Source organism: Lampris incognitus, chromosome 21 (assembly GCF_029633865.1).
Source record: "Lampris incognitus isolate fLamInc1 chromosome 21, fLamInc1.hap2, whole genome shotgun sequence".
Lineage (NCBI taxonomy): Eukaryota > Metazoa > Chordata > Actinopteri > Lampriformes > Lampridae > Lampris > Lampris incognitus.
This window is the reverse complement of record NC_079231.1, coordinates 12,901,612-12,973,152: the sequence shown is the minus strand read 5'-3', so window position 1 is coordinate 12,973,152 and position 71,541 is coordinate 12,901,612. Positions and strand designations below refer to the sequence as shown.

Here is a 71,541-nt window from a genome sequence, read left to right as displayed (position 1 = left end):
GGGGGCCCTCCTGCTCAGGTAGCCTAAGAAACGTGAGGGGTTGCGCTGGGTTGCTTTCCTCCGTTGTGCCGTGTGACGTGTGGAGACGGCTCGGACAGGCGCGCGTGTGTTGGGGGTGTTTACGGTTCGGGGTGGGGGGAGTTTATACGTAAAGGACTTCACGTGTCATAAATGGTTGACTGTGAAGAACCTCTTCACCACTTGATAAGCCTCCCTCCTCTCCGTGATTTCTCGAGCCCTGAAATTGGGTGGGGCGGGACGGCGCGCGTGCGCGCGTGTGCGCGCGTCCGTGCATGAGCGTGTGCACGCTACAAAGTGTGGCGTGGTCCGCACAGGGGGGCGGGGACAAAGGCAGGACGTGATTACAGCAGCGCCGCACTTCCTCGTCGCGCTCCAATGAAAGTCTCGACAATGCAGAGAGCGCTACCGTACGGCCGTCGCGGCGTACAACAGCGGCACTCCGGTAAAATTCCATTCCCATCGCTAAGGAACGTACACGCATAGGCAGGCGGGGGAGATGTGCAAAAGAGAGCCGCGGTAAATTTGATAAGATCCGAGGACTCTTGTTTTCAGGAATGCCAGTTATTTCTGGGTGCAGGAAGAAAAAAAGGAGGAAGGCTCTGCTGTGCCTCTGGTGTCGAGGGTGGTTTCTTGCTGACATGTTTTAACGGGCCTAGCCTTGACCCCACCCATCGCTCTTCGTACTGCGTTGCACAGATCAACACAGCTGGTTTGGACCGACGTCTCAGTAGGACCGTAGTACAAGCCTGGCTGGAAGACCCCTCCCCATGGCTGAATTACCACACGTTCACCCCGACTCGGCAGCCAATCTGACCACAACCCCCAATTTGCAAGGGTCCTTAGGCACTTTAAAATCCCCCGGATCGTTCATCGTCAGTCACTCTGGAGGAAAGGAACGACTCTTTGTGTGAAGTGATGGTATTCAGATAGGCACGCAAACATGTGCCTTGTGTAGATGAACACTATGTCTTCAAAATATCTCCCTGTGAATGAGCGCTTGTTGCAGATACACTGGCAGATGAATTCCTCACCAGCACTCCCCGATACAGGGAGAAAAGTTAAACATTAACGCTGCGAAAAGCCCCCTAGAAGCTTTAGCCTAGCTGCCATTTTGGGCTTTAAAAGCTACTGTTCAAAGACTTCATAGCCCAGTGCTTTCAGGGCTTGGAACCGCCAAATCAACTTTCCTGGAGGTCCTCCATAGCTGTCGGCTACAGCTGCATAATTCTACAACGTGATTTATTTATTTACAGAGCATGATGCCATAGAAATCCAATGCTATGTCATGTTCATAAGTTATGTAATGTCGCCCTCCTAATCTTATGATGTGTCATGAAAGCATGTCTGTATGGATTATGGATAATGAAATGCAATCTGGATAATGAAACGCAAGCTGATCAGGCGTTCAACTGTTCTAAATTCCACACCGGTGAAATTAAGTTAGTTTGGGTATAAAAGCCCCCACTGTTGGAGATCTAGTCCGGCCCAAGCCCACAACGTCAGCGTTTCACCCAGTGGAGCCTCTCCAAAGGAAATCTGATGTTGAAACAGGCAGCATATTTGATTTTCTATGTTCTGTCTTTGGAGGTTCATTTTCAAAATATATTGGCAGCGTCATTAAAATTCAACATAGCACACAATGTGCGGTGCTGTAGCCATCTTAAGAAATAGGCCCATAGGCTATAACATGCAAAACAGCTCGATTATATTCTGCGATTGAAGTGAATTCTGTCTTTAAAGGCCCACCAAGTCTTTCCGCCATATCGAGTCATACTGTTGTTACATGCAATTGCTCTATTTTAATTGCTCTATTGCTCTAACTAATAAGAGCATCCTGCCCCCCCCCCACAACACACACACAATTTACGCTCCATGATACCTGCACATATCACTCGCAAACTCAGGACCTATGATATTACAGTATCTTTAGCTCTGAAATAAGAAAACCAGCTGCTTACCAGTCAACAGCTATGTATGCTGCACTGTTAATTATGGCTAAAAGCTGGTCCCCATTTTCACAAACATGAATTTTTCCAAACAAGTGTAAATTATCTCCCTATACATAACATGCTATTACATAAGAACTGAGGAACTTGTCTCAGCCTGCAGCCACACATACATGCCCCTTTAGGCTGCAGGCCATGTCTCTGCACGCCATATCACGCCATCCATACGTACGCTGAGCTTACAAATCCATGCATATCCTGGATTTTATCAGAAATACAGAGCCGATGACTTCGAATCGCCCCGATACCTGATAGTCACACTTCAGCTCTGGCTCTCTTAGGTTATGTGAGGGTGACCAGCAAAGGCCTACACGTTTCACATGTTTCGCTGTTATTGTGCACGAGCAGAAGAGGGGTAAGAAAATATACACCAATCTCGACCTTTTGAATTTGTACAGTGCAAAATTCCTGCCTCCTTTCATCTTTGAGTCTGCTTCGGGGAGCCAAACAAACAAAAGACTGCTTTTCTCAACAAGCATTGAAGGAGCTGAAGCTCCTCCGCCCGGGCCCACATTGCAGACACAGCATCATCAATCATCGAGATCACCCCCATCTTAAGAAATACGCTGGTACAGTGCTTATATGCACAGAGGGCCGAGCTACACTCAACATTATTTGGCGATATTATCAACGAAAGCCGTTTGTTTTGACAGAAACTGTCTGGAAGGCAGCAGGAAAGCCGACCGGGGCATTGCATAACTATAAATCTGTGCTGTGCTCCCCTTCATAAATTGCCTCATTCCAAATATCTTTATTAAGTTACAGAAGTACAAGCTACACACGCTCACAAAATGCTTAGCTTTGAAACCCCGTAAACTAATACAGATTTAGAGAGACACCGTTCAGGGTCCACACATTACAAAAAGAGGCGACACTAGACTATCTGGCTCCATTTGATGCTTTCCTATCAATCCAAGTGACTTTCTCATGGCAAACTGTGGTCGTTCTTTTAATACGTGCATGTTTCGCTTCTTTGTCTAGATGTTGTTGTCTATTAGACGTTAACTGTGCAGGTTTTCTGCACTTTCTTTTGATTATTTTCCGATTGTAGAAATTCATGTGAACAGCTCATCTTTGCAAACGAGACACAGGTGACAATAGGTTTTCCTGTATGAATAAAGGATATTAACGTAGTCCTGACATCACGAGAAGAGTTCGAGCTGCTTAACGATTCATGTTGACAATAGTGATGTTGACTCTGTGAGGCTTTGGCGCCATCTAGTGGCCACTTCCGATTATTATTATTTTTAGATTTTCAATATGGCTGCCCGCTTAGAAACGCTCTCGTCTGAGTTTATGTCAAGTATTTGCAGGAGATACGAAAAGGACAAGTAAGGTAAGCACACAGACACACACAATATATATGCGACTTAAAGTTGGTGCGTGTGGGGTATGGATGGAATTGGCCTACAGTGCTGTGCAGTTAGTTTAGTTGGCGCCATTTCACGTACAGTATATCGGATGGCGGTATGTTTATGATAAATCAATAAGGCAACGAAGCATTTATTGTTGAATATATCACAATATAGCTAATGGAGCTAAGTGAGATATTCCTGCATAAAGTTAATATATAATTCTTAATTTCCCTAAAGGGCCGTACCGGTGGATGTCTTTTTCATGCGTTAGCATATTTAGTGCAAATTGCGATACTTTACATTACTCCTGAGTCATTTAGTGAAACATACCGGAGATTTTTATATATATAATTACCCAAGTCCCCTATTTTTTCCAGGGACTATTTTCTGATGGAGACTTATTCTGTTTTGTTGGTGTCTTCACTCGCAGCAAAACACAACTTCTTAAATCAATCCGCAAAAAAAGGAGAAAAAAAAACCTAAAATTGACAAACAAATGATAGATGAGCAAATGTTCACGTTGATGGATTAATTATCTCTCGTATCTGCAAGTTGATTTTCATACTGTACTGAAATGAACGGAAACCAGGGGCTGACTGGAAGGGATGGATAGATGCAGGAAAAAAACACATTCAAAAACCTATGAAATGTTTTGGGAAATGGTCAGCAGACATGTGATCTGTACCTGAATTGCAGTTAATGGGCAAAATCATACAAAAACACAGGTATGGTCCTTGAAAGATTATGGTTGGCCTTTGGCAAATGCGTCATCTTGCAGCTGAACCGTTGCAGCAGCAACTCTGTTCCTCTTCTTTCTGCAGGCACCATGGATGCAAAACAGATCATCCACTCTGTGATTCATATAGAAAAACTAAACCTGGACAGGAGCTACGAGGATATGGTGGCTCTGCTAAGTGAGCTAGATAAGTCACTTGTTTCAGTGGATCAGCTGCAGACGACGGACATCATCAGGGTCCTTTACAGGGTGCTGAAAACCTGCTCAGATGTCTGTGTGAAGAAAAGAGTGAAGGACTTATTGACAAAATGGAGGAAATGGTTCAGAGACGCCAACCAAACATCTCAAGATGTAGGCCTGCGTGGCACAAAAGACAAAGACGACAGTGTGAACAAGAATGTGACCCCCTCGGTTGAGATGGGTGCTGATGACAAAACAGTCCTCAAATTGGGGGCTTGCCTTTCTGTTTCAGGACAGAGCCGTGCATGTGAAAGTGATGTAGAGCGTGCAAGGAACGGTGAAGGAGAAACAATACTTTCTTCACCAGCTGGAGAAGGACAGTCTGCCATGGATTCCTCCTCCTGCTCCCTCTCCCAGAACTCTAAACCTCCTCCTTTAACTGCAGGCGGCGTCCCTGCGTCCCCAAACGATTTCTCAGCGGTCAGATCCAAATGTGTCCATCTCCTTCTCAGCAGCCTCAGTGCGGAAGCCCCCGATGTGTCGGAGCACATGGAGACGGCTGCTCAGCTGGCCGGTGACATCGAGAAGCACATCCACGCCCTCCACGGCACCAACCAGGTCAAGTACAAGGCCTGCGTGAGGAGCAAGGTGGCCAATCTCAGGAACCCCAAGAGCTGCCACCTCCGCCGGGATCTCCTGAGCGGCTCGCTGTTGCCCGAGGTCTTCGCCCGAATGTCCACCGAGGAGATGGCCGGCGCGGAGCTGCAGCGGCTGAGGGAGGAGTACACGACCCAGGGCGTGAGCGAGCGGCAGCTCCCTCAGGAGTTGGAGGGGACTCGGACGCAGAAGATTCGCTGCCAGCGGTGCGGGGGCTCAGACTGCAGGGTGACGCAGGTGTCCCGGGGGACGCTTTTCCTGCCCGCCTGGGTGCGCCGCAGTGGCCCCGATGAAGACGCAATGACCTTTGTGACCTGCAGTGGGTGTGGGGAACAGTGGTACCACAGTGGCTGGATCTGCCTCTGAGTCCCCTTCTGGACATATTTTGGATTTTGAATCTGTCAGTCAAACATACTTTTTTCATGAACATTTCCTACATAAAAATGCAATGCAGGCTGCTTTACATGACTGCACCTTTTAAATAAGGAGACGAGTATCAGCGGATGGGGTGGATGTGTTAACCACAACCTCGCCTTTTTTGTTTCTTTTACTGTATTCTTAATTGTCAATATTGAGAGTTATTCAAAATACACTCTTCATCAGTGTAAATCTCCAGAATGGTAAAATGATCTTCTGACAGCCACTTCACATGCTCCCAGGACATCTTGTCAGGAATAGCACCTCCTCCCTGCTGAACCACATCCATGTCACTTCCTGGTTTGCTCCAGGCTCCGCTTTTGGAGCGTTGTAATGACAAGTTACGTGTCTCGGCTGTCGCTGTTGTCATCAAAGATTGACATCAAATGGAGGAAGATGGGAATGAAAGGACCGTTTGATATAAATCACTGTCAGCAACAATGACAGCAGTCACTGCCAGATTTGGCCGGGATGGACTGGAAATGCATCATAACAAAGCCCCATATCCCGGCTCAGTCGGACGGTATGACAATTAAACATTGTGATGAAAAATAAGCATTTCCTATGTTAGCTACCTACATGAAAAGTGACTATAGTAAAATCTAGCGTTTTTGTTTTTTTCATCACATTAATATACAAACACTATATCAGGACGTGCGCTCATTGTGGTGAGGGGGGGGGGCGACCGCCCCCCCCATGATTGGCAGTAATCATGGAAAACAAGGGGGGGGGGGACTTTAAACGTATAAAAAAGTATTTTTTTTCTACCCAGTCTGATCTGATGCATTATCATAATACAAAATAGGCCTAACTCACTCAGCGTTCCCAACAAATAGCCAGGTTATGGGCAGTCCTCTATCTAACCCACCCAGCAGATGGCGTTAGTATACAAGTTCTATTAATAATGCTATAATATACTACAATGCCTTTCCTTTAAAATGTGAATACTTACTAAACAAACGTTAAATATGCCGTGGTTTAACATAGTTTGTTTGCACCCTGCCCCCCATGAGAGGTTTATTTCCAATTCCTGCGCACGCCCCGGCACTATAGCATGCACTAGAAATTTCCTTATAGTGCATCCGCTGGCGTAAATGGCAGTTCAGTTTGCATAGTGCCGGAAATACTATACTTATTTTCTTTTAAGTATGATTTTCCTATCGTCTGTTTTTATATGCGTTGCCGAGAACTAGTAAAGGATAACGTGGTAATTAAAAACATGTCCGCTAATAAAACACTGATTAAAAATTGGTCTCTTTGCACATGATGTGTCATGGAATAGACCCCCGGCCCAGCCGCATATTCTGAAATTGGTTGAAATCGGGCGGTGACATTCCCCCCCTCTCCTGTATGCGAACTGGTGTCAGAGACGTCCCGTCTTATCTCTCGCCTTAACTTGTCTTCATCTTCATTTTCTAGAGCTTGTCTGCTCTTGGCTTCCTCCATGTCTGATGAGGCTCACAGGGACTGGCCAGGAGCGCCAAGGCCCTGACCTTTGCCCTTTTTGCTACTGGGTTTTTGGTGATTTCGGTACTTGAGGAATTTTAGGTCATCCTACTCTTGTACTAATTGTAAGAGTTTCTGGATAAGAGTGACAGATAAACGCTCCCCCCCGCCCAAAAGAAAACGTGTGTGTGTGTGTGTGTGTGTGTGTGCATGCATGTGTGTGTGTGTGTGTGTGTGTGTGTGTGTGTGTGTGTGTGTGTGTGTGTGTGTTCCCCTAACCATCTACAATATCCCATTCATGAGGAAGTATGCACCCAGTGGGTGAGTCATGTGACTCTAGAAAACGGCGAGCATGTGAGTCAGTAATCTTGTGCACAGCCAGGCCGTTGGGGCTGATATCCCATGATCCTCCGCTCTCCGTACAGTCGACGTGGCACTGCAGCTCATCACCGTGTCCAGGCATCGAAAATGTGCCTTAAGCTTGTGGAATGCCCCCTCTGAGGAGCTGACGCTGCAGACAAATCGGCACCACACTGAAAGATCACATCAAGAGACTTGCACACATAAAACGTGATGACGGACATGCTTTTATTTCATTTTCTTTCATTTTTTTTGTTTTTATTTGCTTCATATTGCCGGTGTTAATGTTCTGCAACCCGTTCTTTTCATCCAGGCCAATGTGTTTCTGTTTCTACTCATCACTCTTTATTTGCACCATTGCTTCTCAATACCGGCCTTTATGTATTGGTTCATCGTCTATATGTTGTAAACGTGTTGAGACAGTAACGAGGATGTTAATTTTATAACCAAAGTAAATAGTGCAGATTGAATGTGTCCACATGAACAAGAAACTGTGATTTGGGTCAGCGAATGGAGCTCTGGTTAGAATAATTTAAAGCCATAATTTTGCAAGCAAATGACTGCAAATGGAGGTCTTAGTCAAGGAGGAGATGGTTCACGTTTAAAACGCAAAAATGCTGAGATTTTGTGGGAAAATGTCAGCTGTTTAATACAGTAATGATGCTTAGGCCATACCTTCATGCCAGCAGCCAAACCACATGGTGATTATTTCAGTTTGAGATTAAACAAAACTCTATGAACTGAATACAGTGAGACCTGTTTGCACACGTAATTTTATTTGTCGTGTCGGTTTATCTGTCAAAAGTCTCGTTTCCCAATAGTCTTCTTTAGAGGACAGACCTCATCCAAAAAGAGAAAGCAGCTAGTCTGTGCAGACCCCTTCCTACTCTCATGAGCCGGACTTTCAGATACGAAGCTATCCTGTCCGGCAGATGGGATGGGGGGCAGCTGTGCTATCTCATCTGTTCCTCTGGGTTGTGTCACCCCTATCTCCCACCTTGTGTTTTTTGGGTGAAAAGATTTCACTCCTTTAATCACAGCGGCTCGCGGTGGTCTCGCCTATCACTCTCAATCATGCGCATTTTTTGGGGGGGGGGGGTTACGCACAAAAGTTTACGCAAGACAAGTCAAACTGATGGAGGACGTGAATCGGGATCATTACTGTTATTCCCGGTGTGACCGAGTCGACTCGTACTCAAAGCAAACTCCCATTCAACACCCCGCCCGTCATTCATAACGACGCTACGCATGACGGCGGTGGGCGGGGCCGAGGCGCGGGTCATATGAGCGTCATCCTCTCGGTTCAGTCCGGTGACGGCGACGTGCGACGACTCCCCGACAGGAAGATGGACGAGGGCAGGGGCCGGTGACAGCCCCCGTCCGCCGCGACAGCCGCATCAGAAGGTAGAGTTGGGGCGAGCGCAGAAAACCTCTCTTTCTCTCTTTCTCTCTCTCTCTCTTTCTCTCCCTCTCTCTCTCTTTTTCTGTCGTTCGCGTCTCCGTTAACGGACGGGCAGCTCGCGAGCGCGTCGGAACGCACGCCGTTGTTGCGTCTGCGCGTTGCGGCCGCACGACGTTACGCCAACGTCTCTTTTCCTTTAGAAGATGGGGCGACGCGATTCCTTGTTATTTTACGATGTTTATTCTTTATCGGCTCCATTGCCGTGTCTGAGTCCATCTGTAGATGTCTTCCGCTCAGTGTGGCGTTGTTGCTCCGTACCTGCGCCGAGGTGTGTCACTTCAAGTGTTGAGATGCGAATGAAGTGTTGGTCCGCAGGCCGAGTCTTGGAATGTGTGTCGTCCGTCTGCACGATCTCGTCGTCAAAGGTTGAACTGGGTGAACTTGAGTCTTGCTAGAAATGTGGATGCTTGGACCAATGTTTGCGTTTCATTAATTAAAAAGCATAGTCTGTAAATGATTGGGGTTTAACCACAGAGGATCCTCCCCTTTTAGTGTTTCAGCTGAAGCAGGCACATGACTGTGTGTGTGTCTGTGTGTGTGTGTTCGTGTGTGTGTGTGTGTGTGTGTGTGTGTGTGTGTGTGTGTAGCCATTCACGAGGAATGTCTCTGTTAAATAACCTTGTTCACAGTGGGTTTAGACCAGAATGGTTGTGGGTCTCCCAAATGAGTGTTTGTGTTTCTGTGGACCCTTTGTACAAATGATGCCTGAGGTTCTGATGTTGTGTGTGTGTGGGGGGGGGGGGGCAATAGGCCCATCTAAGCTAATGTATATGAAGGCAGATTATTCACATGATTAATTTGGTTGACCACTACAATGACTTTTAGTCTGAATGCATTTTCCGACTTGTCAGCATTAATTGCAGAGTTGAGTACACAGGTCAAATCCATTGCACTTGTTTCCTTTGAAATCAGCCCTCTCTCTTAAGCCCCCCCCCACACACACACACATACACCCCATTTATATTGCGGTAAGGGGGTCTCTAATCCATCTCCTTTGTCTTTGCTTTCCCTTATGGGAACCTAATGTAATGGTGAGAGAACCACGTTGCAGTTGTGGTAATAATCAGCATGGCCATAAGCAGAGGCAGAGGCCTTTTTCCTGTTTGATTTGTTGCATTGCTAGTTAGCATTAATACACTGAAAAGGGGCAAAAATAAAAATGCTGGAATAAAACTACTAAAGCTATGTTTAATGCCCTCTCCTTACACCCCATGGGTCTGAGAAAGTGTGCAGAATTGCACAAAACATTTTTTTTGTTAATCTATATTTACCATCTTAGTGCACAACTGAATATTTCACCCCTGGGTTTGGACATGAGTGAAAATATTTGGGAACTCGTGCCCATAGTGATGCTGGTATTTTACTGAACAGTGACTGTTTTCTTTGTCTGTCTTCAGTTCACGTTTACACCACACGTACAGTGCATCCGGAAAATATTCACACCCCTTCACTTTCCCCACATTTTGTTATGTTACAGCCTTATTCCAAAATGGATTAAATTCCTTTTTTTTCCCTCATCAATCTACATACAATACCCCATAATGACAAAGTGAAAAAGGTTTTGTAGAAATTTTTACAAATCTATTAAAAATAAAAAACGGAAATATTGCATGTACATAAGTATTCACACCTTTACTCAGTACTTGGTTGAGGCACCCTTGGCAGCAATTACAGCCTCAAGTCTTCTTGGGTATGAGGCTACAAGCTTGGCACACCTATATTTGGGGTATTTCTCCCATTCTTCTCTGCAGATCCTCTCGAGCTCTGTAAGGTTAGATGGGGAGCGTCGCTGCACAGCTATTTTCAGGTATTTCCAGAGATGTTCAGTGGGGTTCAAGTCTGGGCTCTGGCTGGGCCACTAAAGGATATTCACAGACTTGTCCCAAAGCCACTCCTTCGTTGTCTTGGCTGTGTGCTTAGGGTCGTTGTCGTGTTGAAAGGTAAACCTTCGCCCCAGTCTGAGGTCCTGAACGCTCTGGAGCAGGTTTTCATCAAGGATCTCTCTGTACTTGGCTTCATTCATCTTTCCCTCGATCCTGACTAGTCTCCCAGTTCATGCCGCTGAAAAACATCCCCACAGCATGATGCTGCCACCACCATGCCTCACTGTAGGGATGGTATTAGCAAGGTGATGAGAGGTGCCTGGTTTCCTCCAGATGTGACGTTTGGCATTCAGGCCAAATAGTTCAATCTTGGTTTCATCAGACCAGAGAATCTTGTTTCTCATGGTCTGAGAGTCCTTTAGGTGCTTTCTGACAAACTCCAAGTGGGCTGTCATGTGCCTTTTACTGAGCAGAGGCTTCCGTCTGGTCACTCTACCATAAAGGCCTGATTGGTGGTGTGCTGCAGAGATGGTTGTCCTTCTGGAAGGTTCTCCCATCTCCACAGAGGAACGCTGGAGCTCTGTCAGAGTGACCATCGGGTTCTTGATCACCTCCCTGACCAAGGCCCTTCTCCCCCAATTGCTCAGTTTGGCCGGGCAGCCAGCTCTAGGAAGAGTCCTGGTGGATCCAAACTTCTTCCATTTACGAATGATGGAGACCACTGTGCTCTTCGGGACCTTCAAAGCTGTAGAATTTTTTTTGTACCCTTCCCCAGATCTGTGCCTCAATACAATCCTGTCTCGGAGGTCCACAGACAATTCCTTTGACTTCGTGGCTTGGTTTCTGCTCTGACATGCACTGTCAACAGTGGGACCTTATATAGACAGGTGTGTGCCTTTCCAAATCATGTCCAGTCCATTGAATTTACTATGGGTGGACTCCGATCAAGATGTAGAAACATCTCAAGGATGATCAGTGGAAACAGGATGAACTTGAACCCATTTTGAGTGTCATAGCAAAGGGTGTGAATACTTTTGTACATGCAATATTTCAGTTTTTTATTTTTAATAAATTTGAAAAAATTTCTACAAAACCTTTTTCACTTTGTCATTATGGGGTATTGTGTGTAGCTTGATGAGGAAAAAAAAGGAATTTAATCCATTTTGGAATAAGGATGTAACATAACAAAATGTGGGGAAAGTGAAGGGGATGTGAATACTTTCCAGATGCACTGTATATTTATAAACGTGCTTTGCTTTACGTTTGATGAACTTTGCCCTAATCGACTGCAAAATTGCACTATGCCAGTGTTGTTTTGGATGGTAGTGGGTTGCCATCGCTGTGCTGCACACCTAGGGAGGTTTTGAATTTGGATTTAATCGTCTAGGTCGGACGGTATTTCAAACTCGGCAACTGCGCAGTTGAACGACCTAGAAGCCGTTTGGCCTGATGGCCGTACAAAAGGCTGGGTGTCACAGGCATTCCTTCATAGATGTTGGTTCCAGCGTCGTACGCCTTCTTACGTAATGGCTTATCTAATACCTCGGAAGAGGAAGTCAAGCGTGCACGATCCAGCAAAAAATATTCAGGTGCAAGATGAAAATGACAGAACATAGAACAAAGGGGTGAGGTATGGACACTGAAATGCTGCCAATGCTTATTTTAATGGGCAACGCCGGGGGAAAGGTTGCTGATTTCAGTGTGCCGCCCTCACTCCTTTCTTCTCAGCTTATCTAATACCTTCATGAGTCAAAGCATATTTCATTATGCAACAGTCGTCTTCTTTCTCTGTGGGACTTTTTGTGCGTTTATAATGTGCATCTCCAAATCGAGTTAGACTGTGTGTTACTCAATAAAGAGGTCCTGCAGGCCAGCTACTATAACTGGACATACCTTGTGAAAAATTCATAGGGATGAGTAATTGTTTTTTTGTAATGATACTGGTTTCATTTGTCGAACTGTGTAATTTCTACGTGAATGTGGGTTTCTTATCATTCAGCAGCGTGAATAACAACCACAAACAGTTTCACCCATCCTCAAAATGGCCTTCAAACAACCACCATTAAAAAAAAAAAGGCAAAGAAATCCAGACTAGTGGCGTCCAGGTAGCGTAGCGGTCTGTTCCGTAGCCTACCAACACGGGGATCACCGGTTCGAATCCCGGTGTTACCTCTGGATTGATTGGGCATCCCTGCAGACACAATTGGCTGTGTCTGTGGGTGGGAAGCCAGATGTAGGTATGTGTTCTGGTCGCTGCATTAGTGCCTCCTCTGGTTGGTTGGGGCGCCTGTTCGGTGGTGATGGGGGGGGGGACTGGGGGGGAATAGCATGATCCTCCCACGTGCTACATTCCCCTGGCGAAACTCCTCACTGTCAGGTGGAAAGAAGCGGCTGACGACTCCACATGTATCGGAGGAGGCATGTAGTAGTCTGCAGCTCTCCCTGGAGCAGCAGAGGGGGTGGAGCAGCGACTGGGGCGGCTCGGAAGAGTGGGGTAATTGGCCGGATACAATTGGGGAGGGAAAAAAGGGGGGGGGAATCTAGGCTGTAAGTCATTTTTGTTTTAGTCACTACGATCCAAAAACAGCAGCTGATATTTACCAGTATGTGGAAATGTTGCACATTGCACTCTTTAATATTCCTAAAAACAATTTTTAATAATGTGACATGATGCTTTGCTGGGTTAAGTCTGTTTTGGCTGTTCCTCCTCCACCCAGAGGTCGGGCTGCAGGGTCAGTGATGATATCCTTGCACGAGGACGGTTGGACGCTTGCCGGCGCTGGTGCCCAATCCTCCAGTCCTTTCAGCTGAATGATGGATGTTATGGCACCAGTGGCTATCGGCTTTCACTTCCTGATAGTCAAATCCACGTTATCCCCCCTGTGATAACATGACAGGCAGAGACTGACAGGGAGGAGACGTTCCTGTCTCTTTAAGGTCCGGTTCACTATCTGAAATGATGGATGAGTCGGACCTGCAGCTCTTTAAACAAGTTCACATCGGGACCCCGTGACAGCCATGGACACCCATCTGGCATGATGTCATCTCAGATACCTACATACGGGTAGATTTTTCTTGCAATTAACCGAATTTTGAATCGCATAACTTTCATGTATTGGAGAATATATTTACCAATACAGAAACTAGAGGCGGCACAGTGGCACAGTGGTTAGCGCTGTTGCCTTACAGCAAGAAGGTCCTGAGTTCGAACCCCGGGGTTGTCCACCCTTGGGGGGTCATCCTGGGTCATCCTCTATGTGGAGTTTGCATGTTCTCCCTGTGTCTGCTTCCGGGTGCTCCGGTTTCCTCCCACAGTCCAAAGACATGTAGGTCAGGTGAACTGGATACTGAATTGCCCCCAGGTGTGAATGTGTCGGTGTTGCGATGGACTGGCGACCTGTTCAGGGTGTCTCCTCGCCTTCCGCCCGTGACTGCTGGGATAGGCTCCAGCATCCCCGCAAACCCTAATTAGGATAAGCGGCTCGGATAATGGATGGATGGACAGAAACTAGGCAACCTGTAAAATGAAAGTACGTTAATGTAAGGATCAGGTTTTCCCCCCACTGGTTTGTGATGTAGTTGAACTTGAATATGACTCATCTTGCCCTTTCATATTGTACATGGAGAGGCGACGGTGGTGAATATGAAACTTCTTACATGTTTGGTAATTGGGATCGTTGTCCGTGATTTAATTGCCCTTTTTGCATGAAGGCCCTTTGCCTGAGATGGAGGAGGACTTGGTCATTGTCACCTCAGATCTCAATCTGGATCGTTTGGGTTTGAGTATAAGATTTTAAGTGAGTTAGTGGGTTGCCAGATTACAAACATGTCAGTCCTCATTGGTCGATGGACGACTGAATGTTCAGAGAGATATTTCGTTTATAATAGGATTGGAAGTAGCCATGGCGTTCGGTCACTGGTTAATTGATTGGCGTGCAAGTGAATGAAATTCTTTGCAGTGGTCACAGGGTGATATACCAAGCCAAACAACGTTGATGTTGTCCATTGTAACCCTGCCTGCATGATTTGTCTGCAGAAATACTTGCGCGAAACGATTCCATTAAAGCACATTTACCCAGGGAGAGAGGTTTTGTCGTAGTTGTTGACGGGGTCACATGATGCGCGGCGTTAAATATGAGATGCATTACAAATGGGCTATAAGACTTTTTGAAATTGATTAATCGTACAGGCTAATGAGTAGGCTATGGCTGTGTAACCGCATTATCCAGACCACTGACTTCAATCAGGACTCATAAGGATCATGATATGGATCATTTACCGCCACAGGCGAAGGGAAGAGTTCATCTCGGAGGAGGATAAAGTTGGTGGAGAAACGGAGAATGCCGCTTGCCAATCCAAACTATGACTTCATTTTAGTTGCAGGGTAAAAAGCGACAGAAGACACCCACACACTTATTCTTGCCCCCCGGTGTTTCAACCCAGCTGGGATCACCGCCAGGCAATTTTCTCATTTTGTCGTGCTGTCAAGTTGTTCTCAGGCTCCATTTACATTTTTGTCCGGCGCTGCTGTGATATGGACGGTTGAAGACTCTCGCTGGGGTGAAACCATTTTGAAGTAGGCTGCTCAGGCAGAAATATTTCTTTGAGGGCGTCCGGGTAGCGTGGCGGTCTATTCTGTTGCCCACCAACATGGGGTTCACCGGTTCGAATCCCCGTGTTACCTCCGGCTTGGTCGGGCGTTCTTACAGACACAGTTGGCCGTGTCTGCGGGTGGGAAGCCGGATGTGGATATGTGTCCTGGTCGCTGCATTAGCGCCTCCTCTGGTCGGTCGGGGCGCCTGTTCAGTGGAGAGGGGGAACTGGGGGGAATAACGTGATCCTCCCACGTGCTATGCCCCCCTGGCGAAACTCCTCACTGTCAGGTGAAAAGAAGCGGCTGGCAACTCCACATGTATCAGTGGAGGCGTGTGGTAGTCTGCAGCCCTCCCCGGATCGGCAGAAGGGGTGGAGCAGCGACTGGGATGGCTCAGGTGGAGTAATTGGCTGGAGACAATTGGGGACAAGAAGGGGGAAAAGTTCAATAAAAAAAAATTTTTTTTTGAGTGGGTTTTGAAGTGCTGACACTCTTAATTTTTTTCCATTTATTCGACTAAGTTGACTTATTGATGTCATTTGCTCCCCAGGTATCAGGGTCTCACATTGTTGATGTCCCCAAAGCCTGCCACAGTCACTCAGAGCAACCTTGAGATCAACCCAAGCCTGACGTGGGGCTGAACCCGACTTTACTCCAGCCCAGCCATGACGTCCAAGTCTCCCCTGCTGAAGGTGATCCTCCTGGGCGATGGCGGCGTGGGCAAGTCGTCACTGATGAACCGCTACGTCACCAACAAGTTCGACACGCACCTCTTCCACACCATCGGCGTGGAGTTCCTCAACAAAGAGCTGGAGGTGGACGGCCGCGTGGTCACGCTGCAGATCTGGGACACGGCGGGCCAGGAGCGCTTCCGGAGCCTGCGCACGCCGTTCTACCGCGGCTCCGACTGCTGCCTGCTTACCTTCAGCCTGGACGACGGCCAGAGCTTCCGAAACCTGGCCAACTGGAAGAAGGAGTTCACCTACTACGCCGACATCAAGGACCCCGACAGCTTCCCGTTCGTGGTGCTGGGTAACAAGCTGGACGTCCCAGAGCGGCAGGTGTCGGGCGAGGACGTGCGCCAGTGGTGCCGCGAGAACGGCGGGCACCCGTACTACGAGACGAGCGCCAAGGACGCCACCAACGTGGCCTCAGCCTTCGAGGAGGCGGTGCGGCACGTGCTGGCGTCGGACGACAGGACCGAGCACCACCTGCCGACGAACACGGTGGACCTACGCAGGAAGAATCACTCCAGCGGCTCCTGCTGCTGAACAGGTGCGCGTCCTCCAGAATGAGTGACTTGAGAGAAGTGACCTCGAGGAGTAGGGATTTGTACCTGCATTACCACCCAATCTCAGTGTGCCGTGCACCCCCTTTGGCTTGATTGACAGCTGCCATACAGGAAGCCTGGTGCGGCTTTTGACCCTGTGAGAAGATGGACTTGCGTCTGTTGTGCTCCAGTGGTTGTGATTTGAACCCATTTAGCTTTGTGTCACAACCTGCGGTGCAGTTGTTTTCTCTCTTCGTCTGTCTGTCTGTCAGTCAGTCAGTCGGTCGGTCGGTCTGTCTCTGCACTGCAGGCAAACATTTACACCGGCAGAAGTTCTTTGCAGCTCCACAAGCTGTCAAAAGTGGACAAATTCTGGCTTATGTATCTGCTAATGATAGTCACTGGCTGCAATGGTCTCTCCTAAAAAGTAAAAATCAAGTAGTTGCACTTAGTAAAGAAAAATGTAGACGTTGTTGTTGTTTTCCCCACTCTTAATTAGATAGATTTCACTTTGTTTTGTGCTGGGATTACTTTTACCGGCAATATCGCCACAAAGATATGTTTACGGTTCTCTAAGCAAGACAGATACCACCACTTCCCCCCCGCCTCTGATTCAAAATGAAGTACGTATGTAGTCTTTGAGTGAGAAATCTGTCCAGAAATGTGTCTTTTGCGCTGTGACCTCATTAACACTGATTTTTTTCATCAGTGTCAAAGGTCATTTCAAAGCTTCACATTTAAGTAACTCCTCAACACGTGGGTCAACAATGAATGACCTTTTTTCCCCCTCTGTTTGCCTGGGAGCTTTAAAAATGGCCGTCTGTAAGAAACACACCAGCAGGTCTGTCACTTGTTCATGTGTCAGTCGTCTAACGTGCCGGAGAGAGCGTGTTTTCAGTCGTAAATGGGAAAGAAAGCGTTTCAGGGCCGCAGACTTCCCGTTAGTTTGCTATGCAAAGTAGTTTACAAAGCTACAAGTGTTTATAACTGTTGACAAAGTCTCCTAACAAATCACTGAACTGAACTGCGGCTCATGAATTTAGTAAGTCAACATGGTCGTCTTTAGCACTGCCTTTTCAAATGCAAATGACTACTGGGCCAACAATAAAAAAAAACAATGTTGGGATTATGTTTTATGTGTTAATGTATTTGTTTTGAATAAGACAGCATTGAAGTTAGCCTTTAACGTTAAATTATATTTTGTGGCCCCTTTCTCGGCTCTTGAACGTTGTGCCACATTTGTCCAGCAGAGGGCGTCAAAACGACAACACTCGAAAAAATTTAGTATCCGCTCAATAAATATAATTGAAAAACAAAACAATGTTTGCTAACCGGATAATTTTTTGCAGTTATTGTTTTTGTTTTTTTTTCTCATCAGTTTTTATTATTATTCAAACAACAACAAACTGCCTTACTGCCTTATTTCTGATATCCAGTTATTCTGCACACACACACACACACCATGTCACCCTATACTTGTGGGGACCCCTTATTGACTACAATTATTCCCTACCCCTTAACCCTAACATTAACCATCATAACTACATGTCTAACCTTAACTCTTACCTTAACCTTAAAACCTAGTCCTAGCCCATAAAACGTCCCCAACAAAGTAGGTGGTTTCAGATTTATCTATCCCAATGAGGACATGCACACATACACACGATGAAGACCACAACACAAGAAAAGAGGCAGGAGACGACGGTTGTCACAATAAAAAATATCGGTTTTACTAAAGAAGGTTACAAAAATCATCACTATATAGGAGTCGTAGAACTATTTCCAACTTAAAAAAAATGAAACGACTACAAGGGACTACAATGCCATCAAAAGTACAGTGGATTTTTTTTCCTTCTTAGAAAAGAGTGGGTGGAAGGGGGGAGGAGGAGGGGGGGCAAACACCGCCTACCATAGTTGTCAGTACAATTGACTACACATCACCTGAAAAAAACTGCAAAGACAGTCATGTCTCCTTCATGCAAATAACGAGGGAACGACAACACCCTGACACGTATCGCCTCATAGGGAATTCAATGCGAGTTTGCCTACGTCAAGTCTGGCGGCAAAGCGCGTATATCCAACATAACACACATGGCAATATAGTCCTTATTTTTCTTTTTTCTTCTTTTTCTTCTTTTTTTTTCAGAATAGACAGCTGCTTCACACGTGGACGATACTGACATGCTTATCTCATGAAAGTTTTCAAAATTGTCGTCTTCAGTGTTTTTTTTTCTTTCCTCCGAGGTTAAACTCACCGGTGATGGTTAAGATAGAATATAGTTCGTGATTATGAAACAATATCCGGTTATAAAATCAATGTATGAAAAATTCCTGACTTGTTTAGTTTATAGATATATATATATATATATAGTGTAAACATCCAAAAAACAGTCTCTGTGGCTCATTATGACAGGCATGGGTAGAAGAGATAGAAAGTAAAGAAAGGAAAAGTGACTTTCTCCAAACTCGAAAGGACTGTCTCTGTTGTAAAATAAGCATAAAAACACGTCCCGTTAAAAAGTGTTACTGAATCACACGAGAGAAAAAACAACTCAGCTGCCTAAAACTGATAAAACATTAAAAATCAATTTCCGTATTTTTCTTCTTCGTTTGTTTCACATTTGTAGAACCTATACGTCACAAGCGCCTCAACCCGTCATATCACAGCGAACCGTGACTCCGCTGGTTCCCTCTCAACAACTTATTCTACCGTATGAGATGTTACGTTACAATTAGTATATCAAATGCAGAACGAGTATTTAAATGCTAAAACACATATCCCAAAGGGTACATTTACATCATGGCGGATTTAAAAAGAGCATGGCGAAACACTGACCGTGGTCTCCCCCCCCCGTTTGGGAGAGGTGTACGAAGTGGAGATCTTACACGGGGCCTTCATCTATTTACACGTGGACTTCATTCAAGAAAGGCTTGTTTAAGGTTAGAAAAGGGGGCAGGCGGGGTATTCTGTTACCACACGCCAAACCAAAATGGGAGCGTTTTTAAAGCGGCGCCGGCTAACTTTTTGCAGCAAAATGTTAAATTAGTTTTGGTCACATAACCTGATGGTTATAGGAGGATGACGATCACCATTCAGATCCCCCCTTGTTTATGCTTTTCGTTTTCTCTGCCACTAGGCATCAAAACCTCGGTCTATACTTGCATACATACAAGACATATAGGTATGTACTTATGTAAGCATATATATATATATATATATATATTAGGGCTGGGACTTTAACGCGTTAATTCGATAATTAATTATGAGAAAAATAACGGCGTTAAAAAAACGCATTTTATCGCATTTTCATTTACACTCCAGTCAACACGGAACACTTCTCAGTGCACTCGTTTCTGGCATACGGATTATACCGATGCACCGTATGACGTCAGTCAAGCGGAAGGCGGAGTAGGTCAAGCTAACAAGTTAGTATGCTAACAACAGATGTGATGGACGACAAGGATGATACCGCGTTGCTTAGCTCTGTGGATAGGAAATTTACGTTTAAAAACCGGTCGGATGGAAGCCTAGATAACAGCACTGTTGTGTGCAGACTCTGCAACAAAGAGTGTGCATTCCACCGCAGTTATTCAAGCCTGCGGTACCACCTAAATGCGAAACACGTTGCAGCTAGTACGAACACCGGAGCTAACGCTAGTGCTAGTACAACCAAGCAGTCGCCAACCGACTCTCCACCAGATGACGGGTTTCAAAGCCAAGATGAGTAAGTCCACGTCTGATAAATTAACAAACTCACTGGCGAAATGGATTGCTGTGGACTGTAGACCACTTTCAGTGGTAGAAGATCAGGGGTTACAAAAAGTACTGTGTTTACAAAACAAACTTGTTTTGAACAAAATAAACAGGATTTTGTTGTTTAAACTTATGTATGTGTCTATTCATTGATTAGTTATCTACCAAGACCTATTTGAGTTGAAAAATTTTGCTTCTGGTCTCAAATATCGATATGCGATTTAAATGCGATTAATTACGATTAATTAATTACAAAGCCCATAATTAATTCGATTAATTTTTTTAATCAAGTCCCACCACTAATATATATATACACACATTTATATGAGGACATATAACGACCGGTTAACGTTGTCGTTTTCGGAGTGGGAGTCACGGGTTCGCGTCCAGGCTGAGGCGGTTCCCAGGCTGCCCCCGGAATTCGCAAATATATGTTCTCATATAAGTATACGTGTATATACTTATAAGTAAAGGTAAATATATACTTATATTATACTTATATATCCTCATGTAAGTATAGCCTCATATAAGTAAGTATAGATAATTTACTTGACCTCTTGTGGGAACACATAGCCCCTCTTTTGCGATAGTTTTTTGAGCTACGGCTTTTCAGTAAATGCGCGTGTCTTGTTGCTATGCTATGAAGAAGAGAAATTAAATGGGGAAAAAAGAAGCTTGTCTTTGCGACTGTGACGTAAAAAAAGACTCGGTCCGAAATCCAAAAAGTTACCTGGCGCCGCTTGAAAGGTGAGTGTTGACAGCTAATGTCTGGCGCCGGGACAGAGACTATGAATTCCGGGTAACCGCTGGTTTGATACCTGAGGTGTTTGTCATTCCCACTGCGTGACCTTTTCTCTCGGGACACCGGAAGTGAACGAGAGTCTCGGGAGCTCCTGGTTAAACAGGCGACACCTCCGGTCTCAAAACTGTTGACAAAGACGGATAACTCCGAATATATAACGTCCTTGAGATAGCATACTACCCAATTATCATCTTTTTTGTCTTTGTCTTTTTTCTTTTTCTTTTTTTTACTTTTTGGAGGAGCGTCTTTCATAGAAACCCGCCAGAGGGCGGGGGAGTCGGAGTGCTTTGTGTTTTAAGGGGCTCTTCCGTTTTCACCTTTTTTTCCTTCCTCAAATAGTGCAATAATGAATCGAGCGTTATCAATAAAAGGTACTTAAGGAGCATGGAGGAAAAAGTAACGGAGGAAAAAAGTATGATTAGCAAAAACAGCAACAAAAGATGGTAAGAGTACCTGGCATACTTTTTTAAGAGAGTATTTAAAAAAAAACAACATTCGTACACATTCGCACAATATATTCATATTCATATATATATGCATATAAAACACCAAAAAAACAAACAAACAGAGGAAGTTAGTTGCTGCCTGGCTTTGCCTGCGGTTAAAGCAGGCAGTGAAGGAGTGGTTTGTAGGCTGTTTGGGAGTTGTGTTGAGAGCTGTGTTTTGCTCAGGGGCCCTGCGGCCGTCACAGCCCGGGAGAGGGGGGGGGGCACCGCGTTCACTCGCCGCTGTGGCCCGCGAGGCGCCCGCTGAGAAGACGCTTCCGAGCCGACATGCCTGAGCTGGACTGACGGGAACTCATTCAATTCTGTACCATCTGCCTCCATTCGGGGGCCCTGCCGTCACATCCTGACCCTCAAACCTCTTCCCCCGATGCGAGGGCGCTCGCCCACAAGCCTGTAAGGGAAAGTGATGGTGAAACCTTATCGTATGGGGTGGGGGGTGGCTGAGGAGGAGGGGCTATCGAACACGACTGAGGTGGTTTGTTTTTTTGTTTTTGTGTTTTTGACTGAGGGACGGATCAGGTTGGCTGTGGGTGGGTGTGTTAGGGGTGGGGGGCGGGGAGTTTGACATGGTTTAGAGAAGAGATGGGCGCGGGCAGGAAGGTGGTTCGGCCCGCCCTTATGAGTAGGACGAGGAGTTCTGGCCGTCCTTGGAGCGCGCCTCGGCCTCTAAATCCTGGTCGTCCTTGGTCTTGATGTCTTGGTACTCGTGCGTGCTGACAGCGCCCTTAAGGTAGGCCCAGTTCGCCCCCAGGATCATCAGGTAGTGGATCTGCCGAGGGGGGGGAAACAGATCCGGGTTGTTTATGATGTGACCCAGTTAATCAGTTACACGCTGTCCTTCACTATAGATCACATTTCGTGCATCCTTCATCCCTCAGTAAAATGGTTTTGCAAACCGTAAACAAGCTGAGTTGTCACACCAGCGGTTCTCAATCAGGTCCTCAGGTACCACGAGTACCACTGGTTTTCTATTCCGCCATGTGGTTGGGTAACATACATACCGATTGTGATATACAGTTAGCCGACAACAAAACTGGAGGTCCACGCAGTAGTTTGACGCAACATGACATTCTTTACGTCACAACGCACCCTGCCGTAAAGCTGTCAACTTTCGTAAAACACCAAAACACGGTACTCGCATTACACAACACGGATACTTTATAAGTTTGAGGGAAATACATTTAGCAACCAGGAACGCCTTTGTTATGCTCCGCTGTGTCGTCATCAAGGCTAATTACACCGAGAGCTCAACTAATTACACAGTGGTTCATTCATTAAGCACAGTGTTCGTGTTAACTACGGAATGTGTGTGTGTGTGTTGATCTGCATCTACAGTGTCTTTGCATGTAACTGATGACATGCTTATGTGCGTGCCCGCGTGCTGCTTTGTGCATGTGCGTCCATGTGTATTGCCGCGTGAACTGACAGTTGAACATACATGTGCTGTCGGGCAGAGCACCGGCCCTCGGGTTGGAAAGACATGCAAACGCGAGAGGCAGTGTTGCCGTGGCAACCGGTACGCATGCCATGGCAACGTGCATATTCGGAGCACATTATCTGTGGCATCACTGAAAAAGAAAAGAAAGAAAGAAAGCTTACCAGTGCGATGACAGTGGCCCCGGCGCCGGCAAACGCGACAATGTAGAGATGATAGGACAGGTAGAACTGTGGATAAAGAGAGACTTTTTTTTTTACTTTTCTTTTTCCTTCAGTAAGGAGTGAGAGGCTTTAAATTTGCTAATGTGACGTTTTGCAAACATTTATTTGATGGATGTTGCGTGTTGTGCAGACAGAGAGAGAGGAGGGGGAGAGGAGAGACGGAAAAGAAAGAGGAGAGATGCCATCCATGAAGCAGAAAACAACCTCTCACCTCGCTGGTGTTACAAATATCTCCCAGTGTGGAGCCACAGGCTTTCCCTGGTGTTGCGTTCCACGGGATAACACCTAAAGGATCAGAGAGAGGAGGTCAGTCTCCGGGCTGATGCAGATTAAGCCACGCTCATATGAGGCAAATGGGTATTTGCTTCCCCCCGAATGCTGCAATGAATCAGGCTAGGATAAAAATTAGAGACAAGCAGACCTTTTCCATCTGGACCCCTGAGCTTTGAAATGTCCCGACTGACTGTCTTTGTCATGTTCTACATTGCTTTTTTTTTAAAAATGGTTTTGCAGACAGATATTTCAATCAGAATTAGAATCAGCTTTATTGGTCAAGTGAGCTTATGAATAAAAGGAAATTGACTCCGGTTTACATTAGCTTGTAGTACTTACATATATCCATCCATCCATTATCCAAACCGCTTATCCTGCTCTCAGGGTCGCGGGGATGCTGGAGCCTGTCCCAGCAGTCATTGGGTGGCAGGCGGGGAAACACCCTGGACAGGCTGCCAGTCCATCACAGGGCCCACACACACACACATATTCACACCTAGGGACAATTTAGTATGGCCGATTTACCTGACCTACATGTCTTTGGACTGTGGGAGGAAACCGGAGCACCCGGAGGAAACTCACAGACACGGGGAGAACATGCAAACTCTACACAGAGGACAACCTGGGATGATCTCCAAAGTTGGAATACCCCGGGGCTTGAATCCAGGACCTTCTTGCTGTGAGGCGACCACGCTAACCGCTGCGCCACCGTGCTGCCCTACTTACATATATAATAGGAATAATAAATAGAATACTAGAGGTACGTATGTGTGCATGACAACGTATGACACAACTATACAGAGTGCTGTTATGGCTGAATAATTTATAACCAGTATAAAACAGTTGTATATTGTACATTTATGTATATTTATGTATATTGGTCCTGGTTCATTCCAGGTCATCCTGTGTGGAGTTTGCATGTTCTCCCCGTGTCTGCGGTGGGTTTTCTCCAGGTGCTCCTGTTTTCCCCACCATCAAAAGAAACATGCATGTTAGGGTTTATGCTCCTGTCTGTGCTCCTGAGCAAGGCAACGGGAAAAGAAGTGGAGTTGGTCCCTGGGTGCTGTGTAAAGGCAACAGCCCACTGCTCCTAGCTACAGCTAGGATGGGTTAATTTGCAGTAACTGAATTTCCCCACGGGGATTAATAAAAGAAACTTCAATAGAATTGCACATCTGATTTAACAAGAGGTAGTGCACATCAGAGATATGTGAGAGAAGACACGTCTGTCCCCCAGTACTGTGCTGCACATCTATCTCTACACACAAGTGTACATTTGAGGTATCTAAGAGGGGGGTTGCTGACAGTCTGTTTCCTTGGACTGGGACACAAGGCTATCTGTTATAATACTGCGTAAGGGGGGGGGTATTTACAAAGTGTCATATTTACATAACAAGTGACCATTATTATACCATGCTGGGATAGGCTCCAGCATCTCTGCGACCCGACTTCGGATAAGCGGCTTGGATAATGGATGGATGGATGGATGCTGTTAAGTGTTCATGAGAGAGATGGCCTGTGGGGAAAAAAACTGTTCCTATGTCTGGTGGTTTTGGTGTACATTGCTCTGTAGTGCTTGCTAGAGGGTAAGCGTTCAAACAGACTGTGTCCTAGGTGTGGGGGGGTCTGTGCTATTCTGCCCGCCTGTTTCCGGGCTCTAGAGGTGTAAAAGTCCTTCAGGGTGGGCAGAAGAGCACCAATGATTTTTTTTTCTGCTGTCCTTAGTGTTCGCTGTAGTCTGTTCCTATCCTGTTTTGTGGCTGCTCCAAACCATACCGTGAAGGATGTGCACGGGACAGATTTAATGACTGCAGCGTAGAACTGGCTCAACAGCTCCTGTGGCAGACCAAAGTTTCTCAATTGATGCAGAAAGAACATATCTGCCGGGCCTTTTTCAGGATGGAGTTGATTTTGATCTCCCTCTTCAGGTCTTCGGAAATGGTAGTTTCCAGAAACTTGAAGGTCTCCATGGTTGACGCAGGACTGTTGGTTACTGTGAGGGGGAGCAGTGCATCTCCACAGTCTTGAGCGTGTTCAGCTCCAAGTTGTTCTGACTGCACCAGAGCACCAGCCGCTTGATCTCCCACCAATATGCAGACTTGTCATCATCTTGGATGAGTCCGATGACCGTAGTGTTGTCTGGAAACTTCAGGAGTTTAACATCTGGGTTCTTGGAGGTGCAGTTGTTGGTGTAGAGGGAGAAGACACATCCCTGGGGAGCACCAGTGCTGACTGTCCATATACCAGAAGTGACTTCCCCCATTCTCACCTGCTGTTTCCTGCCTATCCTGGTGATCCACTGACAGTATACAGTGAGCTGGGAGAGTTTGGAGGGGAGGATTTCTGGACCGACGGCGTTGAACGCCAAGCTGAAGTCCACCAACAGGATGAAGATGTTTTTGTTGCATTTTTGACTCGACCGATTTTACAACGGCTTGTTTCATTCTTACGTAATCCTATTTTTATGTCTTTTTTTATGTCCGCCATCTTTATTGTTTATCAAATTGGACCAGAAAGCGCTCATTAAATCTGTTTTAAGGAAGGCTTGGAATTATCATTAATAAGGAAAAGTCACTGAAAACTTAAGAATAGGGTGAGACACAGGCGTCCAGGTGGCGTGGCGGTCTATTCCATTGCCTACCAAAACCGGGATCGCCAGTTCGAATCCTCATGTTATATCCAGCTTGGTTGGGCATCCCTATAGACACAATTGGCCGTATCTGCGGGTGGAAAGCCGGATGTGGATGTGTGTCCTGGTCACCGCACTAGCGCCTCCTCCGGTTGGTCGGGATGCCTGTTCAGCGGGGAGGGGGAAATGGGGGGAATAGCTTGATTCTCCCACATGCTACCTCATTCATTCATTCATTCATTCATTCATTCATTCATTCATCGTCAGCTGCTTTTCCGGAGTCGGGTCGCGGTGGCAGCAAGCTAAGTAGGGCACTCCAGACATCCCTCTCCCCAGCAACGCCCTCCAGCTCCTCCTGGGGGATCCCCAGGCATTCCCAGGCCAGATTGGACATGTAATCCCTCCACCTGCTATCTCCCTCTGGTGAAACTCCTCACTGTCAGGTGAAAAGAAGTGGCTGGCAACTCCACATGTATCGGAGGAGGCATGTGGTAGTCTGAAGCCCTCCTCAGGTCAGGATAGGGGGTGGGGCAGTGACCGGGACGGCTTGGAAGAGTGGGGTAATTGGCCAAGTACAATTGGGGAGAAAAAGGGGGGGAAAAACGTGTTATGAAATTAGCCAAACTAGCAATTTGAGATCTTCTACCTAGCTAGTAATGTTCATGTTCATTTGTGCACTTTCACTAATTGGGGTTAATGTTTTTTACGGTATAGTAGCACAGTCTGGCTGCCAATAAGGCATATGTGATCTTAGCCCTCTTCTCTGGGTGAGCCAGCTGTCCTTCAAATGTGGGTCACATACATTAGGTCAGGATGGAGTTTGCCAGATATCCAATCATAGAGATGGCACTATACCTACCGTAGCACAATTCCTACAGTACATAATGGAGGATTTTCATCCACAAACAGACAGATCGACCTCACCTTGGAAAATGTTTTGCTTTTATCCAGCGGCCACGGCAAATATCAAACATGTCAATTATGGTTGCATATCTAATAATGATTGGTATACAATAAAATGCCTTGTTTTTCCCTGAGGCAAACCCAGACAGCGCCTCTAAATATAGAGTCGATTAATACCAACAGATGCTCTTTTATATGAAAGAGTTCAAACACCTTTACTTCAATGGTAACCATAAATGATTCCTCTTAATGTCTCAGTCGGGGGGACCGGTGTAAAAGCAAACAACCCGTCTGGTGTGCATTAGGTACAACCCATAAAAAGGTCTAAAAATATGCAATGGTAATGGTCACACAAAGCAAATAAGACTTTTAAAATACATTTTTGGATGTCAAATAGTGTTTGGGGCTCTCTTTTCTCATTTAAAACAGACCTCTAATGCAATGATCACTTGTTCTTGCAAGAACTGTTCTCATTTCTTCCTGCTGTCATCTATCCAGAATGACTTTAAAGTGAATCAGACCGGTCTTAGAGGCATTTTAGAGGTGTTTCCAAAACATTTTTTATGACTTGGAGCGGAAACTCACACTTTGCAAAACGATCAAGCGTCCCCGTTTTCAGGTCTGCCACATGCTGAAAGTCCTCAGATGGTTCAAAATGCTGAAGCTAGAATTTTAACTGAAGCTAGGAAATTTGACCATATTACACCAATTCATGCCTCCCTTCATTGGCTTCCTATCCATGTTAGATCAGACTTCAAGGTGCTTCTGCTGACTTATAAAATCCTAAATGGGCTTGCCCCATCATACCTGTCTGATCTCCTTAAACCGTACAGTTCATCTCGAGCTCTTCGCTCGAAAAAAACAGGGCTCCCATGTGTACCCAAAGTTAAAAAGAAGTAAGCTGGTGGCAGGGCCTTTTCCTATTGGGCCCCGTTCTTTTGGAATAACCTGCCTGCTGCCATCAGACAATCAGAGTCTGTTGAGTCCTTTAAATCCCAATTTAAAACTCATCTTTTTGCTTTAACCTACAATTAGTTGCCTTTAAGTTGAGTACTTCTCGATCTGTACAGCATGGCGGGCCGGTTTCTGTCTCAATGAATTTACCAACCACTGTTCTGCTGACGAGATTATAGAGTATAGATTATGACTATTGCAACTGTTCTCATCCCTCACATGTGTTTTCTCTCTCTCTGAATGATGTCTTCTCCTTTCTCTTCTTCTGTGTATGTGAATGGTGTGATGTGAGTCTCCCCTGTGTGCATGTGTAGTCTGTCCTCCTGCCAGCGCTCCATGGTGATGCTGGTCACATGGCTCGGATCCTGGGCTGTTGTGGTAGCATCTGGACACTGCTTTGCATCCTCCTTATCATATTCTTCATATACATATTTTATCATTCCATAATAATTCTGCTGTCCTCTTTCAGTGTTGTAATTCTGTAAATTGTGTACACGCAACATCCATTGCACGTCTGTCCATCTTGGGAGAGAGATCCCTCCTCATGCTCTCCCTGAGGTTTCTTCCTATTTTTTCTCCCTGTTCAAGGTTTTTTTTTTTTAGGGAGTTGCCCACTGAGGCAAATTTGTAATTTGTGACATTGGGCTACACAAATAAAATTGACTTGACTTGACTTGACTCTTATCCTCTATTTAAAGGTGCTATAGCATAGTTCTCTGCTTAGGTCCGGGTAGTAAAACAGTGAATGTTACGTGGGGCCACTGACCGTACTGCCTGACGTCCACACAGATGGAGTCGGGCAAGGTGATGTTGGCATCGGGGGACCTCATGGCAGCGCAGGTGTTCCACATGTTGAAGAAGAGGAAGACGGGAATGGCCGTGAAGCCGAAGATTCCCAGGAAGGCCAGAGCCAAGATGTAGGTCAGGAACATGAACTGCAGGAGAAAAGAGGAGAGGAGGGGGAGATGATAAACGGGGGATACAGAAGAGAGGTGTGACGTTGAATGATTTTGTCAATGGTAAAAATCAGATGATCGCATGAATAATTTTTGTGTTTCTAACCCCAAAATGTTGAACTGCTTTGACACACACCCCACCCATTGACCCACATCTACCGTGTCAGCTGATGCTACTGGACATCTGCAGCAATTAGAGTAAACAGGCTAGAAAGGACACTCTGAGCCAAGGTTACCCCTGAGGGGATACGCTGTGTGCACGTATGTTCATGTACACACATGTTTATTTTTGCATGTGAATACATTTTCTTTAATACATATGCTCTTTGTGTGTTAGTGTGATGGGTGTGTTGTTTATGTGTGTGTATGAGTGAATATGTGTAGGATCTTTTAAAGAAAGCTGCTGGGCTCTTTCTAGCCCAAAACCTAGATTCCCCTTAATCATAAAGCCATATTTTGACTTAATTACTTGTTTATGTATTCAGACCATAAGACACTCTGGGTAGCTAGTAGAGGATAATGGGTGTGGTGGCGTGTTGAATGGTGACCCCCATCTGTGTGTGTGTGTGTGTGTGTGGGAGGGGGGGGCGTGTGTGGGCGCGTAGACGTACGAAGGCGGTGATGCAGCGTCCACAGACGGTGGTCTTGAAGTCGCTCTGCAGCTCCTTCTTGATGGCGCTGGTGGTGTAGAAGCCCTCGGCCAGCAGGACGATGGCGTACACGAAGAAGAAGGAGGCGATGCCGTAGATGATGTACTGAAGGATCTGGATACTGGAAAACGCACGAACGCACACACATTTTGATTTCGGAAAACCATCAAAAAAAAATAAATCCAGGTACACCTAAAAAAACTGATTCTGACCCCTAGTAAATGTTACATGTTTTAATCTGGCTTACTTTATAGATTTTAATTTGTTAGTTATTCCTACTTATTTTTTAAAATTAATTTCTAAATGCACCGTCCTCGCTTAAAACAAGTTAATTTCACTAAATTAAAAGTAATTAGAAAAAATATGCAGGGCACATACTGTCCTGTCTGCGCATGTGCAGACACTTGCCGCCACTTGGTTCTAAAGCGGTTTTTTGTTTTTCGCTTGAGGAGTTCGGTCGGTGGCTGCTCTGCATTTTCGGTAAGTAAGCAATTTATTACCATGGGTATTTTATATTTTTACTCAAACAGGGTTGTCTTTACTCTTTAAAACAAATTTGATAGAAATATTTGTTGTTAGCTTTTGTGTTTTGATAAATTAATGTTAGTTAACATTACAGCCGCTAGCTTAACGTTAGCTAGTTGTGTACGTTATAGTAATGTTAACTTAAGTAACGCTATAACATGAATTTAAGATAACTTGATGTACTGTTCGCTCTCAAGTTTAATGCATAGTGAATTAAGTGTTCGTCTTGTTCGACTTTTTATCAGTTTGTGGACAGTGAATAAAAGTAAAACAAGTGTAACGTTACCAATGTCAGTTGACATTTTAATGGCTTTTAGCATTACTTTCTGAATCTGGGAACATGCGTCTAAAAAGCTCACCGATGCCCTTGTTGGTGCTGTAGGAATGGTGTTTAGCTACAGTATTTAGCGTCCAAAGGACTTCCGGTTTCGGGGTTGGCCCCCTTTCGTCGAGCGGTTAGCGACGTCGTGTTGTGGTGCAGTAAAATCCGGATCGAATCCCGCAGCGGGCGGAAATATACTCGGTTACTGTAGAATAAATTCTACTCACAATAGTTACGCTATATTATAAATATAATTGATCTGAAATTACTAAAAGATTAAAAAGTACTTTCAACTTGAAAAATATGAGTATACTCAACTTTAAAAATACATCTGGATCTAGATAAATTTCTTTTGTGCAACCACTTGACATAAGTCAATTCGACATAACATTTTTTTCAGTGTAACCTGTATTTCAAAATTTACAAAATATAAACGCGAACAGACTTCTACAGCATGCAGTTAGTTCAAGCAACCCTGGATCTGTATGCTCCAAATATGGATGGGTATGGCGGGAATCAAACCTCTAACCCTAAGCAGTGTCAGTGTGTCATGCTCCACCCGGATTGACTTGTGAGGGACTTACGCAATGGTGAGCGTGGCGTGGTCGCTGGTGACCCTGGAGAAATGGTTCTCCAGCATGGTCAGCGTGCCGGTCAACGCCACGTGACCGCACCCGCAAAAGAGCGCGACGCCCGAGAAGCAGAGGATGGTGGCCACCAGGGAGGCGTAGGGCACTCCACCCAGACACTTGATGCAGCACTCGAAGCATCCTGTAGGGGACGGCAGAGAGGCGGGTAAGGCTCAACACCAGAGGGAGAAAAAACGTTGATCTGGATTTTCAAGGCCCCCCCCCCAATAATATGTTTATTAGGTTTTCAAGATAAACACTAAAATTGAGCAGAAACATCTCCCCTAAATAAATAAAAGGGGAGAGAAGAGGGGAGCATAAATCCACAATTTGTTTCACAAGTAATGAAGGAAGCTTCTTGGAAAGTGACTATTTAGGTATTAAAAAACATTTCCCCAGATTCACAGAAACTTCCGAGTTTTTCCCTTATTAGCGAATGTCACTTTTTCCATGGCCAGCTGGAGGGACTTTTTAGCCATGGTTCAATAGTTGATGTTTCAGTTTTCTGCCATCGGATGCAGATACAGTATTGAGCCTGAGATAGGCATAGGTTGACCTTTTTCTTTTTTTTACATGTGACTGACTCAATTCTGTAGGAAATAATCCCATATAAAGTTTCTATTACTTTTTCCTAGAAGGTTCTAATCTTTGGGTATTTCCATAGGTGGTGAATTAATGTACCTTCTCCTTGGCCATATTTAACAAATCAAGGTAATTAAACTTATGCAACAGGGAGGGAGTTGTATATGCATGCATAATCTATTTAGACTATACTGCTGAAAATCAAATCTGGTGTTGTCCATTCCGACATCTCCTAGGACTTTGCTGAAATACATGGGCATCCGGGAACCGCCGCAGCTGGGACGCGAACCTGGGTCTCCCGCACCACGAGCGACTACGTCAATCAGTCGACTAAAAGGTCCGACCCGTTAGCCAAGGGCTAGCAAGTCTATTCATCCGTGATCATTACACTAACCCCCCTCTTTTGGGAAGCATGGCCCTGTGTCCCTGCGCTTCAGCATACCAGCTCCCTCATGCCTCTGCGCGCACACGCTTCCGATGGCCTCACGGTCTCACCATCCCACTTCTGACACCAGTGTAGCAAATTCAGGGGGGCAACCGGGAATCCACTGCAGTCGGGAATCGAACCCGGGTATCTCGCACCACGGGAGATTTCGTTAACCAGTCGACTTAAGGGTCTGACCCATTAGCCAAGGGCTAGCGAGTCTAGTCATCTGTGATCGTTACACTACCCCCCTCCTATGGGAAGTGTGTCCCTGCGCTTCAGCATATCAGCTCCCTCATGTCTCTGGGCACACACTCTTCCTCACAGTCCCACCATCCCACTTCTCACACCAATGTAGTGAATTCGGGGGGGAATCGGGAACCGCCGCAGCCAGGATGCAAACCCGGATCTCCCACACCATGGGCGACTATGTTAACCAGTCAACTAAAGGGCCCGACAGCCAAGGGCTAGCGAGTCTATTCATCCGTGATTGTTACAGTACCCCCTTTCTTCGGGCAGTACATCCCTGCAGTTCAGCATACCAGCTCCCTCTTGGTGCACACACTTCCGATGACCTCACGGTCTCATCATCCCACTTCTGACACCAATGTAACGAATTCAGGGGGCAGCCGGGAACTGCCACAGCTGGGACGTGAACCCGGGTCTCTGCACCACGGGCGACTACGTTAACAATGCAATCTATCCATCCATCCTTACATCTGAGACTCTGAGCTGTACTTAATGGGGACGGTCCGTATTTCTAACAGGTTCATTTGATTCCCGACAACCACTAGTGTTAGCGGCACACCAGGATGTCCATTTCAGCCAGTCAGTCTGAAAAGAGCATATCTTTTCACCTACAAAGGTGTGTCTTAATATTTTGTGTGATGGTGCAGAAGCTGCAATATGGTCTTGTAATACAGCCCTCGGTACTTCCTATCATCCGTGCTTCTCTACATGCAGCTGCTGCTGCCAGGACCCGACTTCCCCATGGGGTCCATTAAAGTTTCATCTGATCTTTTCCTATCAAAGAATAACAGTCTGAAGGATCTGAGGCCTCTGCTGCTTGCGCCGTGCAGATTTAAACAGCTCATGATCGCATTAATGAGAAATCCAATCAGAGAAACAGCTCGGTCACAATGTTTGTCTCGAAGTAGAGGTTCGGCCCCTGTGATGACACCCCCTGCAATATTTGCCCCACAGCGTGCCATTGAGTGTGTGGCATGGATTTGTAACATATGGGCTTACTTCAGCTGTATTGTGTTTCTGTTAGTTTGCTGCAAACCCATGCAATAGAAAGTAGCTACCGAGATCAAATAACGGTACTGTGAGCGATCCTTTGCCCATCCGGCACCTCTTGCCCACCTATCCACCCTGGAAGAGGGATCCATCCCTCCTGTTGATGTTCAGCCTGAGACTTCTCTTTTTTTTAAAATTCTCCCCAATTGTACTTGACCAATTACCCCACTCTTCCGAGCCATCCCGGTCACTGCTCCACCCCGTCTGCCGATCCGGGGAGGGCTGCAGACTACCACATGCCTCCTCCGATAAATGTGAAGTTGCCAGCAGCTTCTTTTCACCTGACAGTGAGGTGTTTCGCCAGGGGGACGTAGCACGTGGGAGGATCACGCTGTTCCCCCTCAACAGCCGCCCCGACCGACCAGAGGAGGTGCTAGTGCAGCGACCAGGACACATATCCACATTCGGCTTCCCACCCGCAGACATGTCCAACTGTGTCTGTAGGGACGCCCGACCAAGCCAGAGGCAACACGGGGATTCGAACTGCCGTCCCCATGTTGGTAGGCAACAGAATAGACCACTACACTGCCCGGATGCCCCCTTTCCTTTTTTTTTTTTTCCCCTGAAAAGATTTTGCCTCATCTGAATCGACGGTCTAAGAATAGAAGACGTCGTCCATTGTCATCTACCGCATCTGCCTGTGTTTCATCCTGTGGATGAAGCTGCAAGACGGTGATTGAAGGCCATGCAAATGAATTTGGACAAAAATTGGGGCGACTTGAAGCTACATGAGAGGAGCACCACATCGCTTCCTGAACCATGTCACCCATCCAATCATGGCAGCTTTCCCACTCAGCGTGCACACACTTTGAGCCAGCGCCCGCAGGTGCTAAATATTACATGGAAGCTGCCTTGCCAGCTCCCCGCTCACTCTGTTTCTCTGTCTGTTGCTATCTGTTTCTCTCTATCTCACTCTGTCTTGCTCTCCCTCTCTTGTCTTTAAAGAAACAGCCCAATTCATTTATTTATTTAACCATGCTTCATGAATAACTCAAGATATAATTCTAATTAAATCATCTTTAGACAGGCGACTTGGGCCACTCTTTTCATTCTGGGGCTTGGGGATGACGCGGAGCTGCAGTTTTACCCCCCCCCCCCCCCCCCCGACAAGTTTTGTGCAGCTACAAACACCTGCTGGCTCAAAATGAGGGCCGAGTCTGAGTTTTGCCATAGCGTTTGTCTTAGTCCCGCTTTAAAAGCATCGGAAAAATCCCCTCTATACCTTGACTAACCCCTTATTCGGGACCCCCATCTCAATCTATGGGTGTCTGCAGAGTTCAATACAATTCAGATATGAGCAAGGCATTGTAAAGTGGACTATGACATGACAGCATCTTCCTCTCTAAGTTCGTTTTTCCTCGCTTGGACTTCATGTTGATGATGATGGATAACGTTTTGTTCCTCGTCTTCGAGCATTGTCCTGAGAACGACTGTGATAAATTCACACATTTGCGTCCCATTAAATTTGATGGCACACTGAATCATCCTCTGAGTTGTTATGAGGCAGGCTACCGGCCTGTTGGCAGGGCAGGTTTCAGGAAACGGGCTCTTTTGCTTTGCATCCTGGCCGTGCATGCTGCATCCTCAGAAGAGCGAGCGGCTCTTGGCTTAGTCGCGAGGATAAAAGGGAATAAAAAAAAAAAGAGGGGAAAAAAATTCCACATTCTATTGAGAGCAGGAGTTGCATCTTATATAACAGGCATTAAAAATAGCTCCTCCGGCAAAGCAGGAAGTTACTCTGGAGGAAAAAAAAAATCAGACTGTTTTCTGTGTGCCCCTTTGCTGTTTCCATGACAACCTACTCCAATTGGCACCTTGAAAGCATTATTATTTAAAATGCAGACTTATTTGCGTGTGTGTAAGTGCACTATTTTATTTTTTTTCCTCCTCAGCAAAGCCCAGGGAGAACAAAATCAAACACTGAGCATACAAAATATCCTTAAATTTCTCCTTCGGTGTTTGAAGTTCTGCAAAACCTAAATTCAACTGCTATTCCCTATAGTTACCGCGTGAGCCGGGTGGGAAAATGATTGCCGAGAGAATCGAGGAGGGAAACTGCTCCCATTTCAACAGAGGTTGATATAGAGCGTCATAAACAATGCAGTGTGGGCAGTGGCAGTAATGTCCCTCGATGGGAAAGCATCTTGTGAGTGCATGGGAGATTTACTGCAGCTTCACTGGAGTTCAAGCAAAGGCTAAGACCCCATGGCAGCTAATGATGAACCTCAAACTCAATCTCAATCCATGGACCCTGTCAGGCAATGGGAGGGGGGTGGGAGGGTGATATGCTTCCAGATGAGCCATGGGATCTTATCTCAGCTCCAACCGCATGTGTGCACACACACACACACACACACACACGCGCGCACACACACACACACACACACACACACACACACACACACACACGATAGATACACTGCTTTTTCAACCTTGGATTGGATCGCCTGATATGAAAATTCTTCATCAATTTTGAATGACTGTATTACAGCTCTATCTGTTTGCCTCCATGCAATGAAAACAAATGCTGTCAGTGGTTTTCAAGTTGAGCAGATACTACCGCCGTTAAAGGCAGGCAGCTTCCTCGGCCTTCAGACCTTCAACACAGTCTCACTCCCAACTCGTCACATATCGACGCTTGGTCAGGACCCTCCCAGATAGCATCTGGATTTGGGGCACTTCAGGCAATGATGCGGCGCTGATGGCCTTCTTCTGGCCCTGACAAAATGGATTTGAGCCTGAAGTGGCCCACATGTATAATAGCAAATATGCAAAATCAAATGTGGGCCTTTTTTGGCAAAGATTCGGTGCTCTGGACAACATGTAATCTGGATGTGACCCTGAAGTGGCCCGTGTGGTAAATGGTGAATATGGCCCAGATATCACAATAAAACAAACATGGGCCACCTTTGGCAAATATGTGGCACATGCGGCATTGCTATGGCTTGGTTCTGGCCCAGATCTGGCAAACAGGAGCAGACTGCCCAAGTGCCATCGCGCGGTATGTGGCCCGGATGAAGTGTCGGTGTGGGACGGGTCCGGGCCACAGCAATTTTGCTATATGGCCTCTTCGTCACTCTGCAATGCTCTGGGTATCCTTTTAGCGTAAACTTCTGAGAAGGCCATTCTTTGTGTTTTGGGGAAGATTTTTTGGAGCCTGGTGAAATCAGTTTAAATACGTGTTAAATTTTTTTTTCCAACTGTTAATTCTTATTTTGCATTTGTAAAAGGACTTTAGTTGGATCCATTTTGCACAATGACTTTTTAATACGGTGGGGTTTATATACACGTCTGATGATTGATAACTTCTGTGACACTACCACCAAACTACCCCAAAGTCTGTTGTACACCGTTTCACACCATTTGGAGTAAACATATCGTAACACAAATGGTGCATACCGTCTTGATATTGAACGTACCCCAGATTTCAGCCCCTTATGTGCCGACAGATAGGGGGGACCAAAGAACACAATACATCAAATGCTTTAAACATTGTCTCAGGCCTACAGTGGGGCACAATAACAGCTCATAATATGCCGTTTTTAATCTTTATCATTCTTTCCCTGGGTGATGCATGCTGGGTAGTGACGGAGGTAGGTTGATGTCACTTAAATGGGCTATATAAAATGTGCTATGGTTGTGTTCGATTGATCAATAAACCAACCAGTTGTAACGTTGCTTCAGTCTCTATTGTGCTCACTCCCTCCCTCTCTCTTCTTTCTCTCTCTCTCTGTTTACCTCTGTACCCTCCACGTTGACAGTTAACACTAAATGTGTACCCAGAGCATTGCAAAGGGACGAAGAGGGGTCCTGACCAAGCGTCCACATGTGATGAGTTGGGAGTGAGACTGTGTTGCTGTGGCGGACACACAAAGGGACATTCATTTGTGTTACTGCATACTATCTGTGTACTGTGAACACAGATAACATGCAATTTGACTTGGTGCACTGTTTGCACTGGACTTTAAGACGAAACGCTGTTTACAACTTTGTGCATTGCTTATATTTCCATCAACATTTCTGCAAGTATAAGGTCAACTTACAAGTATTTACGAGTATAATGTTAATTTATATGAGGTACGATGCAGTGTGGAGTATCTAATAGCAAAAGAAGCATCCAAAGAGGGTTGCAACTAAGATTGCAGATGTTCATCAGCAGCTCCAGAGAGCACGGCTGGAGAAGATTCTCCAGGTTGCATAACGGAGACGAGCTCCGTTGCATAATAGATCCAAATCCTATTAATGCTAATGAGGGAAGGATGCAGGGGAGAGGTGGAGATGATAAGGTCTTGGCACTGCATGGCCGACTGTGATAGTTTTTATTATGGCAAGGGAATAATGTCTGCCGATCGAGATGACATGTCTCCATTTGTTCAGAGCAAAAAAGGGGAAAAAATGTCGTGTTTCAAGAATTTTCCCAGTGCAGACTTTTTGCCACATTTGAACATGTCCCGTTATAAGGAAGAGCTTGGAACACGTTAGCCTGCATTAGAAATGAGTTGAATTACATCAAAACCACTGACCCGTTTTTCTCTCCCTTGGAAAAAAAAATGGAGATTTCAAAACCGAAACCTATACAGTGTGTTCACATGAATGTTGCTGCACTCTGACTCTTTCACATATGAATAATTCAAATAATTTGGACTCTTAAAAATGCGATTTGACCAGTTTCAGTTGTTTTGAGACAGAATACTCCATTATGACCAGGAAAGTGGGGATCAATCCTCCATGTCCCATTGGAGGATTTTACTTTTTGCAACGACCAAAGTAACACTTAGTGCAAGAATCATTGATTCGATGATCTAGATTATTCTAGCAATTTATTATGTGATTGCCCTCCGTAAAAGGGCCTCTCATCCAGTGTGCCTGAGGCTATGCCCGCTGACTGTTTGTCAGCTCCACTTTAAAAGTGCGCTAATGGGAACCAGACAGGCTGGAATGGTCGGCCCCAGCCGGCCTTAATGGAAATCAATGGGCTATTCATTAGACTAGAATTTAGGTGGCACAGCAAGGCCGCTCCATCGCTCCCACTCCGTCTCTCACTCGGTCTTGCTGCCTCCACCTCGCTGTCTCTCTCTCTCTCTCTCTCTCTCTCTCTCTCTCTCTCTCTCTCTCTCTCTCTCTCTCTCTCTCTCTCTCTCTCTCTCTCTCTCGTGTCACCTAGACAGATGACCCCTGTTTTACCGTCTCCTCAAGTTGAAATATGTCTGTGGGGCAGCTGCATGCTTACAGGGAGACAACTGGAGCTGATCACTGAGACCACAGACAGTATTTCACCCTCTCATCACAATGCCGTGTCAAGCTCGGGTAACTCCGGCCGCAAGCGAGTGCTCCATGACAGCATTTCTTAACCCGAGGCCGGGGTCGCATTTAGATGATAACCCTAGATTTCAAGAGGGTCCAGCTGCAGCACCTCAGACCTCTCTCCTCAGACCCCTCCGACTCTGATTGGTTAAGGTTAGAGGTAGGGTGGGGTTAGGGTTAGCCAATCAGAGGTACTTAATTGTCCGGATCCTACTACTAACCGCATTGGCTCACAGGACTGGGCCCTCAGGAGGGAGGTTTGCAGTTGGACCCTTCTCCTAGATTTGCAAAACTCTTGCACATGCACACTTGATTCAGCACAGTAGTGCTTGACAATTGCAGATAATGGATGATAATAGCAATGGTGCCTGAAGTGGAGGAAGCGGTCGAGGGAGGCGGATGGTGTCGGAAAATGGAGCGGTAGCAAGGGAAATGGAAGTGGGGAATTTTGAATTTAGCAGCGGGAGAGCCTCAGAGAAGAGAAAGAAAAAGAAAGTAGATTCATCACATCAGAGTGAGAGTGAACATGAAAAAAGAAGCCTACATGGTTGGAATGAAGATTCAGGGTTTAAAAGAAGGTGCTGGGTGTGGGGCTTTGTCAGTAAAGCACACTGTGGCAAGATGGATTAAGGAAGAAGTGGGTGAAGTTAAAATGATCAACATCTGGCTTGATGAATGTATGTCAAAGTCACAGATGGAAAGAGCCTTGAAAATCATGGTGTTGGGTGCTGGCTGGGAAATATATACAGTGTCATGTTTTCCGCTCAACAAGAAAGCGCCAATAAAAGGTGTCGTTGATGGTGTTTCATGCAGAGTGGATGCAAGGAGATTTAAAGAGTGTAAACAGGGTGACTGACAACTATAGAATGAACAGGATTGACGAAGTAGTGAGTGCGAGTGCGAAGTGCGAGACTAAATCTGTTATGATGCACTTTGACTTGGAGTACTTGCCTGATTGTGTTCTTGGACCATGTGTTGTACCCAGTAAGGCAGTATGTTCCCAAACCTTTGCATTGTAAAAACTGTTGGAAATTGTAGTTTACTTGTATGTAGTGATATTACCACATATTTTAAATGTGGGGGAATGAGTGTGAAGGAAACTGAAAAAGATTCAGGGTGTTTTCTTTGCAAAGGTAATCCATGCAGCATGGGAGGCTAAATGAAAGAGTTAGGGAGGCAGAAGTAATCAGGGTTCGGTCTAAGAAAAGAACTAAACATGAAGAAATAGGTAAGAAGGAGGACAAGTCAGTCAGGAAGCATGCTGAGTTTTACTTTTGTAAGGATCAGGTGAAGTTTTTGGCCTTTTGGGCAATGGTAATTAACTGTACTGCTGGAGTAGAGAGAAAATCTGAGAGAATTTACATAATTGTAGATGCAGTAAGGAGATTTCTGAGTGATGTGGGAGTTTCTGGAGAAGGTGTGCAGCAGCTGTTGAGAGAGGCTTTTAGTCCCTCTCAGAAACCTAAGAGATAGAGCAGAGTGAGCAATTGGTGGGAAGGACTTATGATGTAGTCGGTGGATATTTTAGTTAAAATCCAGTAGATGGCAGTAATGCGACATTTCGGATGCCAACCACCACTAAAAACGAAGAAGAAGAAAGACGACGTCGACGAGGAAGAAGAGGAAATAATAATAAACGTATATAGCGATTTTCAAATACTCAAAAGTATTATTAACATTAATAATAATAATGGCAGATATAACGGGGGCCGCTTCAAAATATTCTTGTCTCGCTGAGTTTGAGGCGCATCTGCATTCGTACGAGGACAAAACCAAGACTAAATTTGTTGTTTTAAAGAGTGACAAACTGTTTGGAAAAACTGGTAAATTCGACAATCAAAGTCATTAGTGAGCTACCATTACGCTAACGCTAACTAACGCTACCACAATGTTATTGTCTCTATTATATGTGTCCATTATAATTCTGTTATCTTTCAATGTTGTATTATGTAAATAGCGTGAACACAACATCCATTGCACGCTGTCCGTCTTGGGAGAGAGATCCCTCCTCTGTTGCTCTCCCTGAGGTTTCTTCCTATTTTTTCTCCCTGTTAAAGGTTTTTTTTTAGAGAGTTGTTCCTTATCCGATGAGAGGGTCTAAGGACAGGATGTTGTGTTGCTGTTAAGCCCACTGAGGCAAATTTGTAATTTGTGATATTGGGCTATGCAAATAAAATTGATTTGATTTTGATTTGATTTGTAGCTGTCAGTTAAAGTTACGGTGCTGTACATGCGCATTGCCCGTTCCATCTAGAGACAAATCTGAGGTATTTTCGCTTTACAGAATTCAGTGCAACGGGAAAGGCTGTCCACTGGCAGCTAAAGACGGTCCCATTTGATGGCACGCCCTTAGTTGTGCTTGGCACAAAAACGTTCATATGCCACCAGGGGCGAGATAAACATGCCGCAGATAAAAGAAAGCGAGAGGAGAAAATGGTAAGGAATTCTCCCTCACAGCGCTGGCTTTACCATATATTAGTCCATAGATATGACCATCTTGCTGTTAATGATTTGAGATAGGCTAGCTCTTTTCCTGTGTGTGTGTGTGTGTGTGTGTGTGTGTGTGTGTGTGTGTGTTTTGGGGGGTTGTCCATTACATTTGTAATGATAAACATACACTCACATCTAAAAAATACAAAACCATAGGTTTTTAGTTCCAGGAAACTACATTTGAATATGTAGGCTATTTGTGATATTGTGTCTAAATGCACTGTTTTGACATTGTCAAGGATTATTGGCAGTGCCTGCATCTTCCAGATCCACTGAGTCGAAAACTATCCTAAACATTAAAGGTGTAGCCTACACATGTTAACTGTCTTTCAGGACAACAAAAAGGTTATGGACTTGGTGGTGGACTCCGTCTTTGGATATTGCTGACTGAATCAATGCTATCTAATGATGATTTCTTTCAGGCAAAGCATCACAAAGAAGACCATATGTTTACGGAGACCAGGCAGTTGATGCAGACCACAAAAAAAACTGGTTGTCCTGCAGCCATATATGCAGTGCATATATGTAGATTTCCTGATTATAAGGTGAGACTAACATAGACCACTATTTTTTCATCAGAAAGACGATGTTTCCAATATTCCTGTGCTTTCTGTACATCCAATTTTTTCCATTCTTAGTAGACCATATTTACAATGTTCTTTCATACTAAACAATCACAAAAAGTGGAATAGAATTGAGTACTACTTCTGAGTTTTGTGTTTCTAGATAAATAAGGACACCCCATATCAGAGGCGAGAAAACTCGGCAGCTGTGAGAAAAGCGCTAAAAGAAGACCCATCACATGTGGAAACAGAGCAGATGTTCGCTGCTTATTTCCCACATGTGACAGAGCATAAAAACCACCCCATTGTTGGAAAGGTTTGTGCCTTATTCTGGGTTTGACCTTACAAGTTCTTGTTTCAGTTCCCATAGGGTTTCTTTGTAAATATTGTATATGCAGTTGTTTGGCACTGCCAACTCTTATGGCAAGCAGCGCAAGCTATGCTTATCAATCCACTACCTGTTTCTTTGTTGAAGATATTGCTGGTGATATCAATTTGATCTGCTTGAACTTATAGGCAGAAGAAGTGCGTGAGCCCATTGATGGTAAAGATTGTGTTGTGGATGCTGTTCTTCCAGACAAACAACAAGCAGCAATGTGGAGATCATGCACAGAGCTGTGTGTAAGTCTGACCACCAAGGAAAAGTCTGTGTTAAGCAAGTTTGACAAGATGGTCTACATTTGCTGAAATTCTACATAATAGTTGTATGTGTATTGTGTAAAAAGGATGTAAACACAGGTATACATACTACATACATGTAGTGCATGAGAGAAATTTATAAAAAACTACATACATTAAAATAATGTTTAGCCTTCACGTGTTCCAGGACCTTGTGGAGTCATGGAAGCAAGAGGGATGTGCTATTGAGTACAGACCCTCTCAGAACAGGGATGACGGCACTGTTGAGAAGTTGCTCCTCTGTTTGCAGACCCCATGGCAGAGGAGGCTTTTGGTGTTGTATGGGCAACAAATGTGCTTGCTTGATGCAGCGTATCGTACATGCAGGTAATGTAATGATTGTACCTTCATTAGGTCATTCATACCTACGCAGACTATTTTGTATTTATAATTTTTCTTCCATCCATCCATTATCTGAACCGCTTATCCTGCTCTCACGGTCGCGGGAATGCTGGAGCCTATCCCAGATCTGCATGACTATTCTGCTGAAATTATAATGTATTGCTTATTTGTGATCATTGAATCCACCCTCAAAATGTTAGTGGTGCACTGGGGAATGCATAATTCCAATCTACTTAATTTGCCTCTTAGGTATTCGTTACCCCTCTTCTTCCTCTGTGTGAGGACTAATGTAAATTACATTGTGGTTGGAGTCTTCGTCACACAGTCTGAAATGAAGGAGGACATCAGAGAGGCATTGGAGGTGTTCAAAAAGTGGAATGCAGACTGGAATCCATCCCACTTCATGGTTGATTTCTGTGAGGCAGACATTGGAGCTCTCAAAGAGGTGTTCATGGGTAAATATTTAAATTGTTCAATTTCTTAATTCAATTTTTTAAGAAAGATTAACTTTTACATAGTAAATTAGAAGATAAAAATACATAAAATAACTGTATTGCCTCACTTGTTATGGCCATTATTTAGGGCTAGAGATGTCTCGATACCACTTTTTCACTTCCAGTACCACAGGTTTGGCTATCTGTCTATACCGATATCGATCCGATACTTTGTTTTACTCTTGAACAAGTAATAATAATAACAATGATAATATACTATATGGAAGCACTTTGCTTATGATGGCCAATTAGCCACCTAAAAACATCTCACTCAAATGGAAAACAAATACTTCCCCAGTGTAGACTGCTACCCTTTGTTCAATGAAAGACTGCTACCCATTTTAATATTGTTTGACAGAGTATTATAGTGCATACAGTAAACGAAATCAGTACCTTCAAACAATACTAAAATGGGATCTCTGAAAGATGTTAACTTAGTGTAAAACTTACTTGCTCCGACATGATGGCCCCATGAAAATTATTGTTCTCTCAACTGCCTGTCTTCGACTGTGTCCATGATCAACCCAAACAGCCAATCAAAGGTCATGGTCAGTATTCAAAGTGACCAATTAAAGGAGCAGAGACATCAGCCCCCTATCTATTCCATCCCCACCTCCAAAGTCTCAAAAGTCAACTTGATGAGCGAGCGGGTGTTGCGCAGTTGCGAGCATGTAGGGAGGGTCAAGCTCACGCTCCTCACAGCCCTGTGCTTGTGGGACCACGTTTGTGCACGCAGAGGAGAAATGCTCACTCGCGAGGATGCTTTTCCGCTCGCGGATACTGTTCTGTGCACTTGTATAATGTGCACATGTCTGGTTTTTATGTGTGCAGAGTTTGAGACTAATTAAACGCCATATGGCTACTGCTGTTGTTATCGCTTGACACGCTGCAGTGCTTAACCGGATGTTGCGCAGCACTGGAAGTGCTAATATGCAAGCATTTAGGCAGTGGTTTAAGCTAGATTTTCCCATGGTTTGTATTGAGGAGGTATCGGAACATATTATTTTTCTCCCTTCTGATATCCGATCCAACGTTCTGGACCAATATCGGATCGGGACATCCCTACTTAGGGTTTACCCACACCACCCTGTTTATTACAAACCATTTGATACATGCAACACATTTTCTTGATTTTCCTGTTCGCCGTTAAGTTGGATAAGATACAATCAATGATTATATTTAAGCGAACTAAGAAGGTATTGGGAAATATAGTGGGAAATATAACTGTAATTGAAACTGACAGTTTACTATCAACAGCAGTGAAAAGCCTGTACCTTTACTGTTATTAGATTCTAAAGTGATCCTCTGCGATTTTCACCGGGAGAAAGCGTGGATAGAATGGACAAGAAAAAAGGATCATGGAGTGACGTGTGAGGAGGAAGTTTTGAACATGCTTCGGGCCATTGCGGACTCTGGGACAGCTGAAGAATTTGAAAACAGTACCCTATTCCTCAAACAACACCCTGCTTGGCAGACAGACGAGCGGCTGAGAGAATGGTTCCACACCACATGGCTTTGCCAAGCAGAGGTTTGTGTACACTTCTAGTTCAAAGTTCTTGTTTTTGTTCCTGTACAGCAAAATTATAAACAGCTTTAAACAACGTTTTAGGCCAGTGCACCTTTAAAGGTTGAAGATAAAACCTATTTTGCATTTCACTAGCACTGTAGTAAACTCATTCACCCTTAATTCCTTGTGAATATGACTGTTATAGGATTTTGTGACATTGTATGTCCTGAAATAGAGATGGGTTAATGCATTCAAGAAGGAAGATCTGAGGGTGGCTGTCTACGCAAACAGTGGAGTTGAGAGACTAAATGCAACACTCAAACACTCGTACCTTGAGGGCTACAAGAACTGCAGTCTCAGTGACACCATCACTGTGATTGTGCAGGATTTCCTTCCAAGATCTTATGAAAGGTAAGAATACAAAAAAGGGCTAACAAACCAAAGACAGAAAACCAAAATAAATTTTAAAACACAAAAGTAGTGTTAGGCTCCTGTTACTGCATCTTATTTCATATGCATGTTACTTGCGTCTCCTGGCTCCTTTGTTGTCCTCTGACTCTCTTATTGTAAATACTAACCATAACTTAATACATAATAATAATAAATCATCACTTTTTTTTAAGTTTCAAAGCATGAATACTTTGAAACTGTATATATATATATATATATATATATAGAGAGAGAGAGAGAGACTGACACATATTTCTGTTATATTATGTACTCTATGGCTGTAAATACCAAGTCTGCACTTCAAGCGCAAACATTAAAAGGGACAGTTCACCCCAAAATCAAAAACAGATGTTTTTCCTCTTACCTGTAGTGCTATCTATCCATCTAGATCGTTTTGGTGTGAGTTGCCAAATTTTGGAGATATTGGACGTAGAGATGTCTGCCTTGCCCTCGCAAATACAATGGAACCGTATGGCACTCGGCTTGTGTTCCTCAAAGCATCAAAAAATGCATTTGAATAACTCAGCAGCAACGTCTCTTTCCAGAAATCATGACCCAGTTACTCAATATAATCCACAGACCTTGTTGTTAGCAGGAACAATTTTCTTAGATTTCTTAGACTGAACTACACCTACATGAAACTGCTCATATCTCCAAAACTCTGCAGTTCACACCAAAACGATCGAGATGGATAAATAGCGCTACAGGTAAGAAGAAAAACATGTATTTTTGATTTTGCAGTGAACTGTCACTGAAATTTCAAATCATATGTGCTGGAAGACCAAAATAACAAATGTCATTAGGTGGGTTTCCATTGCAGTTTTGCAGGAGGCAATTTTTTTTAAAAGTTGACAAAACACAATTGCGAATGGTCTGTGTTTCAGTCGAGTAATATTATGCGATTAACGCTGGACTTTCTCCTGGTGATGCCGCGATGAATCTCCAAGTCCTGATAAGTAAGTGTTGGCACCGTGATTTCGATTGCATGCACTGCAATAGAGAGTGTTTAATCGACGGCGACGAGGGCATGTGATGCATGCAGTGATGGAAAGGCAAACCTCATATCTAGTAGCGGCCACATATCAAGGAATTTATGAGGGGAAGGGGGGGGTCATTGTCCGCACTGGAATGACCCGCTTAACATTTGATGAGTTATGCAATGCAATAGGACCCCTGCGTATCATGTCCGAGGATGCCAGTTCCAACCAAGAAGCGCATAGCCATCGCTCTTCATAAACTGGCTACCTTGACTTAAATGCAAAAAGTGTGTTTCCATTTCAGTTTTGCAAAACACTGCTTTGTCAAATCATCTGAAACACCACCTCATGCGAGCGTATAAACGTTTTTGCAATGGGTTTTTTTTCTTCGAAATTCACGTGTTTCCATAACTCGTTTTTTTAGTTCGCACTTTCAAATTGTACATCAAGCAGGTTAATGAAAACCCACCTATTGCCCAAATACATATGGTCCTAACCATATATAATATGGTATGAAGTAATTCAATCTTTATCTGCTCACAGATACATTGAATTGAATGCCAAATGTTCAAGTGGCTACCAGGTATACAGCCAAAATGTGCCGCCGTACCTCAGAGACAAACCAAAAATTGTGGCTGAGCACATCATGACCAGGCACCAGGAGTCACTGATATTCACAGAGGGCCAAGTAACATCTGCAGGGGAGGCTAGCTTCAAAGTCAACAGTCAGATACCACCACAACAGTGCACTGTGTATTTTGGATCCGAGAGTCGGATGCCATCATGTACATGTAAAGACTGGCATAAAAACCTGCTCCCATGTAAGCACTTTTGTGCCGTGTTCAACCTGGTACCTGGCTCGAGTTGGGATAGTTTCTGCCTCACATACAGAGAGAACCCTCTGTTTGCGCTCGATGAGGTGTGCCTAGGGCAGTCTGTTAACGGCTCAGATACCTCTATGCCATCATATTCTGGCTGCCACTCAACAGAGACCGAACCCTCCGTCTCCAAGCAACAAAACCAAGCAGGCTGCCGCTCTCCAGAATCATCCTCCAGCTCCACAGTCCTCACCAGCCCCAGAACAAAAGCACGGAAGCGCCAGAAGTGCCGTAGTCTGTTACAACAATTAGCAGACAAGATCTACCACCTCCAAGACGAAAGCTACATGGACAGGATGATAGAGGAATTAGAGGACGTTCTGGAGAACGTCAGACAACATACTCCACACGATGGCCCCCTTGCCATGTTGTATACACCCCCTCTGAAAAAATGCCGGCAAAAACTGCGATCCTCTGGCAGAGTTGGCCGTCGTGCAGAGATGGCCAGAAAGATGCATAAATCAGTTAATCTGTTACAGCCTGTCAAAAGCTTAAAGTCCAACTTGCTGTCCTGCGGCCATATGTAAGACGTTTCTTGTGTTCTTGTTTTATTATTGTCATGTTGACGATGGTGGTGGTGGTGGTGGGGGCTATATAATTAAAGATAAAAAAACTTATTGAATATTGTTGCTGTATTGTAATGTCTGTCTGAATTACTTTTAAGTACTTTCCATATGTACTATAAACTTTGCATCCTCTTAGAATACACATGAAGAGGAACATAAGCAATAGTAGCCTATATGGCTACAAAATGGAAAAAAAAGAGAGAACATTAACAAAAATCGGTGCACTTGAAATGCCTCCTCATCCTTGCTGCTTGGCCTAGATGTCAGATAAATAGAAAGTGCAATTAGCAGGAACCACCATTGTACACATTCACAGGTAAGCCCTAAAGTGATAAATCATGCTGTTGCAGGCTACTTGACTATTTGTTGCAATGCACGGTAAACTTAAATCCTCTCTACAGAATAGTCTATTCTGATGGTTGTAATGACAAACAACGTGCACAGTGAAGAAGAAAAAAATCCGCGAGAGTTTTGCAAATCTAGGGTTACCGTCTAGACAAGTTTCATGAATCTAGGGTTACCGTCTAGACACGACACCGGGGACGAATTTGAGCCGGTTGGGCAACATTCTGACAATAACCTGTAAATAATTTACACTGGAAATAAATGCGTCCATCTTTGACATTTCGCTTTATCTAGCCGTGACTCTTAAAGTCCTTTTTTTTTTACATTAATTTCACCTCCGTCTATAGGAAATCAGAATTCTTGCACACATGGGTGGAAAATGGAAAAAAAAGAAGACTTAAATCGGTTTCACGCATTGAAGTTTGTTTTTTTCTTACATCCAAATGTGCAAGAAGTCTTTATTTCTTTTGCTCTTCCTTATTTGCACCTTGTTAGTTTACAGCAAATTAGCACCAAAATGTCATCCTGTACTTTTTTTCCCAGTGCAAACGAACTCGTTTCATCATCAACAAAACTGAAGGATCAAACGTAGAGCGACCTGCCTTGAGTGTTTGGACAGCCAGAAATTCTGGCTTGTTTTCAGGAAACCGCGATTCAAGAGGCCGAGTATGAGGATAAATGGCTTAGTGTGGTGAATGACATTCATTAAACTGTGGTATTTTCTTCTTTAAACTGCCTCTGGGGGCTACGGTCCTGGTCTGCCGAGCCCTTAAAAAGCTTCCGATTTGATAAGCTAATGTGGCAATAATGAGCAAATTCCCTCCCCTATCCGTTGTGAATTTACAATCTTTTTTTTCTAAGTTTCTCTTTTTTTTAGACACACAAAGGCCTTTTCTCCTCACAAAATAGATCATATGATTGGCAGGTAAAGACAGCCAGTCCGGAGCTGGCGCGAGAAGTTGAATTCGCTGTTGAGTGACAGCTCGCTGGAAGCCGGTGGGAGAGAAATCATAATAGAGCTTCGGTCTTTTTGTTTTCTCATCAGCACTTCCAGTGCCGAGAGGGGGGGAGGGTGAGAGGGGTTGGGCGATTATAGGGTAGGAGAGAGGGTGTATGAGAAGAGAGGGAGGAGGGAAAGACGGACACATGAAAAATGAACCCCACCAGAGAGCAAGAGAAAGGCACAGGGGGAGTGGGGAGCAAGAGGCACACAGCCATAGAGTCTATTTATTTTATTTAACCTTTATTTAAGTAGGTTAGTCCCACTGACAGCAGAAATCTCTTGGGAGTAGACCTGGCCAGGACAGCAGCACAGGAAGCAGAGCAGCACGTAAAAAGAAATAGATGATCACATAACAATTAATACAGCAAAACACACTATCACATGATAACATGACCGGTAAAGGAGGGAACAAAAGAGAGCGAGAGAGAGAAGAAAAGAGGTAGGGCGAACGAAGAAGAGCTGAGTGTCTTGGCCCTAGGGCCGGCGAACAGCAGTTGCTATGGCAACGCGTTACCCACGACCCAGTTCAGGCAGCAGCGTAGCCCATCAAAGCCTCCTCGCTCTTCACATACACGTTGTACACCCACCCACCCACACACCCACGGAAGCATACAACCACACATACACACAAACACACACGCTCTCACTCTCTCTCTCTAGCTCTCTCACACACACACAACTGCAACACATTCACACGTGTACACAAACACACACGAGTGTGAACTCTTCTTGGACCCCAAGGGCCAACGCGAAGGATCGGCAGTGATCACAGAGCTGAACCAGACCAAAACCTTGGACCCACCACATGTACGATCCATTCCCATAGCGTCAGAAGTACCAAGAGTAATGAGAGCACAAAACACTGTTATGTTTTGTGTTGGAGTCATTCCAGACCAGTGGTTTTCAATCAGGTCCTCAAGTATTATGAGTACTGTTGGCTTTCTATTCTGCCAGGTAGTTCATTACATTGATCTGTTGTTCCAGTAGCTGGAATAGATGGGGCTGTGCCCGAAATACACCGCTATGTAGGTACTGCATGCTAAATGTTGTTCAGTTTGTACTGTTATATCAAAATACCTTTAGTACGCAGCGAAACAATTCTATTATACTATCCTCAGTCAACTAGCAGAGGTGACTTCCAAGCGGATTTGGCCTATGCAACTTATACCTACATGGTAACCACGCAAAGTCGCCATTTTCTTCCAGAATGGCTTTCAGTCCATTCATACTAGATTATTCGGTGAAAATAGTATCCTACATCCTGGTGTTTTTAGTACACGACGTGTGTCCATGCTGAAAACTTTATGCTCTAGTATACTACTTTATTGTATGTACTACAGGTATGCATGGGTCTTCGGGCACAACCTTGTACAATATGTGGTACCAGAGGATGGGACTGAGACTCACCGTCTAAGAGTGCTGTGAAGTATGTGATGCTTGTGGCCTGCAGGGGGTGGGGCCAATGTTGAGTGACAGGTGGGGCCAATGTTGAGTGAAAGGTGAGGCAAACGTTTCTGAACCACACACACATGCAACAGTGGACTGACTTTTTTGAGTGCAATGACTTTGAATTGAACCGTTGGACCTCGTTTTGATGCTTTCTCTTTCGTGTGCTGGATTTCTTTTTCCAAGTTTCCAGTCAAAGAATTCACAATTTTGAGTTTTCCCCCAAAGCTAAAACAATTGAATTTGAACCTCTTATGAGGCAGGGAGGCAAGAGTCGCTCTGACCATATTGTTAGGTAAATGGGTCAGTTGGTGACTATGTTGAGAGAGAGAGAGAGAGAGAGAGAGCCGTCCATGCACCCTTGTTTCACAATATTTAAAACAGTTCCCAAGGTATTTTTTAAGGCTAAGATAAGTGACTAAGCTGATGGCACATTATGCCACATTATGTGACATAGACTATCCTGACAGCTAACAATTTGTCAGAAACTGAATAGCCCAATAGCAAAACACGATAATCCTCAGTATCACCCAACACAGTGCATTTTGGCGACAAGGAACAGCATTAATAAAGCTTTGTGAATATTTCAACGGCTGGTCTGGAGCGTGCCTAGGGCGGTATTCCAGTTAAGAAGCTCTGTGTTCCTTATGGGGCAATTTCCTCACCGAGCATTATGGGTAGATTCCCAGCAGAGTTGTAGGGGGAGTTAAAAAAGACAGATAGAGGGGAAGTGAGGGGCAGAGAAAGGCAAGCACGGGGAAAGGTACCAGCTCCTGATAAACCGGTGCAAATGCTAGCTGCCATCTTTGATGAAGTCAAGACAAAAAAGAAGAAGCCCCGTCTGTTTGATGTTTGCAGACTGCAGCTCTTAAAGCACCCGCCCACACACACACACACACACACACACATACACACACACATACATAAAACAGACAGACACACACACACATGTGCTCCTTGCATAAATGTACAAGGCATGCCATTATTCCAGATTTCATTACATTTGCTGGAAGAACCGGGTGAGGTTTTTCATACCCCCCCAAGAATAAATCCAAACAAACTGGACTTCAGAACCAATGCTGGAAACAGCATTGATGAGTGTGATGTGCTTAATGGCACATCACACTCATCTTTTGGTCTTGTCCCAGCATACAACCTTTCTGGGCCAACGTTCAAGCTACCACTAAGAGTAGTTTATGTTGAGTTGACCTGTCTTCCTTTCTACATAGGAAACCCATCTAAGGCACTGGAAAGACAATTATTATTCTTACCCCCCCTTTTTTTCCACCCCAATTGTACCTGGCCAATTACCCCACTTTTCCAAGCCGTCCCGGTCGCTGCCGACTACCAAGTGCCCCTTCCGATACATGTGGAGTCACCAGCCGCTTCTTTTCACCTGACAGTGAGGAGTTTCGCCAGGGGGACGTAGCGCGTGGGAGGATCATGCTATTCCCCTCAGCCCCCCCCCCCCCCGGACCAGGCGCCCCGACCGACCAGAGGAGGCGCTAGTGCAGCGACCAGGACACATACCCACATCTGGCTTCCCACCCGCAGAGACACGGCCAATTGTGTCTGCAGGGACGCACGACCAAGCCGGAGGGGACACGGGGATTCGAACCGGTGATACCCCTGTTGGTAGACAACAGAATAGACCGCTATGCTACCCGGACGCCCGAGAGACAAATATTTACTAAAAATTCTCATGGTAGCAAGCAAGCAAGAAGGCAATTACAAGCCGCTGGCTTCTTAAAGAGCCTCCTATCCCGATCCAATGGATATTTGACGTACGGTTTAAGATTACAGAAAGGAAAAGGGGAAGAGTGTTGGACTAAATGGGATACACACCTGACTAGTGGAGAGCCTGACAACTGAAACTATAGTAAATGCAATTGTGAAACATGATAGTGAATGTGAATGAAAGTGTACCATTCTGTGACTGACAGCTCTTATGTATATGATGCGATGTAACTGAGCGACCTCGGGTTTATTGTGTTGTAAACAACCCGGTCTCGCCCATCTGCGTACAAATAACATGATATTACACTTTGCATACGCCAAAATCCAGTTTCGCGTGCAGATGATATGCTAGTCCTTTCCATTAACATCTGTGGAGAGCTGATGGGTCCAAACACCACGCATCACCTTGAACGGTCATGACGTCACCAGCGAGGCTTGCGCAGTGTGAAAGTGTAATATGGTGTTATTTGTACGCAGATTGGTGAGACCGGGCTCGTTATAAAAAAAGAAAAAAATTGTAGAAAATAAAAAAGATGTTGATTCCATTGTGTTGGATGTGTCCTGAAAAGCATTTTTTTTCATGCATTAAAATTATTTTCTCTTTCTGCGTATCATCCCAATCTCCATTCCGGTTTTTGTGTGTCCCCTGTCAAAAAACAGAAGGGGGGGGGGAAATTAGGTGAAATGTTTTCGGTAATCGGCTTGCTCGCTGTGCTGATCAATGTGCTAAGGGCGCGATCTCCATGCAAGGTAAGAGGATCACGCCAGCGGGCATCGCCGCTCCCGACCAGAATTTTATTCCCCCCCCTTTTCTCCCCCCTTAGCGCATAACTGACCCTAATCTTCTGTTTTGTACGAGATTCTTGGCTGGTTGTGCAGGGTTATGAGGGCCAAGGCCACCGGGTCAGCATCTGCCCAGGCACTAAAACAAACAGCTCTCAAATCTCACTGCCATGCTCTCCACCGTGTGATCAATACCTTTACCCCGGCGGATCTGCAGATCTTTAACCTCACTCCATCCTGCTAACCCCCCCCCCTCTCCCTCCCTCCCTCTCTCTCTCTCTCTCTCTCTCTCTCTCTCTCTCTCTCTCTCTCTCTCTCTCTCTCTCTCTCTCTCTCTCTCTCTCGCCGTCTCTCCCTGGTTTCGTCCAATCTGGACCAATTTCCGGCTGACAGCTGGGCAGAGGACTCAACTCCCAGGACATACGGACGCAAACATGTGCCCGCCACATAAAGTGAACGGAAACGGAGAAAGAGGCGCATGCATGCAAGTATGCACGCAGCACAGGATACAAAAGAGGTGAGAGCATGCACACACACACACACATTCAAACAAAAAAATGTTTGCCATACACACACACAAACACACTCACGCACATACACCCACCCAAAAACACAACATACTTGGAAAATCAACATCTGGTATAAATTACCATGAGCATGTCCAATGGTTTGCGTATGTGTAGTAGCTGCTACTCCATGCATCAGCAATATGAATTCTGAGTAAGCATATAGGGGAAAAATATGGATGCAACCAGACGATCCTTCCATCAAACGTTACAGACCTAAAACAACAGAAAACCAGCACGGCGACTACAACTGACTCCACAAATAGCCATGCCTACACAATTTCTCTTCAAGACATGTAGTCTGCATCATCAAATATTCATCTTCTCTCCTGGTGAGGCAAGGAGCATTTCCTTGTTCTTGTGCTTCTGCTTGGCCATCGGCGAGCACTTTCACACTTCTCCGTCTTTACTGCCTGGAGAGGTGTGGCGTCTCCCATGTTTACAGATTCAAAGATTTACCAGTGGCATCATTTTGAACAGATCTCCCCGCAGGAAATAGCATCCGGGCGTCGTGGCGGTCTATCTCCGGATTGAATCCCCATGTTACCTCCGGCTTGGTCAGGTGTCCCTACAGACACAATTGGCCGTGTCTGTGGGTGGGAAGCCGGATGTTGGTATGTGTCTTGGTCGCTGCACTAGCGCCTCCTCTGGTCAGTCGGGGGGGGGGGGTGAGAAACTGGGGGGAATAGCATGATCCTCCCACACACTACATCCCCCTGGCGAAACTCATCACTCTGAGGTGAAAAGAAGCTGCTGGTGACTCCACATGTATCGGAGGAGGCATGCGGTAGTCTGCAGCCCTCCCCGGATCAGCAGAGGGGGTGGAGGCTCGGAAGAGTGGGGTAATTGGCCGGGTACAATTTGGGAGAAAAAAAGGGGGGAAATCACCCCCCAAAAAGAAATAACATCCCACCCCCCCCCCTCCGCTTTTCAGAGAACCTCCTTCACCCCGTGACACAACCGCCGTCCTTGCTGACCAGACCTTCTCCACGTTTGTTCGTGGCCCTTTGTAATACAGCTGGCAGTGTATCTGACAAACTGATTGTGAACCTCTGACTTCTGTCTCCCCTGCTCAGATGAAATCATGAGGGCACTTGATCTTGAGACTGTACATAAAACGCAACTTATACCAAGATGAAGACCCTCATGTGACACAACTGCTGACACTAGTTATACCTCCAAATCGAAGCCGGAAATTTAATTCCGAGGCTTGTCAGTCCATTCTGTGAACTTTATTCCGTGTTATGCTGGCAGAGTATGGTCCCATTAGGGCTGTTTTGGGGTGGTTCTCAAAAGAGGCTGAGATAGTTTGTGCATGATAATACAGAGATGGACACACTGATAAAACCATTTACAAACTGCGGTGCGACTTTGAACGATGGCGCTGGCTAGGAGCACAACAGGTTTCAGAAGGTCACCGAAAGTCTGAAATGGAGATCAGCGAGTCCTCAAAACCTCTGGAGCTAAACGTGTTACAGGAACTTCCTCTTACTTCCTTTTCTTTGGTCATCTCTTATCTAAGCAAACGTCATCGCCTGTACCATGACGTGATTGGCTACCTCAGCTGAGCGCAAAGAAAAACTTAGCTGTTGAGTCCTGTTCTTGCAAAAACTAAAAAAAAAGATCTTCTTGCCCCAGGAGTACCATGCCATCTAACTCGATGGATGTGTAGTTATGCAACCAACTTGGCTAATGTCACTTTTCCTGAGATGTCAAAGTCAGTGGTCCTCCTCTGGCCACTCCCCTTCCCTTTCAGGGTCGTCGGCATGGTGTGTGTGTGGGGGGGGGGGGTGGAGGGGGGTGGCAGGGTGGCACATCAGGTCTAAACCAGTGAAGGCTTTCTAGCATGACTTGTTAGAGACTCATTTACAGTAGGACAAAGATGTATTCTGATCTGACTTACGAGGAAATGTGCTTAACAGTTTAAATAGTTATATGGTCATCACATGTTCATTCACATGTATTATTTTTCATCAAAAAGAAAGGATGCAAAGAGTTACGCCTGATCTTCGAGGGAACTTCAGTTACAGACTGATGAAATGGTTCTATACAACTTAGCAGACGAAGTTGATGAATATTCTTTTTTTTATCCCCCCCCCTTTTCCCCCCAATTGTACTTGGCCAATTACCCCACTCTTCCGAGCCGTCCCAGTCACTGCTCCACCCCATCTGCCGATCCAGGGAGGGCTGCAGACTACCACATGTCCCTCCGATACATGTGGAGTTGCCAACCGCTTCTTTTCACCTGACAGTGAGGAGTTTTGCCAGGAGGACGTAGCGCGTGGGAGGATCACACTATTCCCACCAGTTCCCCCTCCCCCCTGAACAGGCGCCCCGACTGACCAGAGGAGGCACTAGTGCAGTGATCAGGACACATACCCACATCCGGCTTCCCACCCACAGACACGGCCAATTGTGTCTGTAAAGACGCCCAACCAAGCCGGAGGTAACATGGGGGTTTGAGCTGGTGATCCTCATGTTGGTTGGCAACGGAATAGACCACTACGCTACCTGGACACCCTCTAAAATTGATGAATACTGATGTCAGATGATGATGGCAGATTTAATCGGCGTCAGGCAGGTTTATGGGATGAGCTGAGCAGATTGGGCATCAGTGGGTGATGGAGGCAGGCAAGAGGAGGTTGGCATTATTCTGGAACAAGGCATGCTGTGGCAACCTGCCGCTAGGTGCTATTCATGTTCCCACTGTAGACCGTAGGATGCACGGGAAAACGCATGTGCACGCGTGCGCCCCAACACGCTAGACATGATGACAGGGAGCATACTAACATCGCACGCCCCACGAACGAGCAAACGTGGAGTATGCTTTTCCCATGCAAATGTGAACGAAGCGTAGGAACCGGGCAGGCATGAATGTGAACATGCCACGGCGCATCACGAGGTCTCGCCCACACGTGTGCCTAAAAATAGACAATTTTCCCTCCATCTCAGCTGTTGCAAAGACATAGATGTTCCCCCGAATGACTCTCCGGGTCACTGACACGTAAACAAATATGGGCACGCGCGCACAAACACACACACACACACACACACATCCAGATGGAGGCTGACAGCATGCTTTGGGCAAATGGCTTCAAATGAGGAACACATAAGACGCTCCCTGTGTGATGGCTTTCACATGCTTCCAGAGCCTCACACACCTTCAGGGGGAGAGCAGCTTAAGAGGGGAGTGTGTGTGTGTGTATGTGTGTGCATGCACTTGCACAAATTCATTTGTGCATGTGTTAAAAAGAAAAATGGATGAGGAAAGATTTAGAAAGAGAGGATTGGGAGAGAGCGTTGATCAGAGTATTGTATGAAAAAAGGCGGGTAAGAGAGCGAAGTGAGGTGGGAGGAGGGTGACGGACAGAGAGAGGGTGGAAGAGAAAGGTGGGTGGTGTTGAATGAGACACAGTTAGGTGCTGTATTGGGAAGTATCGCGTTACTCTGTAATCCCATTACTTTTCCCCATAACTTGTAACTTAAGTATCCATGAGTTAAGTGATACCTTACTATTTCAGCTTCATTAATATGACTGAACAATGAGGGTTTTTTTTATGTTATCACCCCTTCTAAATATGCAAATGACAAAGAAAAACTGCAGAAATATGATTCAGCCATGGCTCAGATGATTTCACTGAAGTTGACTCGTGTGTAAAGTATTCCCGGTGCGAGTCCAGGTGCAAGTGTCGTGTTTGTTTAATATCATCTTGTCAACACGCGACACAAATAGCGGAAATAAATGCTGTTTAGTTACCCTGACTTCTCGGGCAGAATCACACAGGCAGAGCAATTCACTTAAACCAAGAATTTGAAAGCGAGAGAGACAAAAGATCGGTGTGAGATAAGAGTAAATATAAACATTCGAGGCTTGAGAGAGAGAGAGAGAGAGGAGAGAGAGAGAGAGAGAGAGAGAGAGAGAGAGAGAGAGAGAGAGAGAGAGAGAAACAGAAAGACAGAAAGAAGAGGCAAGAGGAGAGGCAGCCTAATTATAGTTCCTCCCCCTATGGAAAAAAAACCCTTTCTGAATCAATACAACCAGCTGCAGTCAGGTTTCCCCCTATAGACATGGATCTTATAAAACATCACAGGATCTCAACAGCTGTATTCCAAAAGAGCCGAGTATCGTTTTTTTTCTCAATTGATTGATTTTCAATTTGATAAATTGACCAATCGTCCAATGACGTCACAATATAGGCGCACACACTCCGTGTCATTAACAGCCCATCGGTTTCATTGGTCGAAATGAAATCCCTTCAAATAAACTGGCCTTTTGTAGGAAACACCGCATAAACAGATTTTCTGTTTTGGAGAGGCAAAAGGGGACTGGAGTCGAACACAAGCCCGATTTGGTCCCGTTTGAGACACAAGACTGTTCTGAGAGCTGATAAGACACAACAGTTTTATATTTGTAGCCCCGTGCAGCTTTTTACTGCAACACAGCGTCTTAGTGGAAAACACAGAGATCCGCCTGACTCAAAAGAAGTGACTGTGATGAGTACAGAGCCACTGCCCTTTCTCTACCACTCTCTCTCTACCACTCTCTCTCTCTACCACTCTCTCTCTACCATGCTCTCTACCACTCTCTTTCTACCACTCTCTCTACCATGCTCTCTACCACTCTCTCTCTACAATGCTCTCTACCACTCTCTCTCTACCATGCTTTCTACCACTCTCCCTCTACCATGCTCTCTACCACTCTCTCTGTACCACTCTTTCTACTACTCTCTCTCTACCACTCTCTGCCACTCTCTTTCTACCTCTCTCTCTACCACTCTCTTTCTACCACTCTCTCTACCATGCTCTCTACCACTCTCTCTCTACCATGCTTTCTACCACTCTCCCTCTACCATGCTCTCTACCACTCTCTCTGTACCACTCTTTCTACTACTCTCTCTCTACCACTCTCTGCCACTCTCTTTCTACCTCTCTCTCTACTACTCTCTCGCTACCACTCTCTCGCTCTAACACGCACTACCATGCTCTCTCTACTGCTCTTGCTCGTCACTGCTGTCTCTACCACTGTCTCGCTACCACTCTATCTGTACCACTCTCTCTCTACCTCTCTCGCTCCCCACTGCTCTGTCTCTACCACTGTCTCACTACCACTCTCTCTCTAACACTCTCTACCACTCTCTCTACCTCTCGCTCCCCACTGCTCTCTCTCTACCACTGTCTCTCTCTGACACTCTCGCTCTCCACTGTTCTCTCTACTGCTCTCTTTCTACCATTGTCTCTCTACCACTCTTCTCCACTGCTCTCTCTACCACTGTTCTCTCTACCACTCTCTCATTGCCACTCTCTCACTACCACTCTCTCGCTAACACTGTCTACCACCTTCTCTCCACTGCTCTTGCTCTACCACTCTCTCTCTCGCTCTACCACTTTCTCTGCCACTCTCTCTAACACTCTCTACCACTCTCTCTCTCCACTGTTCTCTCTCTACCACTCTCTCTCTCTCTCTGCCACCATCTCTCTACCACTCACTCACTCACACTCATTCTCTCTCTCTGTCTCTCTGTCTCTCTCTCTTTCACCTAAATGATGGTGATAAGTCGATGTTACCCTCAGGAACTGGCCCTTAGAAAATAAGGACCCAACCTGAGCTCATCTGAAATGTACAAACGCTGCTTCACCAAAATAACTTTGAAGCCCCCCCCCCACACACACACAAAACTGCTCAAAGTGGTCTCTTCCCTCTTCCTTGCTCGGGTGGTTTTTAAAAGGCTAGGCTGGTTCATCTGCTATTCTTGTGATATCACCATTTCTGGTTGTAAAATGGCTTGAAGCTTCTTTTTTTGGGGGGTGGGGGGTAACTAAACCAATAGAGTCAACCAAACGTGTGTGTGTGTGTGGGGGGGGGGGTTAATCAAGAAACATGAAGTCCAAACAGTTTGTAAACCAGGCGAAAACTGCAATTATGATGTAGATTGTAAGCATCAGATGTTTTATCAGATGAGAAAGCAGGTAAAGTGTACAAAAGACTGTTTATTACCAAACGTCCAATTTTCTTCAGTACTGCTGCACAGCCCAAATAAAACATGAAAAAACAATCGCAAATGTGACTTGACTATAGTTTCTTAACTTTTACTTCCAAGACATAAAGAAATTTAAGCAAGCGATCAACTGGACATGATTTGGTTATTTAAATGTATCTTCCCTAAAAACCTCAGACACGTGATCCCCCAAAACCAGACAATAAAATGGAATTTACTGTATTGCACTCCACTGTCATCGCCACTAACTACTGCTGGGCGATATGGAGAATATTATCATCATGATTATCTTATGGAAATTCACACGATATCGATGTATTTATCACTATATCTGCGTACGTATGGAAAATACCTTGTTTAAGAATTCAACTGAAGTTGATCACATTGGAATGTTCGGTAATGTAAAGTATAATATCAAACCAAAGCTAGTTTGCAAATAGTAATTCTCAAATATTTCTGAGAGACATTTTAGGTCATAGATTCTCAGTATCGTTAATTTAGACTGCAAAATTGTGTATCACAATATGATGGTATCCCAATTTCATCCTGATACAATACCATTGAAAGACGATAAACAGTAATATTCAACCATTGCCCAGCCGTGCAGACAATGAATGCAATTTAATGCATGGCACTCCAGTGACATTACTACTAAGTGACTGTTCGGCGCTTGTTCCTTGAAGTTCCCATGAGTCACCTTGACGTAGCCGGTTCACATCACGAACCCCTTGTGAAGGGTCACGTGACACCATCAACACTTAAAACACCGGTGTTACGGAATTTTCCCACTCCCCCACAGAATGTGACTCCCCTTAGCATGAGGCTTGGTAAGGTTATGCTAACCCTAACCCCCTAACCCTAACCTCCCACCCCTAACCATAACCCGTTCACGCCAGGGGGAGTCAGATTCTGCGGGGAGTTGGAGAATTCCACAACGTCATCGCCAGCTATCTCGGTTTAACGCCAGATCAATGTGTCAAACACTGAGGGTTGGCTCCATAAATCTGAAGTCGTGGAGCACCGATGTACTGAGACGGAATAGCATCGATTCCACAGCAGCTCCACAGATCGACATACTGAAAAGAAAATTAAATATGATTAAAAGGAGATACGGCTCCGACTGTGTATTCAGCTGCAGCGGTAGCGAGACTAACTGCTCTATTCTGCCAAGAGGACAATCTAACACCACGCATGCACGCACGCACGCACGCACACACACACACACACACACACACACACACACACACACACACACACACACACACACACACACACACATCAAGTGCCGTTGTAACAATGATCTTATCTCTCACGATTCTGGTCTTAAAGTGAACGTCCAAACCAAAGCATGGGTAGCGAGCAAGTGGCAAGTTATGAAAGAAAAGGTACACACAGACACAGACACACACACACACACACACACACACACACACACACACACACAGGTTTAGCACGGAGGGGAAAGGTGTGTGAACAACCCAGTTACTCAAAACAATCACTTTGCAGCAGCATTTTTTGTAAAAGATTGCACGATGACAAAACCGCTTTAGAAGGGTCACCGAAAGTACATTAAATATAAGAATGAAGAAAAAAAAAAAAAGAAGCTCGCCTGGGAGGTGTTTGCTTTATTCCTGAATAAAACGAAAACTTGACTCGTATCAAATATGATTGGTACCCCAGAGAGCATAGGCTACTAGCAATTGGAGCCCTCCTCATCTGAGTCCTCCTGAGCACAGTGCAGGTCCGCAGACATACAGATTAGAGATTATGGCAAGCAATCAGGCAAAAAGATCAATCTGTACCCCCCCCCCCCCATTGGGATTATGCATCAAGCCTGTTTCTGTGTTCATTTTTCAGTTCATAATTACTCTTGGCTCGATGTCTCAGGAAGACACCAGAGAGACGGCCTTCTCCACGGACGCCCGTAATCAAATACGCAGGCTTTGTTTGCAATGATCAAGGTAACTAACGGAGTCATTTCTTAATGAACATTTATTGATATATATATATATATTAAAAAAAAAAGCTGCCACTAACAACACACTATGTTGGATATGTATAACTGCATTAACACCGAGTCTGTGTTTTCCTATACGGTTAAGTGAGGGGGAGTGGTTCATTCACCCCTGTTAAAAATCTACTGTGGCGATACTGTAATGGGGTTTGGATCAAACTGTCCAAGGCATCTTTTTTTCTTTTGGACAATGAGTAAATGGGCTCTCTCAGGTTTCAAGTTGTTTCAAGGTTCACATTTTTATAAAGCGTGATAGTGCTACGTCTTTATCTGAGTACAAGAGGTTTGAATGTAACTGGGGACCCCGGCTTAGAATTACTACCTGACACTTACTCTATTCCTTTTTATTCCCACCTACGACAGAACGCATGGTTAGAAAAGGGGCAGCTCTGTTTTTCAACAATCAAACGGATAGAAAAGACCAGAAGATTATGTTTTGGCTTGTCCGGCTTCAAATGCTTTTGACTTTGTCATGAGAGTAGCAAAAAAGAAAAAAAAGTGCTGCACACATCTGCTCGAGTTGAGAGGTTAAAACGGAAATGCGCCCTACCAAAGCAAGACCAGGCACTGGCACACACAAACGCAAGCTTCTTACATGACATTTCTGGCTTGCCTACCCCAAACTGTAAATCTTGAGCATCTTAACGGATGCTATAAGCTTATGGTCACACTCCAGATGTCAAATGCACACAAAATGTCTGATTGCGCTGACAAATAGGCCATCCTCAAATCCAATCTATTTTGGTGCGTTGTCAGAGTTGCCGGCGTGGGTGGCTACAGCACACCTACAGCCTATGAAATTTGAGCATGCCGAAAAAGCCGACTCTATTTTTTGCCAGTGTAATTTGAGTGGTGACACATAAAAAGAAAAAAAATCACATTTTAAGAGTTCATTGCTACATCGATGAACAGTTGTGCCCTGTCATGGTGCATGGATGATGACGTGTTTTTAGCAACTCGAGCTTTTAGGCGCTGCCTGGCTCTCATCACACACCCGCTAATGCACGCAGTATACGCCTTGGGAGCAGATGATGTAATATCTTATTATACAATAGGTAGTTCCGAGCATGACAGCGCACCTAGCTGTGCTCAAATAAAAAAAAAAAATTCTCATTACTATAAATATTCCTCCGCCATCGACGCTACTAGCTTAAAACACATGTCAAGTTCGCGGAAATAAGCTAAATCTGTCCTTGGAAGATATTTTTTTTCGCCCAGCAGATATCTTCGTTAGAACAAGATTGAGCTAGTATGGCAGTTTTTTGTTTATATGTGTGGTATTTATTCAGTGGGAAATCCCACGATCTCTAGAAAGCATTAGCTCAAGTTGGCCGGATGACTCAGGGACTAGAAATCGTCTGTTTTCTAGGTCGTTACTAACGGGACGTCTATACTTGCTGGAGTAGTGAAACTAGGCTTTATTACGTAGGAGTCTACTGACGTGACTAATTGTTCTCCAAGTATTACTCATACCCCATGTATTTCCAGGGAAACGGAGGTAGCACTAACAAAAACTTCACACCCTCGCAATGTCATATTGCTTAATTTAAAATGTTGCTGCTGAAGGACAACTCACTCTTCTGCACGTCACGTCATTGATCTGAGAAGAAAAACAAACGGCTCATACCTTCAAACCTTACCTTCTGACACTACCGTGGCAAGGCCCCATTTGAGGTATGGTTGTAGTTGTGGTTGTAGCTGATTATATTAGTATAGCTACAGTGATGACTGAATGTGAAGAGTGACGGGATGGGTGTTGTGGTGTGTAACATACTGTAGGCCTGCCGTGAGGGCAAACGTGAAGCATTTTTTTAACCCCAACAAACAGCTATTCACTATTTATAATGACAAAAATATAATTTGTCGTGTGATGGCAACATTTCTTTTGAAAAGTAGTAACTTTCTTTTTTGGGGTATAATGTTTTAATTGGGGTTAACAGGTCCCTAAAAACGTCTTGCATTTGAACAACAGTTATTAACATTCATTTGACCACTTTTGCACCACATGGGCATTTCCATATAGTAGCTAAAATGTGGGACACGGGGAGGGGAGGGGAGGGGGGGCGGGCAAGATGGGAGACACCAGAATCAGGACATCGCTGGAGGGAGAAAATGTGCAGCAAAGAGCCCCGGGACCACCATAGCCCAGACCACCTTGGGGTAACGCGTACCATGCGGAACAAAGGGGCCCTATCAAGTCACTTCTTTACACAAGAGGTCACCTGGCCAATAAGAAACAGCTGTTATTATCACAGGGCGCATTTTCACGGACTCCAGTGTCGTCTCCAACCTGCGAGGGGTGCAGTTTTACCTCCACCGCCACACCACAACAAATCATCTACACCCACCCGGTGTGTGCGTGGGCGTCGAGTACGACGGACAAAGACACGCCTACACTTTTTAACAAGATCCAGATTCATATCATAAGGGCTCCGGGGAGAGCGGCTACCGAAAACACGACTAGCGGAACTCAATATATGTGTGAGTGAGGGGTGAGACGGTCTACAGGACGGGGTTAAAGCGATGGGCACGAAGACCCGTCAAGCGTGCCAATCAAACCGAGACGCCGTCGAGCCTTTCTTTGCGGGCGTACGGTAGACAACACAGGTTCGAAACGCCGCCCCGTGCAACCCATAGCAGACAGTCGACCTGTACGAGGATAACCTGTAATAACCCAACCCGTCATCAGTCATCATATGATGCGGCGACATCCTCAAAGACATCGGCGGACACCTCTTAGATAACACCGATCCACACCTGACGGAAAACAATGCCCCCCCCCCCACAACAGCGCATGCACTGGATAGCGTACTGCACGGGTGCATAGCGACGGTTTTCTGCCCTCATAGGTGTGACTCGGGGACAATGACGGGGAGTCCACATGGCTGCAGCAAAGCAAAGCAAAGCAAATCGGGATTTAATATGCCCCATAAAACAGACCGTGCGTTTTGCTTACCCCCCCACCCCCCACAGTCTCTTTCCGCCAAATCCGCCAAGCAACGCGCACAAAACGACGGACGGACATTTGGACAGTCCCGGGTCATTTGTGCTGGAGAACGGGCGGGCGGCGTCGTGGCGGAGGGACGGTGAAGAAGAAAACGCCGCTATTGTGTCCGCAAGTAGGTTAAACCGCTCGGGCGGGCGCGCGGGCAAAAATCTCTGGAAAACGCTCAAACGTCTCCCCGACTGGCATCCCCTCACGATCTCCCCATTTACCGACTTCATACCTTTGCTCTCTTGCCCCTCGTCCTGGTTCTCCTCCGCGTTAGACTCCATGGCTGGCTTGGTCCCATCCATTTTAAAAAATAGTTTGCTTGTGGCACTTCTACCTATCTGGATGCTGTAGATCCTGGCGCCTTGGTGCTCTCGCTCTCTCTCGCTCTCTCTCTCTCTCTCTCTCTCTCTCTCTCTCTCTCTCTCTCCTCTCTCTCTCTCTCTCTCTCTCTCTCCCCCCCTCTCTCTCCCTCTCCCCGTACACACCCTCCCCTGTGTAGACTTTCTTTCTTTCTCTCTCTCTCTCGCTTCATACACACCCTCCCCTTTGTAGGCTTCTCTCTCTCTCAACTTCTCTTGTCAAGTTTAGCCTCTCCTTCTCTAGAACAATCCCGTTTCAAGATGCAAGGGCGCTGTCAGATTGGATTTATTTTGCACATGCAGATTAGCGGCCCCCAAATGATGCCAGATAACGCTTTGGCCCCACGTCACTTGCAATCCCACTTTGGATATGGATAAAAACGGTGCTGGCGGCGGAATGATTATTATTATTTTTTTAATGTCCTACTTTATGATGTTAGAGAGCAGTAATTGTAATTGGAGCTACTCGATGTCCAGTCCAGCTCATCTGCACTGGATTTCGTTTTGTTTCATCAGTCTCTCTGTCCGCCTCCCTCTTGCAGGTGAAACTTTTTTCTCTTGAAGAGCAGGGGGTCATTGCACAAGGATAAACTATGCAAGAGATGTAAATTTGCAAACTCGTAAGCACACACACATAATCTCTCTCTCTCTCTATCTCTCTCTCTCTCTCTCCATTGGGTGATATGCAAGAAGACGGGCGAAGGAGAGAATGAGGTAGGAAGAGAGGGAGAGACTGACAGAGCAAAAAAAAAGAGAAAGAGGATGAGGATGATCACACTGCTAAGAGAGTGTAAGTGAGCTAAAGGAGGGCGATGGATGAAAGCGAGAGATGCAGATTGACAGCCGGCGGTGGTGCTTGGGCGGATACGGTGGGTGGGTGGGGGGGGGGGAACTTGTCCTCTGGTGGAAGTGAGGGGTTGCATGGATGATGATCATTCACCCGACTTCCTCTCAACATTTGGACAGCTTGACAATCACAAGTGTAAATGAACAACATTTGGTCGCCTGTGTCGGCATGAATACATTAAAACGGTTCATTAATGATTCATGAATGATCCCCCCCCTTTTTCTCCCCAATTGTACTTGCCAATTACCCCACTCATCTGAGCAGTCCTGGTCGCTGCTCCACCCCCTCTGCCGATCCGGGGAGGGCTGCAGACTACCACATGCCTCCTCCGATACATGGGGTCGCCAGCCGCTTCTTTTCGCCTGACAGTGAGGAGTTTCGCCAGGGGGACGAAGCACGTGGGAGGATCATGCTACCCCTCCCTCCCGAACAGGTGCCCCCGACCGACCAGAGGAGGCGCTAGTGCAGCGACCAGGACACATCCCCACGTCCGGCTTCCCACTCGAAGGCACGGCCAACTGTGTCCGTAGGGACGCTCGACCAAGCCGGAGGTAACATGGGGATTCGAACCGACGATCCCCGTGTTGGTAGGCAACGGAATAGACCACCATGTCACCCGGACACCTATGAATGATTTTTTCATGCATTTATTTATGCAGTGTCATCACCAGTGTTGTCAGCGACGATGGCGACTCTGATTAAAGCAGCCAGATGCCCTCAGTTGTTGTTTGCGTGAATGAGAACGCGCATTCTGAACGTTACCCCGCATTGCTTACACAAGACTGGTTTACAGCCTGTCCCAAATTTGTGTGCGCAGCATCAACAACGCGTCGCTATTTGCGTTAGCGGTAAGCTATAATTTTGTGACAACGGAGATGTTGAGCTCTGAAATGTGCTTTCTTAGTTCCCAGTCAAGGCAATGACAAAGAGCATCCCTCAAAATAACTTCTGCATTGACTGGCTCCCTCCCAACCAATCAGAGGATCGCAACCACGGAATAACCATAAAGCCTACTTTACATAAGCGGGCCTGCCCAACCTTTTGTTTCACAGAGGAGGATGACAGAGGCAAACGAGGGAAGACCCTAAATCTGTGGGAGCGATGTTTGTTTTTTTTAAAAGGGGCGGATGGCATGGTTGACTAGTCCCAGGGTACCATTCACCTCGTTTTGTAATCATAAACACATCCCCCAAACAATGGGACGCCATCTGTCCTGAATCCTCTTAGATAAGATTTAAGGCAGACACACGTGGCCCTGATGCGGACCTGAACGCTTGTCAAGAGAGACAAAGCTTGAACCCAAACAACTGCCCAGGAAACCTGCGTGGGGTAAACACGATGACGGCCCCCCATCACACACATGCACACACGCATGCACACACACATGCACACACACACAGATACATCGACAGACCCCCTGCTGTGTGATGTTTTGATCCTTTAGCAACGTACGGTAAGTCAGACTAGAGCTCCCAGACATCATCAGCATGACACATATCCTCTCCTGTGCATGCAACAACACCATAATACCATGTGGTTCTGTAGCGTAGCTCCATAACCATTGAAGCATCCGCGCTATTCTCTACTCTTTGAGACACACTGGGAATTGAACCCTCAACCATGCCTAGTGCTGGGCGATATTGAAAAATCATGTTTTTTGGGGGGTTGTTTTGGGGGGGATTTTCCCCCCTCTTTCTCCCCAATTGCACTTGGCCAATTACCCCACTCTTCCGAGCCGCCCCGGTCGCTGCTCCACCCCCTCTGCCGATCCGGGGAGGGCTGCAGACTACCACATGCCTCCTCCGATACATGTGGAGTCGCCAGCTGCTTCTTTTCACCTGACAGTGAGACGTTTTGCCAGGGGGACGTAGCGCATGGAAGGGTCACGCTATTCCCCCCAGTTCCCCCTCCCCCCTTAACAGGCGCCCCGACTGATCAGAGGAGGCGCTAGTGCAGCGACCAGGACACATATACCCACATCCGGCTACCCACCCGCAGACACGACCAATTGCGCGTGTAGGGACGCCCGACCAAGCCGGAGGTAACATGGGGATTCGAACCGGCGAGCCCTGTGTTGGTAGGCAACTGAACAGGCCGCTACGCTACCCGGACGCCCTAAACCGAGTGAATGTTGACGTAACTAGAGCCCTAAAGAAATAATAAAGAGCTGTGAGATTAGACTGGAGTGGGCTAGCTTTCCGCCAACCCACTAATGAGTGTACTGCAAAACAATTAACCCCAGCCCACAGTCCCAGTCCTCTCAGTAGTGACTACGACTAAGTAAATTTAAACTGCGTTAATGTGGTCACACGGGAGATTAATGAGTACACACACTCTGAGACTGATGCATAAAAATGAACGTGGGAGGTGTAGATTGTGTAATTCTGTCCTTTTTATTAGCTGATAAAATCTGCAGAAAGAAAGTTTCCCCCTGCGGTTGCAAACACAAGCACGCACATTCACGCATGCACCCACGTGCACACCCTCACGTAAAAATCGAAACACTCTGTTATCAGATTTAAAGGGCGAATTTCAAGACACCTTTTTATTTTTTCCCCACTTCCAGCACCCCCCCCCCCCCCGGTAATCCCTCACTGGGTCACACAGATTAAGGACTTGTCCAGAAGATGAGATACAATGCTCTCTGGCACTCTTCACCATCACACTGACCGGGGGTAGGGGGGCGTGCACGCACACACACACTCACATGCATGCACACGCACACACACATACATACATACTATATATGCAGTCACACACTTAAGTTCACATACACCCCCCACCCCCCCGCGCAAAGCGTTCACCCGAGAGCATCAAGAAGTATCTAGATCATTCCGGAAGCACTTGAAGCGTTAATATATAGATCGGTCCATAAAGGAGAGCTTATATGTGGGACAATGAGCAGGTCGTGTAATATATGTTGCTGTTTGAGCTGTGGTCATCAACCCTCCTATTTTATATCATCATTTCATTGCAGAGGTTGCCACCTTAATCCAGTTTAGGTTACAATTAGCTCTTGTTGACATTTGAAGTGTGTGTGTGTGTGTGTGTGTGTGTGTGTGTGTGTGTGTGATATGGTAAAATGGTTAATGGACTGCATTTATATAGTGCTTTTCTAGTCTACCGACCACTCAAAAGCGCTTTACAGTGGATGTCTCACAGTCACCCATTCACACAAACATTCATGCACTTATGGCGTAGGCTGCCATGCAAGGCGCCAACCTGCTCGTCAGGAGCAGTTAGAGGTTCAGTATCTTGCTCAAGGACACTTCGACACGCTCTCTGGAGGAGACGGGGATTGAACCAGCGACTTTCCGATTACTCGATTACTAGATGACCCGCGCCACCTCCTGAGCCATGCCACCCCGTGTGTATGTGTTTGCGTTAACTGTGGTTCCAGTGGATTCAGTATAGCCCCCATACATAATCCTCTGCAGCCATATGACTAAGCCTGTGTGCTGCTCTGTATTATCCATAGACAGCTAACAATGGAAGAGGGCCCAGACTAGACAGAGAACAGACTCCGCGTACTGAATGGTAAATCCATGTGTCTTCTAGCCCCTGAATTTGTTCCATATATGGTGTGTTAAAGCTTGCAGGACGTCTTTGCTTGTAGTAATTTGTGTGTGTGTGTGTGGGCACACGAGTCTGTACATATGAACTCATGCCAGTATGTGTGTGTTTGATTGTGATAATACACTAATCCCAAACTGTCCGTTACATTTGCAGCCTCATGTGCAACGTAAACCTATGCACCAATTTTGCTGAGTTATATCCGATCCCATTAGTTCAACCAACCATGATATTTGCTTTTCAAAAAGGGCCCGTATTCAGCAACTTGATGACCTTGCTTGATTTCAACAATGGCCAATCCTTGCTTCATGTGCCTCCAAAAAATTCTTGCCGTCTGTGGAGAGGAATAGCCACGAAGCGCCTGTCCTCCCCCATTACAGGGAAACAGAGAGAAGCTGGAGTCAAAATGGGGTCGTGCCACAATAATGAGGCCATTAAAGCTCTTTTCATGTCCTCCAAATTGGAGTTGATTGGAGTGAGGACGAAGAAGAGAGTAGAGCAGTCTGGTTCTGAACTCCGACACCCCTGCAAATAAAAGTGTATTTGGATCAATCTGACAAACTCTTAAATCACCTTCATTACAGAGGTTTGCAGGACAATTTCGCAACACTCGATAATCTTACACAGGCCACGTTCTGGACATCAGAGGAGAGGTGGTGGTACGGGTGATGAGTACCGCTGTTGCCATGGCTATGTGTAACACTACTGATAAGCTGATCCAGATCTTTAGTGATGCTATTGTTACTTGCACCCATAGAGTGCAAGCTGACTCAAGAATCAGGAATCAGGAACATTTATTTGTCATTTCATTCCATGCACCTGCGCACATGGAATGAAACGAAATATCATTTCCCCCCAGCCCACAGCAGTGCAACACAAAAGACAAAAACACACATCCAAACTACAAAAAAAAAAACAACAACCACAAAACACGTATCAAAAAAAAAAAAAATTCACTGTCCAAGAGAGCGACCGCTAGGATGACTGTCAGAACTGCTGATCTGCATGAGCTAACAGTTAGCTTAGCCAGCCCCACTTCCACGTCCTGTCAGACCACCCTCAGTGTTTCCTCTTCGAGTGCAGCTCCGGGCAGGGCCGTGATCCCTGGGCCCACCAGACGGAGCAGACCAGGCTCCCTCAGCCGATCCAACGCCAGCTCTCCCAGCCAGACACCTTCGAGACACCTCCCCGCACTCCACACGACGACACCAAAAACACAGTCAACGCTAGGCGAGGCCGCTGCCAGACCACCCTCAGTGTTATCGGAACTGCCGGTCTGCATGGGCTAGCAGTTAGCTTAGCCTGCCCTGCTTCAGCGTACTGTCAGACCGCTGTCGGTGTTACCTCTTCGGGCTCAGCTTCGGGCAGGGCCGTGGTCCCTGGGTCCACAGGATGCAGCAGACCAAGCTCTCCCAACCGATCGAGCGCCAGCTCCCCCAGCAATCAAACGAAGACAAACTTAGATGCAGTTGTGGACAAAGACACTGCATGGATGGTACTGGGTGAGGCCGTTGCAAACATGAGTTCACGCTGCCGTCTTCCCACACTGGAAGCGGATTTTCAGAATTTGCGGTCTTCTAATGGCTCGAGTCCACCGAGAGCCCAAAAAGTCACACTATAATGAGACATCCTTTTGCAGCATCTAGACTTAACTGCTGACAACCTTAGCAGTCGCCACCCGAAGCGTCGACGGGCGACTGTCATTTCTTTTGCCGCCGACATCTCGCCTCTGTTTTCCCTTAAGAAGATCAAAGGTCGAGCCTCCTCTCAGAGGGAGTGCTTCTGCAGATTTTATAGATAGAGGAAGAAAGACAAGACATCGTGTGTTGACGTCCCAAGCGGCCCCTTCTTAACCCCCCTCTTTTATCCTGCATCTTTGAACAAGAGCTGAACGGAATATATCACAGAGGGTCGACGGGTGTCAGGCTGGTCGTGTTATCGCTCCATCATGTTCACCACCTCCAAAGCAACATCTGACCCCGTCCGTCACATTGACCTCTTAACTCGCCCCTTCATTTCACTAGGCCGCGGATACGCCTCAATCCGTTCAGCTCTGATGTTCGAGGGTGACCACTGTTTGAACTATCCATTGTTGAAGGCCTCGGCAGGTAGCTGCTTAACACAACACACGGGCTGTTTGAGTGTGTCTATGTTGTGTACCATAGTTCATTTTGCTGAAAGTGAAAGACCGCGGGCATCGAATCGTGAAACTCGAGCAACTAGCGTCCGCTCTCCCCCTTTAACTTGTCTTTCTGGATATCAACATCTCAGTCTGCTTTGTCTGGCTGTTTGACTTCTGGTTTATCTGCCCCCCATCAGTATGGAGGTGTTCTGTCAGTGCTGGAAGCATGCAAATACTTAAGTGAATGCACACACACTCACACGCAGTGGTGGAATGTAACTAAGTACATTTACTCAAGTACTGTACTTAAGT

The 71,541-nt window shown here is 45.7% G+C and overlaps 4 protein-coding genes across 5 annotated transcripts; 3 read left to right on the top strand and 1 right to left on the bottom strand.

Moving 5' to 3' along the window:
* The first annotated feature begins 3,072 nt into the window (after positions 1-3,072).
* On the top strand, positions 3,073-5,321 carry LOC130131824 (transcription elongation factor A N-terminal and central domain-containing protein). The gene is made up of 2 exons (XM_056301602.1): positions 3,073-3,363; positions 4,204-5,321. Exon 2 carries the CDS (start codon positions 4,209-4,211, stop codon positions 5,319-5,321), a length of 1,113 nt encoding a protein of 370 aa, XP_056157577.1. The 5' UTR covers positions 3,073-3,363; positions 4,204-4,208.
* A 3,158-nt stretch (positions 5,322-8,479) lies between these two features.
* LOC130131378 (ras-related protein Rab-9A-like) lies at positions 8,480-17,680 on the top strand. The gene is made up of 2 exons (XM_056301050.1): positions 8,480-8,582; positions 15,608-17,680. The coding sequence occupies exon 2, from the start codon at positions 15,723-15,725 to the stop codon at positions 16,326-16,328; it is 606 nt and encodes a 201-aa protein (XP_056157025.1). The 5' UTR covers positions 8,480-8,582; positions 15,608-15,722; the 3' UTR covers positions 16,329-17,680.
* A 4,325-nt stretch (positions 17,681-22,005) lies between these two features.
* On the bottom strand, positions 22,006-64,630 carry LOC130131475 (neuronal membrane glycoprotein M6-b-like). Its single transcript, XM_056301157.1, has 7 exons — positions 64,561-64,630; positions 30,845-31,031; positions 29,375-29,534; positions 28,574-28,742; positions 23,260-23,333; positions 22,989-23,054; positions 22,006-22,158 (listed from the first exon to the last, which is right to left on the bottom strand). Exons 1-7 carry the CDS (start codon positions 64,628-64,630, stop codon positions 22,006-22,008), a joined length of 879 nt encoding a protein of 292 aa, XP_056157132.1.
* Positions 40,097-47,672, top strand: LOC130131474 (uncharacterized). Of its 2 annotated transcripts, none has more exons than XM_056301156.1 (10): positions 40,097-40,321; positions 40,783-40,934; positions 41,411-41,533; positions 41,715-41,867; positions 42,068-42,172; positions 42,480-42,556; positions 42,821-43,026; positions 44,355-44,593; positions 44,808-44,983; positions 46,543-47,672. In XM_056301156.1, exons 1-10 carry the CDS (start codon positions 40,189-40,191, stop codon positions 47,402-47,404), a joined length of 2,226 nt encoding a protein of 741 aa, XP_056157131.1. In that variant the 5' UTR covers positions 40,097-40,188; the 3' UTR covers positions 47,405-47,672. The 2 variants fall into 2 exon arrangements, with proteins under 2 accessions (XP_056157131.1, XP_056157129.1); XM_056301154.1 differs by having other exon boundaries at positions 42,378-42,556.
* Positions 64,631-71,541: the final 6,911 nt, after the last annotated feature.

What these genes read in the sequence shown, in the direction of transcription:
- LOC130131474 (XM_056301154.1), top strand. Translation starts at nt 40,189, where the DNA reads ATGGCAGATATAACGGGGGCCGCTTCAAAATATTCTTGTCTCGCTGAG. An exon ending in GTAGATTTCCTGATTATAAG is followed by an intron (nt 41,534 to 41,714) that starts GTGAGACTAACA and finishes TTGTGTTTCTAG; the next exon opens with ATAAATAAGGACACCCCATA. An exon ending in CTTCCAAGATCTTATGAAAG is followed by an intron (nt 44,984 to 46,542) that starts GTAAGAATACAA and finishes ATCTGCTCACAG; the next exon opens with ATACATTGAATTGAATGCCA.
- LOC130131475 (XM_056301157.1), bottom strand. Translation starts at nt 64,630, where the DNA reads ATGGATGGGACCAAGCCAGCCATGGAGTCTAACGCGGAGGAGAACCAG. An exon ending in CGAGGGGCAAGAGAGCAAAG is followed by an intron (nt 31,032 to 64,560) that starts GTATGAAGTCGG and finishes CGTCCCCTACAG; the next exon opens with GATGCTTCGAGTGCTGCATC. An exon ending in GGGCCACTGTCATCGCACTG is followed by an intron (nt 22,159 to 22,988) that starts GTAAGCTTTCTT and finishes CCCCCTCGGCAG; the next exon opens with ATCCACTACCTGATGATCCT.
- LOC130131378 (XM_056301050.1), top strand. Translation starts at nt 15,723, where the DNA reads ATGACGTCCAAGTCTCCCCTGCTGAAGGTGATCCTCCTGGGCGATGGC.
- LOC130131824 (XM_056301602.1), top strand. Translation starts at nt 4,209, where the DNA reads ATGGATGCAAAACAGATCATCCACTCTGTGATTCATATAGAAAAACTA.